General features: G+C 44.8%; 7 protein-coding genes across 11 annotated transcripts; 6 read left to right on the forward strand and 1 right to left on the reverse strand.

Annotated features, from left to right (window-relative positions):
• Positions 1-1,499: 1,499 nt before the first annotated feature.
• Positions 1,500-5,160, reverse strand: ogg1 (8-oxoguanine DNA glycosylase). Of its 2 annotated transcripts, none has more exons than XM_083641530.1 (8): positions 4,628-5,160; positions 3,985-4,343; positions 3,442-3,621; positions 2,764-2,942; positions 2,463-2,610; positions 2,287-2,336; positions 1,821-2,004; positions 1,500-1,668 (listed from the first exon to the last, which is right to left on the reverse strand). In XM_083641530.1, the coding sequence occupies exons 1-7, from the start codon at positions 4,735-4,737 to the stop codon at positions 1,822-1,824; spliced, it is 1,209 nt and encodes a 402-aa protein (XP_083497656.1). In that variant the 5' UTR covers positions 4,738-5,160; the 3' UTR covers positions 1,500-1,668; position 1,821. The 2 variants fall into 2 exon arrangements, with proteins under 2 accessions (XP_083497656.1, XP_083497657.1); XM_083641531.1 differs by having other exon boundaries at positions 1,515-1,570.
• A 228-nt stretch (positions 5,161-5,388) lies between these two features.
• On the forward strand, positions 5,389-15,274 carry qars1 (glutaminyl-tRNA synthetase 1). Its single transcript, XM_083642388.1, has 23 exons — positions 5,389-5,567; positions 6,007-6,157; positions 6,524-6,633; positions 6,737-6,812; positions 6,926-6,990; positions 8,075-8,128; positions 8,213-8,270; positions 8,358-8,429; positions 8,559-8,644; positions 8,771-8,857; positions 8,975-9,074; positions 9,182-9,260; positions 9,351-9,590; positions 9,687-9,779; positions 9,886-10,023; positions 10,687-10,774; positions 10,875-11,021; positions 11,172-11,273; positions 11,380-11,472; positions 12,302-12,429; positions 12,525-12,591; positions 12,712-12,837; positions 14,467-15,274. Exons 1-23 carry the CDS (start codon positions 5,457-5,459, stop codon positions 14,515-14,517), a joined length of 2,322 nt encoding a protein of 773 aa, XP_083498514.1. The 5' UTR covers positions 5,389-5,456; the 3' UTR covers positions 14,518-15,274.
• A 2,026-nt stretch (positions 15,275-17,300) lies between these two features.
• usp21 (ubiquitin specific peptidase 21) lies at positions 17,301-22,342 on the forward strand (the record flags this gene model as incomplete). Its single annotated transcript, XM_083641262.1, has 11 exons — positions 17,301-17,459; positions 18,443-18,499; positions 18,649-18,766; positions 18,868-18,982; positions 19,739-19,858; positions 20,045-20,109; positions 20,226-20,413; positions 21,349-21,427; positions 21,550-21,657; positions 21,804-21,918; positions 22,246-22,342. The coding sequence occupies 11 exons, from the start codon at positions 17,301-17,303 to the stop codon at positions 22,340-22,342; spliced, it is 1,221 nt and encodes a 406-aa protein (XP_083497388.1).
• A 930-nt stretch (positions 22,343-23,272) lies between these two features.
• Positions 23,273-28,621, forward strand: LOC310781097 (rho-related GTP-binding protein RhoA-C-like). The gene is made up of 5 exons (XM_083641638.1): positions 23,273-23,323; positions 23,984-24,139; positions 26,459-26,579; positions 26,677-26,807; positions 26,903-28,621. The coding sequence occupies exons 2-5, from the start codon at positions 23,984-23,986 to the stop codon at positions 27,074-27,076; spliced, it is 582 nt and encodes a 193-aa protein (XP_083497764.1). The 5' UTR covers positions 23,273-23,323; the 3' UTR covers positions 27,077-28,621.
• Positions 28,622-29,805: 1,184 nt separating this feature from the next.
• On the forward strand, positions 29,806-45,886 carry rbm10 (RNA binding motif protein 10). Of its 4 annotated transcripts, none has more exons than XM_083641505.1 (23): positions 29,806-29,922; positions 30,492-30,573; positions 30,674-31,223; positions 31,338-31,502; positions 31,632-31,701; positions 34,028-34,101; positions 35,113-35,199; positions 35,351-35,411; positions 35,517-35,678; positions 37,320-37,501; positions 38,232-38,329; positions 38,720-38,807; positions 38,918-39,119; positions 39,220-39,308; positions 39,850-39,928; positions 41,594-41,685; positions 42,292-42,471; positions 42,664-42,864; positions 43,503-43,559; positions 43,708-43,902; positions 44,566-44,613; positions 44,738-44,802; positions 45,101-45,886. In XM_083641505.1, the coding sequence occupies exons 2-23, from the start codon at positions 30,557-30,559 to the stop codon at positions 45,189-45,191; spliced, it is 2,853 nt and encodes a 950-aa protein (XP_083497631.1). In that variant the 5' UTR covers positions 29,806-29,922; positions 30,492-30,556; the 3' UTR covers positions 45,192-45,886. The 4 variants fall into 4 exon arrangements, with proteins under 4 accessions (XP_083497631.1, XP_083497632.1, XP_083497634.1 ...); XM_083641506.1 differs by having other exon boundaries at positions 39,853-39,928; XM_083641508.1 differs by having other exon boundaries at positions 38,918-39,092.
• Positions 45,887-46,534: 648 nt separating this feature from the next.
• On the forward strand, positions 46,535-50,910 carry lrrc23 (leucine rich repeat containing 23). Its single transcript, XM_083641365.1, has 8 exons — positions 46,535-46,621; positions 48,308-48,417; positions 48,538-48,658; positions 48,778-48,919; positions 49,478-49,608; positions 50,039-50,175; positions 50,309-50,513; positions 50,777-50,910. The coding sequence occupies exons 1-8, from the start codon at positions 46,547-46,549 to the stop codon at positions 50,813-50,815; spliced, it is 960 nt and encodes a 319-aa protein (XP_083497491.1). The 5' UTR covers positions 46,535-46,546; the 3' UTR covers positions 50,816-50,910.
• Positions 50,911-52,270: 1,360 nt separating this feature from the next.
• On the forward strand, positions 52,271-60,648 carry tktb (transketolase b). Its single transcript, XM_083642119.1, has 14 exons — positions 52,271-52,491; positions 54,557-54,674; positions 54,804-54,917; positions 55,072-55,169; positions 55,450-55,641; positions 55,942-56,069; positions 56,174-56,370; positions 56,770-56,934; positions 57,847-58,003; positions 58,104-58,234; positions 58,320-58,403; positions 58,576-58,672; positions 58,868-58,987; positions 59,156-60,648. Exons 1-14 carry the CDS (start codon positions 52,385-52,387, stop codon positions 59,326-59,328), a joined length of 1,881 nt encoding a protein of 626 aa, XP_083498245.1. The 5' UTR covers positions 52,271-52,384; the 3' UTR covers positions 59,329-60,648.
• Positions 60,649-61,013: the final 365 nt, after the last annotated feature.

The raw sequence follows: 61,013 nt of genomic DNA on the forward strand, positions 1-61,013 counted from the left end.
CCTCACATGCTGCTGCCACCCAGAGACAGACAAACACAGCCCTGCTGCTGCACATCTGGCTGTGGACAGAGACAGAGGCCTCTCTTTGTGGTGGGGCCCCAACGGGTGGCGCCCCCTGGTGCCTTTATGCTGTAATGAAGCCCTGCTGAGGAAGCAGCCACTTTGAAAGAGATGGGTCTTTTCAGCAGAAATATTCCACAGGGCATGACACAGGATCTCTTCCATAATAAACAGGCCACTGGGGGTTGTTCTGCTCTTTGTGTGGCTGCTTGTGTGCACGTGTGTGCATGCTGCTATACAGACTGGCTCCTTCTTTAAAATGACGATGACCAACTTTCTCTCCTATCCTTTCGCTTTGATTCATTTTGCTGTTCTCCCATCTCTATTCGTCGTCTTTTTCTGTATAAATCTGCCCTAAAGCTGGGCCCCAGCTTCTGTCCTGCTCAGCCCAAGTGGGGGATGAAGGCGGACTCATATATTCATATTAACATGCATGGCTGCACGCAATCCAGTGCACAATGTGCACACAAAAGATGCCACAAATAAACAACTTGTACGGATGGACGACATGCACACGCACTACATGTGTCATGCACCTGCTCACAGATAAGCGCGCTTCAAAACACACACACACACGCACCTCTCAAAATAGGACAAGGAGGATGCTTGGTAGCCATGTAATCTGTCCCCATTTGAATTTGTCTCCATGGCAAACAACATATTAAAACACTAGAGGCCAGAAGGGACAGTCTTGCACACACACCACGAGACACATTCATGTTGTCACGAGAGACGGTCACACTAGCCCAGAGCGGTGAGGGCAGATAACTGCAATCCCTGCTATAAAAAGACCAGCTGACACAGCCAACTAAAATGCCTATAGATAAACATGGCATTTCCCAGCTGCCCGGCCCATAGTGCACCTTTTATGATCCCACAAACAGAAATACTCTTTTGATGTAGGGACTGTATTAAAGAGAAACATACTGCATTATACGCTAATTTTACACAGGCATATGCCAACACTACTACTACATGCACAGGTACCTGGGGGCTTGTGATTCACCCAGGCAAGCAGTGCATTTTGTTCTCAAATATATATACAAAAAGCTGCCCAAAGCAACCACGTGATGCTGTCTTGCAAAGTAATATCTTCCGAGCCATATCGCCATCTAGAGGCCACAGAGCATTTTGCAAAAGTGAGTGGGGAGTTTTACTCAGCCTTGGGTGCCTCTGTAATAACGACTGAGCTACGACCCAACGACCCAAAACACAAATACTGTAACAGGACATCACCTACTTTATTTTTCTTATTTAAAAAAAAGAAAAGAAAAGAAAAGAAAAGAAAGAAAGAAAGAAAGAAAGAAAGAAAGAAAGAAAGAAAGAAAGAAAGAAATCATTTCAGATGATCATTTCCTCAGCAAAGTAAAACAATGGCATGGAGAGAGACAATAAATCTGTGGAGATGGACACACATTTAATATTTTATCCAGATTGCATTTCAGACATAGGGTGTGACTTATAACATGACATTGGGTTTTAAAATCTGCTGGGCGCACAGGGTAAGAGGCTGTAGAAAATCAGAATCAGAATCAGAATTCTTTTAAGATATGTTTTCACATACTTGAAGTTGGAAATTGTCTTGGTGTGATTGGTGCTCATGTAACACTGAAAAGAACAAATGCACGAGATTAAAAAAATATATATATATATATATATAAAGAATCTAAAAAGATTATAAAAGATTATAAAAAGATTCCGATATTAACAGATATAATGTTACCAGAGTTGATCAATTCTAACTTAAGGAGTCTGTTTACCTCATGGCATCACCTCATCCTTAACAGAGATCTTGGTTTTTGTTTTCTTCACAGTTTCACCTTCTTCAATCTTGATTTTTGCCTTCTTTTTTACTACTTTCTTTTTGTCTTCCTCTGCTTCCTGCTTCAGATGGGGCATTTCCTTCAGCTTTTGGAACTTCTTGAGGTCAGCGCAGAACAACACCTACAAGAAGGGAGAGACACTCTTTTGATTATAGTGGACAGACAGGCAGACAGACAGACAGACAGACAGGCAAGCAGGCAGACAGACAGACAGGCAGACAGACAGGCAGACAGACAGACAGACAGGCAGGCAGACAGACAGGCAGACAGGCAGACAGACAGACAGACAGGCAGACAGACAGGCAGGCAGACAGACAGGCAGACAGACAGACAGGCAGGCAGACAGACAGACTGTAGAAGGATGTGACAGATCCTGACCATCAGAGAGTGATGAGTTACTCACAGAGTGTGCCCAGCCAGCATAAGGACCCCATAGTTTCCTGAACAAATCCCCTGTGTAAAAAGACAAGACAGGCTATTATGTGAAGTTATAGATTACAGACAGCCATACTTCAATGTTTGGAACCTGCATGGACACTTCAAGTACTTCAACTACTGATGAGGAGAATGAACTCTAACCAATATCTCGGTGAACTTTATCTGTGATGCTCTTTTGTCCACTGCCAGCAGCGTATTTGTAGTCTCGTTTAGCAATCTGCCACACGTGTGTATCTATGGGCACGGCCTCTGTCTTGTCCAGGGACATCAGACACACACAGTCTGCCACCTACAGGGAGAGAGAAAGGCATCATTCTCACACTTTTGCCATGTATTCACAAACTGCCCTTAATGGCATTGGTTATTGTTAAAATGTCACCTCACATGCCCTCTTACCCAATGAATACAAGGAACGCTACGTCCACTATAGATCCCGCCCTACCTTGGTGCCTACACCAGGGAGGGTGCGCAGCGCGTCGCGGGCCTGCAGATATGGGACGCTCCGCAGACCCTGGAGCCACTGGGGCCCATGGGTGTCCAGAATCTGCTTGGCACTCTGCTGCAGGAAGCGAGCCCTGTATCCGAAACCCAGATCCCTCAGACGCGCCTCTACGCTGCTGTCTGCCAATCACAATGCAAAAAAAAAAAGAGTTATGATACCAATATGCAGGCCTTCTACACATTTTCAGTTTCAAAATTCCATACATTTTCCAGATCTTCATTTTGGACTGGAATGGAAGATTTTTCACAGCCTTCCCACACATCAATAAATATCATAATTGTGAAATAACAGTGGGTCTATAACTGCATATAATGTGTAGCTAATATGTGTATTAAGACTGAACAATATTTTATCTTACTTTTCCAGTGTGAGTAATCCAAAACATTGAAAATATTGATTATTGATCTTTTCCAGACTTTTAAAAGCTTTGTAGAAACCCCGAATATGTCAATATTCTACAGTACTAAACAATCTTTTTGGTCATGAAATGTCAATATGAAGGTCAAAACTGGTAAGGATATGAACTGAAAATGTAGTCAGCATGTGAAGGAAGAAATAACACAACACACACACACAAGAAACAGACGGAATAAACATAGTGGTGTAACAATACAGCACCTGCAAGAGCAGACAGGGAAGGAAAGTCGTAGTAACTGGTTTGATCCAGCTGGCTCAGCGGGGAGCCCAGAGACTGGCACAGCCGCTCCACCATGCCCTGGATACGGGAGATATGGTTGTTGGAGGTGCAAATAAAGGAAAACAGGCATTCGGTGGGTTCCTGCCGCAGCATTCGCACGCCTGAGGAAAAGGTAAACAACACACTAAAGTATTTCAGACATGTCTCACAAATCAAATACTGACTCAATCGTTACTTACTGTGTAATAAGAAAATCGTTCACTAGAATCATATTGTGAAGATATGGTGAATTAAGATATGGTGAATTTAGGATATTGTGACACATAATTCTGGTGTCTAACTGATCATAACAAACACATTTTACTTAAATACTGACAAAATGAGGTCTGAAACATTTTAAGGAATATTATTTTTGATATTTCAGTACATACTGTGACATAGCCTAATATCGATATCGAAAAAATAACCTGCTTATTGTGATATCGCCCAGCCCTACACACAAACACACACACACACACACTGACCAGTGAAGGTGTTGGCAATGTGTCTGAAATGGGGGTCCGCTGCTCCCCACTCCCTGTACAGATCCCCCAGCTTCACATTCAGCTGGAAGTAATCCCTTAGCATTGTTTCGTCCTTGGTGTCCAGCTCTCGGGTCACTGCCAGCGGCTCCTCCTCCTCCTTCACAGCCCCTTTAAGTCTCTTCTCTGGCTTGTTTGGCCCCTGGAGCGAAACACTGGCTCTCCTCTTCCTGCCGCTCCCCTCTACCTGCCCTTCTTGCTCATTGTATACGTGGTACCACAGAGTGTCATCTGTCTGGGTCAGAGTCCACACTCGTCCTCCCATCACTCCAGTCCAGTGGCCCTCTGCAGTCTCTCTCCAGCTGTGGGTTGTGACATGATACACAATAAGATATTGCACTCCGAGGGGAAATTCAGATGTCACAGCAGCAACTGCCAAAGATAGTAAGAATCGTACAGGAAAGGTAATAATAATAGTATTGATGATGATGATGATGATGATGATAATAATAATAAAACTATGAAATGTAAAATATGAAGCTATAAAAAATGTGTCTAAAGTATATGTTGTGGTGTTGTTGGACCTGTGCAATAAATATAAATGTGTTAGTTTAAGGATATCTGCGTCCAGAGCTGACGAACTCACCGGAAAGTCTGTCCACAGCCAAGAGTGAGATCCAGACGCAGCTCTGACCTGCTGCAGGACAGAGATCTCCACAACTTTGTCCCCGATGACAGAACCGCATGCTGGGCCATAGTTATGGTGAAGCCCCGGTGTCCAGTCCAGTCAGGGATTAAACCACGCGCACAGACTCAATACACTGTACCGTACCGTTGATATGAAACTCACTGTACTGCGACATAGCAGTTGAATCCAACGCCAGACAATAATTTATGACTTTACAGGGGTATACAACTTCATTTAAACACCTTTTGTTTACATTATACAGCCATGCAGCCCACGTACAGCCATTGTAGTTAACGACATGACTTTCACGGAGTTTATTTTTACTGCCTACGATGGACAAAAAATACCTTACACTGCGTTTCAAAGTTGTCCCTTTCAGAGGGTGGTGGTTTAAAACAAATGCATGTTTAGGTGCATTATACACAAGATATCCCCTACGATAAATTCGAAGTTAATATGGTTATTTCATGTTAACGGTTATCCAAAATTACATAAAATCTCTGTCTGATGCAACATTACTCAGATTTCGGCCTCCCTTCCTGATGTCAACACAACTGCTGATTGGCTCCCTCAGTCATAGTAGGCGGGGACGTCTCTCAGGGTCATTCAGGATTTGTCAATGCTGTCCGTACGCCCCGCGTTTGATTGGCTCATATTTTTACAACTGTCCTCCTCGAGAATTACAGGAAGTTGCTCCCTCTCTCTCCGCCTCTCCGAGAAGTCTTCGGTGGCGTGCTTGTGTGTGGCTCCGTATGCTCTGGGGTTTGCCGGTGAATGTTGTGGGAAAATGGCGGATACGTTGACACTCTTCACTTCCATCGGGCTCAGTGAGCAGAAAGCGAAAGAAACGTTGAAAAATGAAGCGCTGAGTGCTGCCCTCAAGGACGCAATTGCTCAGGTAACCCTACGACCCAACTAGCTAACTGGGTACCAGCATGACACCGGCGTGACAGCCTTGCCCGGGGTGGTGCTTTGAATCATTATTTGGCAAGGCAATAATACAACTATCTAGCTAGCCCATTGCCCCCTCTGCCATGTTCTCGAAAACAGTAAACACCTCCTTTCCTATTTCAGGTATATCTGTTGAGTAGCAATGTAGCAGCAGTGTCACTATACTTTCGGTTTCACATGGTTTAGTTTGAGGACAATCCTGCCTGTCACACTTCACTTGTGGAAAACATCCCCCAGCTTTACTACTACTAGTAAATAATATGGGCTAGCAATACTAGCCCCTATTGGTCCATGTCCATTGTGATGGCTTTAACACAGTCTGCTCTCTCTCAAGATTCTATCTGTAATGTAATGAGTGCTGGTCTTTTCCCCGCTGGTTTCAACAGGCCCAGCGTGCTAATGGGACGTCAGTACTGGACAAAGCCATGGGCACATTGCTGTACAGCATGGCCTCTCGCCTCAGAGACACCAAACGCCTGGCATTCCTGTCAGACTACATCGCCCAACGCAAGATCTGCACAGAGCTGCAGCTGGCAGGTAATTTGACATGTCATACCCTGACTAGTAACGAGTAACCACAGATGAGTGATGGTGAATGACGAAAGTGATGCAATATTTAATAACCATAACACAGAGTATATTCAGAATCTGCCAAATCTAAATTTCCACAATTTTCCCAGAATATTTATACTACATAATACAACATTGAGTTTCTTCGGGATATGCTGCCATCTCCCAGAATGATCGCTAAAACCAAGCAAACCAAACTTGGAAATATTGATGAGATGGTGTTGCATCAGCATTCAGATTAAACTCACCCGCCCCTGCCCACAGGCAAGAATACACACACACTCTCACTCACAAATACGTACAAAGCATTTCTACATCCCTCTGTTGTTTTAGCTGCATTGGACTTTGTGAAGAGCCATCCTGAGGACCCCATCAACCAGAAGGAGTTTGACGATGCAAGTGGAGTGGGAGTGGCCATAACACCAGAGCAGATCGAAGATGCAGTAAGGACAAGAGCTTGCGTGGAATATGCTTTTTTGATAAGAGTGGACTGGTGTTTACTGTTTACTAGTTGTGGTGTGATCAATGACAGTGGAATGTTTTCAGGTTGAGTCAGTGATCAATGTACACAAGGATCAGCTGTTACAGGAGAGGTACCGCTTCAACATGGGGCTGCTCATGGGTAAGATCTCAGACATGTTTGGATCAATATTATTGAGTCCTTCAATGCCATGGACATTGTTAAAGCCTTACAGAGCAACAGTGTCTCTCATTGAGCTTTTGTGCCACTTACAGGAGCGGCGCGCACTGCTCTGAAGTGGGCTGATGGCAAGATAATCAAAAATGAGGTGGACATGCAGGTGGGTTTCATTTTTTATTTATTTTATTTTATTTTATTTTATTTGTTTATTTGGCAGGGACATATACAAAAAAAAACATTAAACCCCATAGGGGAAGAGATGCTTTGCAGCAGATTTAGCCATAGGCTACTTTCCATCTGGAGTCCCTGGGCAGGTGGATACAAAGGCAGAGTCAAAATAAAATTCATAAAGTGTAAAAAAACAAAACAGGGAAAGGCACAGGTTAGTATGATAGAGAGAATAGTATTAAAAAAATACATACATGTATATAGAAGCCAAGAATAAAACACCACCCACACATACACACACACCAGACAGTACCACCATGTGGTTTATCGTGCGTTCCTTTATCGCAAAATAACTGGGATGTGGAGGCATCACATCCGTTTTGTTAGCGTTCCATTTGCAGAAAACTTGAGCTGGGAAGTTCACTGTTCATTGGTCAGATCCAGTCGCTAGCCAGGCTAGCCATTGTTAGCAATAACAATTGACAACATGGCATTTTGCGGATACAAACACTGCAGCCTCATGTCCACACAGATTGAAGTTAGGCAGTGCTGTGTGTACAGCTGATTTAATGGGACACAAACAAAACAGAAGTGCTAAACAATATTACTACGATTACTACTACTGTTGTTGCGCGGCGCAGCCATCTTGGATTTTTGAGGTTGGGGCTGCTGAGGCTCCTACGAGTTTGGAATGGGAAATACCAGCTCTGATGACGTCACCGCCCAGCTCATGACCTTTGAAGTCGTAAGATTACCAGTCCCCAGTTATAAAGGAATGCACGATTAGTGCTGGCAACACTGGTTGCTCAGGAGCCACCTCTTGGCCTCACGGGAGAAACCACTGTAGTTTGGAAAATTCTTTATACTCCTGGGTAACCCACTCCTTTATGGCTTTGAAGGAGAAAGCAGTCTGGGCAAATACTGACTTTCTCTGAGGAACAGAGAGAGAGGTTTGTCAGTACTAGAGCAAACCCAATGCATTTGCTCTTAATGTTTTTTAACTTTGTCAATCATTGTGGGAGGTCGGTAGGTGGCCATGTCTTTGCACAACTCTAACTCTGGCTTTGTGCTCACAGGTCCTGCACCTCTTGGGCCCCAAGACAGAGGCTGACCTGGAGAAGAAACCTAAGGTTAACACCTCACAAATGATTAATCGCTTGAACAGGAAACGCTTTGATTTGGTCTGTAGTTAATATCTAATCTTCATCCTGCAGCCTCAGAAGGCCAAAGCCCCCGAGAATGGGGTGAAGAAGGAGGAGGTGGCAGCGAACGGTAAGGCCAAGTGGATGTGGATGGCAGAGATGAGTGAATGAGCAGGTGTGTCAGGTGGTGTGTTTTAATCGTGTGTTGGTTGTTAAGGTGAGGGGAACCACGAGGGAAAGTCTCTAATGGAGCAGCTCAGAGGAGAGGCACTCAAGTTTCATAAACCAGGTAAGAATGAATTACGTGAACAGTTAGATACACTGTGTTGTCTGCTGTTCTCCACACACCAGATGCAGCAGTTCAAGTGATTACTTGCACCAAGTCTGTTGACCTTTCCTCCCTGCTTTGTCCCTGCAGGAGAAAACTACACGACTGAGGGCTATGTGATGACACAATACACCATGGAACTGCTTAGGAAGCACCTGGAGATCACTGGTGGACAGGTAGAGAAAAATACACTTTAGGAGTATTACGTTCATTTTTGAAAAACAAACAAACAAAAAACATCCTCACGTCTTTTCTCATCACCTAGATTGAATTTTCTCCATCCCATTTTTGAATTCCTGTAGATACGCAGTCGCTTTCCTCCTGAGCCTAACGGTATTCTTCACATCGGACATGCCAAAGCTATCAACTTCAATTTTGGTTATGCAAAGGTACAAGTATTTCAGGATTTTCTCACCTGAATTGCCCACTAAATTTGATTCTTCAGTCTGCTGCAGCTATCTTCTGTCTCTTCTCTCTGTCTATCTAAACCATTTTTTCCCCTGTAGGCCAACAATGGGATTTGTTTCCTGAGGTACGATGACACAAACCCGGAGAAGGAGGAGGAGAAATACTTCACTGCCATCAGGGAGATGGTGGAGTGGCTTGGTGAGTTTGAGTCTGTTGAGCTGCGCTTTCCCGATCGAATCCGTAAGCTTTGCGGGGTGAACGTCTAAAGAGGATAGTTTCTCATCTGTGTTTACTGTATTACACAGGCTACAAACCTTACGCTGTCACTCACGCATCGGACAACTTCCAGAAACTCTATGACCTCGCTGTGGATCTTGTTCGCAGGTGAGTGTGGAAACGAGGTGTTTGTGTCGGTCAAAGTGCACGTGCGGTGGGGGCAGGTGACTTCACGGTTCTTTCTTTGCCGTCCTTCAGGGGTCATGCCTATGTGTGCCACCAGAAGGGGGAGGAACTGAAGGGCCACAATCCTCCCCCGTCACCGTGGAGAGAGCGTCCCGTCGAAGAGTCCCTGGTCTTGTTCTCCAGGATGAAGAAGGGCCTGTTTGCTGAGGGCGAGGCTACGCTCAGGATGAAGATGGTCATGGAGGACGGGAAGATGGACCCTGTGGCGTACAGAATCAAATACACGCCGCATCATCGAACAGGAGATGACTGGTATGAAAACACAACTTGTTGCACATGTGCACATGCCTTGTTCATTACATTCTCAAGATGTGTTTGACTTTTCCCCTGTTCTACTTTCTCCCCCAGGTGTATCTACCCCACCTATGACTACACCCACTGTCTGTGTGATTCCATTGAAAATATCACACACTCACTTTGTACCAAAGAATTTCAGGCCAGGTATACTCCTCCGTCTTGGTCATCTACTCTATATTTGTTCAATAGCATCATTGCATTATTTTGGAGGCTTATTAATGAATGGTTGTTTTTGTGTCCCGTCTTTCAGGCGCTCGTCATACTTCTGGCTGTGCAACGCGCTAGATGTGTACTGCCCTGTGCAGTGGGAATATGGCCGCTTGAACCTCACCTACACTGTGGTGTCCAAGAGGAAAATCATCAAATTGGTGGAGACCAAGACTGTCAGGTAACATTTCTGCTTTCAGTCTTCATGCCTGTGAGCCGTACAAATGTATTCATCTTTATATGTAACTGTCATACATGTAAACTGGCTTGTTAATGTATCGAGTGTAAGGGACAAGGCTGGCATGTTCTCTCTCACTCTCCTTAGTTGGTTGTATGCCCCTGGATGGAAGGATGTGGGTGGGGGGGTGGGTATTGTGTTTGAGGGTAATTTGTCATTATGTATAACCACATTCCAACTTGAATATATCTTGTATGTTGTGAAAATGTAAATAAAGTTTGTAAAATAATAATAAAACGACAACAACAACTATATAACAGTCTGTTGACAGTGGAGACAAATGTGTAAAAGTCATCTTGGTGTAATATGTAACAGGCTATAAAAATACAAAACAGATGGATGCTTAAAAAAATCACGAGGTTTGGATTGGAAACTGATTGCAACCCAAATTTCTTCCAACATCTAGATACTGTCTAAGTGTGCGTAGAAGAGATACGTTTCTTTACAGGACATAAAGAACTCATACGTGATGGTGATGGATGAAAAACATGTATAAAATAACTACTCACAGCTCCCCCGATTTAGTGTGCAATATTTTGACCACGAGTTTGTTGCGTGGTCTTCACAAAAGATTGAATGTGTTCACTATCCTTTCTTTAATTGCAGAGATTGGGATGATCCCCGTCTCTTCACCCTGACTGCTCTGAGAAGAAGAGGTTTCCCACCTGAGGCCATCAACAACTTCTGTGCGCGGGTATGCAGCATGGACCGAGGGCTGGATGGATGGATGGTTCAATGTAAGAGGAGGATGATGATGTAGCGTAATCATATGTTTCTCCATCTGATCTTGACAGGTGGGAGTAACGGTCGCCCAGGCTACGATGGAGCCCCACCTGTTGGAGGCGTGTGTGAGGGACGTGCTGAACGACACGGCACCTCGAGTCATGGCCGTCCTGGAACCCCTCAGAGTCACCATTACTAACCTTCCTGAGAGCTCAAAGGTGTGTACATTGTTTACACACACACACACACACACAGACACACACACACACACACACACACACACACACACACAGGCGTCACACACCAAGCTGCCAGGAGACTTGCTGTATTCTGCGCTGAATTATCCCTGACATTCACTTCTCTTTCAGTCAGAAGTACGAGTACCAGACTTTCCTGCCAATGAGTCCAAGGGCAGCCACGTGGTTCCATTTACACGCACCATCTTCATCGAACAGGGTGACTTCAGAGAGGTGAAACATCCTAACTATGAACATCGTCATTGTGAATATACAGCACATTTCTTTCTGCAGCTTTGGGATAGTGGTCAGAAGATGATGGACACCTCTTACTTTGCAGGTGATGGAGAAGGGCTACAAACGTTTGACCCCAGAACAGCCAGTAGGCCTGAGGCATGCTGGTTATGTCATCACTGTGCAGAAGGTCCTCAAGGTACGTTTCCAGACCTTTCACTACACAGCGCTTAAAGGGACAGCTCATCCTAAAATCCAAAATACATATTTTCCCTCTCACCTGTAGTGCTATTTATCCGTCTAGATTGTTTTGGTGTGTGTTGCTGAGTTTTGGAGATATCATCCGCAGAGTTTCTGCCTTCTCTCCAATACAATGGAACTGGATGGCACTCTACTTGTGGTGCTCAAAGTGCCAAAGAAATACATTTGCAAAACTCAACAGCAATGTCTCTTTACAGAAATCATGACCCCGTTACTCAAAATAATCCACAGACCTTGTTATGAGCAGTTTCATGTAGGAACTATTTTCTTTTGACCAAACTACACCCGCTAGCTGCTAGCTACAAAAGAAAATAGTTCCTACATGAAACTGCTCACAACAAAGTCTGTGGATTATCTTGAGTAACCGGCTCATGATTTCTGGAAAGAGGCAACTAACACAAAATGATATAGATGGATAAATAGCACTACAGGTGATAGGAAAAATATGTATTTTAGATTTTAGGGTGAGGTGTCCCTTTAAGGCATCTATTATGGCTTCTCCTTAATTTTGTTATGTTGACATAAGCAAACACTTGATGCTGGTAATGTATGCTTTCTTCAGCATATGTTTCCCCCTGTGCATGACTTTACTTCAGTCCAGTTCTTTATTGAATCCCAAAGGGGAATTGATTTGTAGGCAGGTATAAAAAAGCAAAGACAAGTAACACACAGACATACAATGCATGCATCCTCTTCTTTGCTTTACAAAACCCGTCTCAGTCTGCGCCTCTCTCCTCGCACCCTGTCACTCCCTCTCTGTTCCTCAGGACCCTCAGGGTAACGTGGTGGAGTTGGAGGTGACCTCCAGTTCCACTGAGACTTCAGAGAAACCCAAAGCCTTCATCCACTGGGTCAGCCAGCCACTGCGGTGTGAAGTACGCCTCTATGAAAGACTGTAAGTCACAGAAGGAGCTGCAATTGAGTCTTGGCAACCAACAATCCACGCCATCTACATGGCTTATTCACTGACGCCTCTTATTGTGATTGTAGATTCATGCACAAAAACCCAGAGGATTCGTCCGAGGTGCCCGGGGGCTTCCTGACTGACATCAACCCTGTGAGTAGTAGTATCTCTGCGCTGCTGAGAGGAACTGGGAGAGAAGGCGTTCTTGGAGAAACTCATGAGATGTACCAGTAGGGCTGATTCTTGAACAGATCTCTCCTCTCTGCCGTGTAGAATTCCCTGCAGGTGATCGACGGTGCCTTTGTGGACAGCTCAGTTAAAGGAGCAAAGCACTTTGCCAAGTTCCAGTTTGAGAGAGTGGGCTACTTCTCCCTGGACCCCGACAGCACAGCAGACAAGGTACAAGACAAGGCTTCTGCTGTCGTTTACAAATCTGTTAGTAACAAAAAGAATGATGTTCATTAAATGTGTCAATGAATAAAAAATAAAATCCAAAAATAAAGTGTGCCCCAAGCAGAAAGTGTCAATGGTAAAGCAGTAGTGTGAGATGGAAAATGTATAGGAAAAGGCATCAGTAAATGGAATACTCAAAAGTATAATGAATATTTTACAAATACATTTATAAGTTTTGTAATTCATTGTTATTCATTATCATTTAAAGACAGAATAATTTAATTTATTGCTGGACACATTTAACACGTTCACTGCCAATGACGTGTTTTTACGTCAAACAAAATCCAACCGTTCACTGCCAATGACGTGTTTTTACGTAAAAAAAAATCGATTTTGTTTTTTTGACGGTGGGATGTGCATCCAACCCTTTTACATCTCTTATATAAGTATTGGACGTGTACAACGTGTACAACCCATTCCACCGACCCACTAAGTGGCGACAGTGCTTTCCTGACTAGAGGAAGGCAAGCAAAAAGCAGTGTGACGAAGCCATTCTCATGAAAATGGATTGGCGAAAACGCTTTCGTTTTCGCGCTGATTGCTGGCGGTGCGGGTTTGCAAATTTGCATAATAGATTACGGGTGGAACACACTTTGAAACACGCAGCATAAATATGACCAGAATCGCAAAAGCTTCATCAAAGCTCTCAACCAAAACTCCAAGAAGCGAGCGAGTCCATCCAGACTTCCTCAAAGAGCGGCCGCGCAGACAGGCACAGGCAGCAGCAGCAAAGCAGTGAGACTGGTGACAAGCTTGTGACACGGCCGCTGCAGCCAAGAAGAACGCCCACGGAGGGAGGAGTTGGAAGCAGAGGGGGGTTTCCTGCTGTTATGGAGGAAATTACTGTTCAAAACTATTGTTTAGATGTCTGACGTCTTACTGATGCCAAAAATTAATGGTTAAAGTGACTGTTCTATCGAATTTCACAAAAAGCCGTTTATCTCAAAATAATTTTTCTGACGCTGAAACCATGCTGTATTCAACTGCTAATGCTTACATAACTACTAACTCTACAAACTAACTCTTTTAGACAGAGAAAGCACACATTCTATTAGTTCTTTTGAGATATTGTGTGTTCACAAAATCTTAGCAGAAAAGAATCCTCGGGTCTTGAAAGATGAGCCAGAATCCTCAAAAAAACCCTCTGGCAGAACCTACCTACAGTAAAAAAAAAAATGGCTGGCAGTGAATGTGTTAATTAAGATTTGATTGCATTTTGTTGAATTGCATCATTAACAAAAAATAATATTAATTGAATTGATTACCTTTGTTTACATTTATGTACTAATTAATCAATAACTAATAACTAATCACTAAACTACGGTATACTATAAATTAGCTTGGCAAACTATAGCCTCTATACTACTGCTACTGAAGCCAGATATTCATTGACAATAGGTATTCTATGTTCATGTCCATTCGATATTCAGATGGTGATGCGTTCTCTCACACAATTTTGAAACGGTACCATTACAAATGGTATTATTTTTTACATGTACTCCTCCTGCCTGAGAACATACTGGCACTTAACATGAGCCTGAACTGGGAGTAACAGAAATCTTTCTCTCGCTACAGCTCGTCTTCAACAGAACAGTCACCCTCAAAGAGGATCCTGGGAAGATCTGATTGAACGAGATCAAGCTGCACCTCCTACTTCCCATGAGCCCACAGAAACATGTCCAGTGTATGCTTGTTGGCATCACTCGGTGTGGAACATCAGCAAAGACTTCTTCAGTCTGTAATTAAATCAAATAGTGTGCTATTGACAGCGTCTCTTTCTAAATGGCAGTCCTCCTCATGCTAGCAGGTGTCCTAGTTCAAATCTGAAAAGATCAACCAGTATGCTTGTCAGTCGTGATTTCTTCATAGGAGGAGTATGGCAAAGGCAACTGCAGTGATCACTGTGATCAGTCCTGCTGGGCATATGGTCACTCAGCCAGTATCATGAGCAGCTTCTTGAATTGTTTCTATATCTGCTGCAATAATATGCACTTGTCCTAGCTGAACATTTGCAACTTTGGTCATAGTTCAATGACGGCCTTATGTCTATCAATTTTATATTAAAGAATGAGAATTATGAGGAACACCTGAACCTGTTTGATCATTGCTAACCTGACCTGACGAAGAGCCTGTGAGGGCTCGAAACTTCATTTTTAATGTAAAATAAATCAGAGAAATAATGGGAGCTACCAACAGTGTCTTCCTGAATCTTATAACTGTTATATTGCCACATCTTTTTATCCAAGCTGATGTCACACAGAGGAGATGCTCTCAAATGCACTATATGGTTTGCTTAGAAAAGTGGTGTGCCACTGCCAAACCACCATGTGTTTTTGTACGTCTCAGAGAAGTGGCACATGTCATTTTGACAGTAGACCATGAATAAATTACATTTGAAGAAGATGCAATGCCTCTGAAAAAATATTCATTTTTAGGTTGAAAAGTACACCGAAACGTGCCAACATTAATCTCAAACATGCACTCTGCCCTCTGCTTTGTCACAAAAGGCAACATAGTGACAAGACCTAAATACTTAATTAAGATATTTTTGCTTTTCTCTTTTTAAGCACATCACAGAAAGCACATTTACACAGACAGACCATGCTGAGTACAGAGTTCCCACAGGTCCTTGAAATCCAGGTAAAGCCTTGTTCATTACCTCCTGAAATGCTAATAAGAAAAATAACTTTCTACTTGGTATTGCTATTGCAACATATTGACTAGGAAAAGTCTTTCTGCACTAGATGAATGCAGACATATCGTCTTTGGTCAGCAGGGGGGAGTGTTTCTCTCTTTGTCTCTTTTCCTTATAACTTTAGAACACATCAAATACATTTGTCTGAATGAAGTTTCAGCTCTAGATCACACTAGAACAAGGATTATTTCAACTTGATCTTTTTGTACGTTAAAATAACCAATCAAATGCTGGGTGATTGACTTTGCCAAACTGAAGCAGAGACCAATATTAAAGGTCTATGACTGAAGCAAGATGTTAAACAGCTGTGACCTCTGACCTGACCTTTTTTTGCCTGTCAGCCTTGCATTAATTAATTAATTTAGTTAGTTATTTAGTTATCTCAATCTTATACATAAATAAATAGTTTAAAAAATACATGGTAAATACACAAATTTACATAAATTCACACATTCTCATTGTTCCTCAGCTCAGCCCGGCAACCATAGCAAAATGTGCCCCGAACGCTCCCCCCTCCCGCCCTCCCCAAATAGTTTGTGTATTGTGATAGTTTAAATTATGACCCATAGCAGACATGAACTTAATAAATGCATCAATCTATTAAAACTGCATAGGTGGAATTATATATATATGACATACACGCAAACACTCACACACTTTAGCAATTTAATTTTTTGTTATGCGAAAGTGAATGTGATTGTGATGTTGCATGCTGTACACAGCTTGGGAACATCAGAATATCAATGGGAATGTACTTTGCAAAATGTTGTCTGTTTTTGTTGTAAACTGACACTTAAAGTCTACTGGGATACTTGTTTGGAACAAATACAAAGGAGGTAGACATAAGTAAAGTAAATTAAGCCAGCAAATCTAGAGAAAAAAAGATTAGACGTGATTATCTCTCTCCCTCCCTCTCTCTCTCTCTGACACCAGGGGAGAGAGAGAGGTAGCCTTTCAGAGGTAGCCTACAGACATACAGTGAAACAGTAGCCGTCCCCTTATGCATTTTTAACAGCTCAGCAGGTGATGGGAACATTCTGGTGGGACAGTTTGTCCACAGATACAGTGACCAAGTGATCAGGTGAGTCTGAATCTCTCTCTATCTCTGTGTGCTAATGCTAAAGTAACTTTCTTTGCATGATTCATCGTTTACTTACACAAAACAGCGTGGCTAGATTTGGCTATGAGAAGATGTAAACACGGATCACAGATCGGGATGCTGAAATTGACGTGTCCTGTTCGTCGGTTATGTAATTGACCTTTCTCGGTTCAGCTCAGGTGTAGTGCTTAATGAAAGAACACTTTGTATGAGGTCTCCAAAATAGTCTGTTTTTGGTTTAAGTTCCCTGGCCTGAAGCTGACATGTCAACTTCTAGAGTCACTGAGGTTCCAGACTTTTCTGCAAGCTTTTTAATCACAAGAGAGAATTCAGTGTCAGAGTGGATCAACTTGATCTATGCAAGATCAGGATTGACCTTAAAGAGATGTCCATTCACAGATTAAAGACTACTTCTCCTTCAGCTGTGAATGACTTCCACTGCCTTTCCTGGCAAGGAGGCAGGATAACACCCCACTGAGCTTCATTGAAAAGGAGACTTTCTACCTCCACGACCTGCCCACGTTGCAGAGACTTCCTGGCTTGCATGACCTGGGGAAGCCCTACTGTCCGCCATAGGGTTTGGTAGACACCGTCAAGATTCACTGGCAAAACAGGATGCCCGGAGCCGGTGGTGGTGTCAATGTGGACGGCTCTTGCCAGGCGCTGTGTCGCACGCTGGTGTCTCAGAACGGCCTGCAGAGAGAGACGGCCGACATCTCCCAGTCTGTCCTCTACACCTCACTGATGGGCCTGCTTCTGGTCGCTGATAAGGAGGTGTGTATTGTAGGTGGATGTGTGCCTGTGAGTGTTATAGATTAGTAACTGGAGAAGACAAGAGCGCTTGATCTTGTACATTGAGAGACTCCTCGTGCTCAGTCACCAGCGAATGCCTTTCGCATAGCTCTCATTCATCTTCACATCTAGCAGTGTGGTGGGACAACAAGAAAATCTGGACATCTTTATTTATTTTGTAAGACTGATATATGGGTGGGCGCACATGGGACAACGTAGCATGAACACTGACAAAGGAGACGATCTAAAAGACGTAATGGAGAGTATGCTGTACATCAATACACGCGTTAAAGCACCGGTCAGCACTCCTTCCGTTACGTAAGAGGATGAACGTTTCAGGTTGACCTCCTTCACCCTCCCTGGTTATGCTAATGAGATAAGAAAGCTAAATCTGTCCTACCAACACTGTACACTACACACACACACACACACACACACACACACACACACACACACAGAGTGACATGGTGGATTTAGGACAGACAGACAGTAATACGTCATACAGACACACAGGGGTCAAGTACTTGGACACATGCAGTGAAGGGTACACTACACATAGCCTAGGTAAACCCAGCCCCCACGTGACCTGCTCTCTCAGTTCCCAGTCACTAGAGAACAGGTCTGAGAGCAGGTCACGTGGGGGATGGGTTTACCCAGGCTACACTACACACACACAGCGTTTCTCAATGTTAAGGCTCCTTCCTCGGCAGGACGGGTCCTTCCATGGTTTTTCCTAGCCGGCGAGGAAGGACTCTTGCCTGCCCTCTGTAGGAAGAGCCATCCTGCCAAGGAAGGATCCTTAACATTGAGAAACGGCGGCTGTCTTGGCGAGACAAATTGAGCACAAACAGTAATGAAACATGCTATGGTGCAATGGATTGATTTTTTTGAGTTGTACACAAAATATACAACATGGGTGGGTCAGTATTACTGGTCAATAGCTTGCCTGTGTTCTTTGTTTACAGAAGGAGCAGCTGAACATAGGAAGTGGAAGAGTTGGCCTTAGGAACATAGGAAACACAGTAAGTAAGTGTTTGGTAGTGAATGCAGGACATTCTTCAAGCAAACCAGTCCTTGGAGCAGAAATGGTTCAAGTGTTTTGCAACCGTACCGTCAATCATTTCCAGTGCATTTACTCACCTGCACCAATTTTGGTCTGTTCCTGAATCAGTGCTTCCTGAATGCAGTAGTCCAGTGTTTGTCTCACACACGTGGCTTACGGGACTACTGCCTCCTCAAGTCCTACAGGCAAGAGAGGTTCTCCAAAGAGGATGCAAAACTCATGGAAGGTGTGTTCCTGTCCCCTGCTCTCCTCTCCTCTCCCTCCTCCTACTTTGTGCTTGTCCTTTTCTCAAAAGAGTAATCCCTGTCCTTGGTCTCCCTGTGCCAGCCTTCTCTCAGGTGCTGTCAGGCCTTTGGGGGGTGACTGGAGGAGACAAAGTGGTCAATCCACGACAGTTTTACAACATCTTCAAAGAAGCAGTGCCTTACTTCAGTGGCTACAGGTGAGGAGGGGACCGATGTCTGGCCAGTATAGCTTTGCTGTACCTGCACTTGTGTACCAGAACAGGAAAGCCTCTGAAAAGGTGGGGTCAACCGCTCTGACAGGTAGAAGCTGCCACACTACTGATATTTATTTAAATTCACTATATTTTATATTTAATTATATACCGGGGATAGTTGTAAATATAGACTATCCAACTATAAACTATCCAAGGTGAGTGATTTACCCACCTTGTTTCCCCTCATTGATTGATATAGCTGATCTGAAAATAGGTTATTAAACTCTTGCCTCATTTCAAAGAGGTGGGTAAACTGCTTTTACTTGCATTTACCCTCCACTACGCCCCTGATAATAATATATATATATAATTATATTATATGTCCAATGAGACTTTGAGGGTCACATGGCCTAAATGCTCTCAGGGGTCTCAGCACCCGACTAGAAAAACAACTCTGCCCTAAAAAGGCAAACATAACATTACTTTGTGCATTTTTTTTTAAAGCTCAATGGTAATTACTAGTTTTTTGATTTGAACAAAAGTTCAGGCTAACAAGGTGCTATCAACTTCTTCAGGATGTCAGGACAAGAGATAAACGCAAATAAGCAAATAAGCCAATAAGCCTGTGACAATAAGGTTTTGTCACAAATGCGGTTACCGTTACTGTATTGATTTTGTCGTGCAAAACACTACATGTACACAGCTACATGTGACATTAGCTATTCTCTTTCCCTCTCTCTTTGACCTTTACGTTCCCAGTCAGCAGGATGCTCAGGAGTTCCTGAGGTTCCTGTTGGACAGGCTGCACACAGAAATCAACCGCCGGCCATATGTGCGACGAACAGGCAAGGAGCCTGAACCAAAATATGCCAAACTTAGGTGAGTATGCTTATGTGCTTTGTGCTGGCAGACTTTTATGAAATACAATGGAGTGGCCTTCTCTCAGATCTGTAGCCAACTACCACTCTACATATAACCACATTTTGTTCTCTCTCTCTCTCCCCTCTCTCTCCCTCTCTCTCTCTCTCTCTCTCTCTCTCTTCTCTCTCTCTCTCTCTCTCTCAGGATTTCAGAAGAGGCCTCAGCCATGTGGAAGAAGCACTTGGAGAGGGATGACAGCAAAATAGTAGGTGAGGAAAGATAACCCATTCATGGTGAGCCTTTATCCTCATCACAAATACCAGTTTAATATCAGAGCAACTATCAATATTTCTTCTCCTCCTCACTACCCCATCTCTTCCGTCAGACCTGTTCTCTGGCCAGCTGCGCAGCTCGCTACACTGCTCAGTTTGCTCCCACTACTCCACCACGTTTGACGTGTTCTGCGATCTGTCGCTGCCCATCCCCAAGCGGAGCTCTGGCAGGGAGGTGACGCTGAGGGAGTGCCTGGACCTCTTCTCCCAGGAGGAGAAACTGGACGAGGAGAATGCACCCGTGAGTTAAAAGGCCGGGCCAAGGCCTTGCGTGTGTGTGTGTGTGTGTGTGTGTGTGTGTGTGTGTGTGTGTGTGTGTGTGTACACACAGTACACACAGTGAAAGAGTGAAGGGCAGCTGAGCACTCTCTGGTTGAATAGAGTCTTTGATGTGGAGAGAACTCTCTGGTTGAATAGAGTCTTTGATGTGGAGGCAGACAGACAGAGAACAGAGAGTCAGAGCTGTCGGTACAGCAGGTGTTTGTTGGTTGACCTGGCCTTACTGCTCCACTCAGCTCTGTCCAGGTGAGTGGGCTGCTGTTTACTCACTCCTCACTCGGACTGTGTGTGTGTGTGTCTGTGTGTATATGTATATATATATAGCATAATAGCATATAGCATATATGTATAATGTGTATACATTTGATGCAAAGTAGTATTAGTGAGTAAACTCACTGCCAGAGACACCGGGAGCTCCAAGCCAGCAAACTGCTGCAGTGGGAGCCAACACACGGGCATCGATCACGAGGGTGTCCCACTGTCACATCATCAATGTACATGACATTGGACGTACTGAAGAAAGATGGAGCACTGGCGAGCTAGCCAGATGACTGGAGGATCGAGATGAATGGAGATGCCGCTGGAGGGCGAATGATGAAAGTTGTGATCAGTATTGATTAAAGGTGGATATGAGGATTGGGAGGGGAGTCGTGGTGCTAACTCAGCAAAACCCCAGTTACAAATCTGCCATGCCCCATCCCCTCTTCCAAGCTGGGTTTCCACATACTGTAGATGCTCACCTGAATATCACAAGCGAGAGCATCAGATCCTGTGTATTTAATGTTGTAATAGAGGTGTAGGCCGAGGTCATTGAGTCAAACTGATTGTCTGTGTGTGTGTGTGTGTGTGTGTGTGTGTGTGTGTGTGTGTGTGTGTTTTTCTACATGTGTGTTTCAGATGTGTGAGAGGTGCAAAAGGCGAACAGAGAGCACCAAGCGGCTGTCTATACAGAGGTTTCCCCAGGTTATTGTCATCCGTATCCTTGGCAACAACACTTACCTTCCTACCTAGCATTTGGCTGTTCTCTGCAGGATCTTGATCATGATGATGATGGTAATGAGGAGGATATCTGTTGGAGAACTTAACTGCCGCTGTCAGATCTGAACCGTTTTGCCATGTCACGCTGGTCTATCAGTAAAAGCACAGTGCACGTGTCCTTCCCACTCACCAACCTGGACCTTGGCCCCTACGGACCTGTCGACTGCGGTAACACAGCTGACATTTTCTCTCTCTCTCTTTCTCCATTCTCTCTCCTTTACTCTCTCTCTCTGCACACTCTTTTCATACAAGCACATCGACCTGTGTACTGTGTGTCCATGTCAACTAAGAAATATGTCTCTGTATCCCCGCAGGTCCAGTTCTGTATGACTTGTATGCGATGTGTAACCACTCTGGGACCGTGAACATGGGACACTACACAGCCTGCTGCTTGGAGGAAAAGGGTTGGAGCTTCTACAATGACTCCAGGTTAGAGTTCTCCAATCATTTGTGTCAGACCCCCCCCCCCCCCCCCAGTTTTTCTCCCCAATTGTACTTGGCCAATTCCCCCTGCTATCTCGGTCGTTGCTCCACCCCGTCTGCCGATCTGCGGAGAGTCGTAGACTAGCACATTGCTCCTCAGTCGCCAGCCACTTCTTTTCACCTGACAGCGAGGAGTTCCACTGACGGCACCACACATTTAACCACACAATGGTCTTGTCTACAATACTGTATACAAGTAATTTATATCCAGACATCTTCTGTTCCACTTGGAGCTGTTTCTTACTCTCTCCATCTACCTTTCCTTTCCCGCAGTGTGACTCCTCTCTCGGAAAACCAGCTTCAGACCAATCAAGCCTATGTGCTCTTCTACCAGCGCAGCAGCAACAGCACCGCCACCGTCAGGAAATAGACCTCAGAAGTGGTTGGGCTACAACGTGACATCACAAACAGCCAATCAGGACAGCTTCATCTCCAGTGTACATGGAAAGCAATAGAAGCAGCCGAGCTGTGTGACTGTGTGGCATCTACAGTATGAACTTCTAATTTCTCAATGAGGGACTCAGTTGACTTCAGCGAGGACATCTGAGACGGAGAGAGAGGCCATGGTCATGAGGATGCATTTGAAGAGTCTCGGTGAGAGACTGCCCAGGCAGACCGTGCCGTATAGACTCTGTGCCCTAGTTATCTAACCTTGCTTGCAAGATGGATAACCTCGCGAGATCAAAAGAGATTCTCTCAACGTAATGTGAAGCTAAACCGTCCATCTGGCAGCGTCAGGTTACTAGTTATCAGGCATGAGTAAACATTTCAGCATAGCATACTTGCACATGATGCAGAGCTCTTTACTTTCAGAGCCAATGATTCATGAAGACGTGTACTCAAATTAACCTCAAGTAGCTCCTCAATTACATGGGAAACAGGCTGAATTTCCTGGTTTGAATTGCATTGTACATAACGTATTTGGATATCTGATAGTTGAAGTTCAAATTCTTTAACTAGATTTTAAATGTTTTTTTTTGCAAATGTATAATTTAAATATGTAAATAGTTATATATATTATGTACATTCTGTCTTTTTATCTTAATAAACTGATATATGTATCTCCACTGGATGTTCTTTGTTCCATAGTGCTGATGCCCCAAAATTGTTTATTATTTATTTTAATTCTCCATTTCTCGCCTATGGGCGTGCAGTGTAGCCTACTAGGGGCGTGCTCTGTACTGGCTCCGGCCGGAGCTGGATCAGCTCGATCCGGGATCTTGGATCCTTTCCGTTTTTTGTTTTTTTTGGTCTGGCAAATGACGCCATTACGCACATGCGTGAGAGGAGGTGGGCGGAGTTTTCTAGTCGGTCAGGAAGAGGAGAAAGGCGGACACAGACACATCAAACGGTAATGTTCAGCGACAGCTTTTAAACTCCAAGCCGAATCTTTTCATACGTATAGACTTATTATATCCGTGCATTGATTTGTGTCGTTACATTTAAAAAAACAATATTTCAAATGTCAGTCCTCTAAAACAATTAAAAACATCATTAGCTTTCCTGCTAGCTAACATTAGCTGGTTTGACAGGCCCGGGGACACAGCCTGAGCCTGGGATGGGAACAGAACACAGCTCGGAATGTTCGTGTTTTGTTTACATTCAGCTTTTAGCCAGCCTCCCCGTTTCCCCTGTTTGCCAACCGTTGTAACTGCTTGGTCGGTTTAGGTGGAATTTATTTCGCATACCAAGTTCTTTCTGATGGACATGGATCTCAAATCCAGCCAAGAGGAACTGTTTTCTCGATAGCCAGTATCTCCATTCCACCGTGATGTCACCATGACTTTTAGATCCACCCTGTTTGTGCATCCATCCATCCATCCATACACTATTTGTATACTTGGCTCAGGCTCCCCCTTGGCTTGGAGTTGTTTATCATTTGAATTATTGAATTATTGAATTGAATTATTCCAATGTTGTAACCATTTTGAATAGCAACATTAGCAGTGACTTTCACTGCCTTGCCTAATGATAACTGAAGCATATCCTCGTCTTGTCTTGTTCTCCGTAGATGGCAGCCATCCGGAAGAAGTTAGTGATAGTAGGGGATGGTGCATGTGGGAAGACCTGCCTGCTCATTGTCTTCAGTAAGGACCAGTTCCCAGAGGTCTACGTCCCCACTGTGTTCGAGAACTATGTTGCAGACATTGAAGTGGACGGAAAACAGGTGAACCTCGTTGACCAAAGACTGAGATGGATCTAAATTAGCAATAATTTTACCAATTACATTGAGGGGATGGCTTTCATTCTGTCTCCCTACCAACAGTATAAGACTAGGCTTCTCATAGCAATCAGCTACGCCTGACGGCTCATTGGAATATTGTCCTCTTTCCCTATTTATTTTTTATTTGCCACCACTGTACTGTATAAAAAGTTCAAAACTGTCTGAATGCTGTGTCAGGCTTTAAACTCGCCTTATTTCTGCATTGTTCACATGAAACAAACTTGAGGTGTCGGAATCCTAGTTCTTTCAAAAAGTTAGCCATTATAGGATGAATCAGTGTGACGTCACAACAACAACAAATCTCCCAGAAATGCGGAAGCCCTCAGCAGTTGCCTAGTATGAGTTGTGCCAAACAAACGTTAATATCTCAAAAACTATACATGACATCACTTATATTTTTGACATTCTAAGTGAGAGCAGAAGTAGCTCAAGTATAATATATATATATAATATAATATTATTAATATTATATTATATAAATATAGATGTATAATATATGCATGCTGTGTTAAAGTTGTGTGAACTGTCGCAGTTTTTAAAATTAATCCGCACAGCCGGGCCTAGAGTGCGCACTCAAGGCTAGCTCCATAGGGTCCCATTGCCACTTTCCCCCGGTGACGCGGTTTGATTACCAAAATGCTGCTCGGCTGATCCCTCATATTGTTTTAAAACACAAAGTTTGACAAAAACCGGCGGTCTAGAACCAAAAAACTAGGCATGCTGCACACTGGTGGTATATTATTTCTTAGTCCTACTGGACTCTTAAGGTGCCGCCACAGACCCTGACGATAGAAGATGAAATCAAACCACCGCACTGGTTTGGTTCTAGACTAATGTCTGGTTTTCATCAAACCTTGTGTTTTAAAACAATAACTGCTAACTTTTTGAAGCAACTAGGATTCTGATACATTAACACGTTGAGTGCCAATGACGAGATATCTCGGCTTACAGGATCCAACCGTTGAGTGCCAAAGACGAGATATCTCGGCTTAAAAAAAAAAAAAAATTTTGACGGTGGGACATCGATCAACCCCTTTTACGTCTCCTATACCAATATTGGAGGAAGAGAATGTGTATAATCTATTTTACCGACCAGCTAAGTGGCGACAGTGCTCTCCAGACAGAGAGAAAGCCAGCAAAAACAGCCGCGGGAGAAAGCCATTCTCAAGGAAATAGCTGGGCGAAAACGCTTTCGATTTCACACACACACACACACACACACACACACACACACGCGCGCGCGCGCGCGCGCGCGCGCGCACACACACACACTCGAGTACCTTTGAGCATAAATAAGACCAGAATCGCAAAAGCTTCATCAAAGATCTCAGCCGACACCCCAAGAAACGAACGAGCCCGTTTTACAGTAATCCAGACTTGCCCGAGAGCAGCCGCGGAGCCAGCAGCAGCAGCACAGACGGAGGGAGGAGTTTGGAGACACACACACACACACACACACACACACACACACACACAAACACAATACAGTATACAGACTTGCCCAAGGGCACCCATAATCACAGGCACGTGAGGTGGTTCTAAAAATCCATTTATCTCAAAACTCTCTGAAAATCTCTGAAACCATGCTGTACTCAACGGCTAATATCTACATAACTACTAACTCTACAAACTAACTCTTTTAGACAGAGAAAGCACACATTCTATTAGTACTTTTGTGAACTTTGTGTTCAAAAAGTCAAAGCAGAAAAGAATCCTCGGCTCTTGTAAAATGAGCCAGAATCCTCAAAAAAACCCTCTGGCAGAAGCTAACTACAGTATTGAAAAAAGGCTGGCAGTGAATGTGTTAAGTTTGTCTGATCTGACCGCAACCTTTGGAATTTTGTGTCATTTTGTGTCTAAAATGCAGGATGAACACAGGTGCAACCAAAACATTAATGAGGTGCCCCAGCACTGGAACACCTAAATGGATTGGAAGTTGGAAACCCTCACAATGTTTTGGTTGCACCTGTGTTTACCCTGCCTTTTAGATACAAAATGGCTTCTTCTGTGAAAAAGGCCCATGCAGAAATAAGGTGAGTTTAATGCCTGACATGGGGTTTTATACAGTAGGGGAAGAGGATGCTATTCCAGCGATCTCTCAGGCATAAACTGATTGAATTGCGTCTGAGGGCTAGACCTCGCTAAAGCTTGATTGTGTAAGTTAAATGCTCAAATGACACTCTTTCCTTACTTACTAATTACTGTTCCACTTTTATCCATCCATCCGAAACACACCTCCCGCCCCCCCACTGTCTGAATCAGGTGGAGCTTGCATTGTGGGATACAGCAGGCCAGGAGGACTATGACAGACTGAGGCCTCTCTCCTACCCCGACACTGATGTTATCCTCATGTGCTTCTCTGTAGACAGCCCCGACAGCTTAGGTATTTGCAATGCTCACGCTACACTGTTATTGTTTGCGATTGTGATATGCACATACTTCTCTAATCACTGCGCCCTTTGTATGGGTACTCCCTGCAGAGAATATTCCAGAAAAGTGGACTCCTGAAGTCAAACACTTCTGTCCAAATGTTCCCATCATTCTTGTGGGCAACAAGAAAGATCTGCGCAATGATGAGCACACCAGACGAGAGCTTGCCAAAATGAAACAGGTGGGTGTGTTTGTTCAAAAAGTGCTTGTTGTGTGTTTGCTTGTAATGTGTATTATGTTCAGATTTTAAACTTCTTCTCTGATTTGTGTCTCTAGGAGCCAGTTAAAACCGACGAAGGCAGAGAAATGGCAAACCGCATCAGTGCCTTCGGCTACCAAGAGTGTTCTGCCAAAACCAAAGATGGTGTGAGGGAAGTGTTTGAGATGGCAACCAGGGCAGCGCTGCAGGCCAAGAAACGTGGCAAGAAGTCCCCTTGCGTTCTGTTATAGGCTCTCTAAGAATAAGGAGCTACCCTCAAGCACAGATAAAGGGCAGCTTTCATTGAGATTTGACCTAGGGGAGGATATCGGGGAGGGCCCACAAAAGTTATGGGGATGCCATCATCCAGTCACCTTCGGCACATTCCACCAGATCTGAAAGGTTTTGATAGGTTTATGCACCACGGTCTCTGCCCACTATGTTAGATGTTGTGCCATTTTGCTTGCACATATCAAACACTTTCAGATCTAGAGAGGTGTGGAGGGCAGGTGGTATGAGGTGATTTGGAGTTGGATAGATGCAAAGGAGAATTGAAATGTGCCATGATTGGAACGAAGAGCGCAACGGTCCTTACCAGTCCAAAGACAATGGGAACATGAGAGGAAGAGAAAGAGGGGGTGGGGTGGGGAGACAAAAATATAAGATGGGTTAGAATACAGGCCATGTCTAAGTGGATCTTACACAGTATCGCCTACATGTAGTGCCTTGAGCGCAGTGGTCAGGACGAGTCTTGAGTTGAGGGATAGGTGATTCATAACCTGGATGGGGTATTATTATTTTGTCATTTTTTGTGTGTCCACGCTTCACTTTTGTGAATGCTTTCTCTCTGTCATTGGCTTGGCTCCTTCAGGCCCATCTTCTGACTCAGGCGCTATGCAGGGGTATGCCTAATCTAGATTGTATGAGATGTTTTCCCATATTGAATTACTTACCTGATATACTTAGTGTGTGTGTGCGCGCGCGTGTGTGTGTGTGTGTGTGTGTGGGTGCGTTTGTGTGCAGGTCTGCATGCATTTGAATGTGCGTATATTTGTGTTTGTGATGCATATTTTCTGTCTATGTACTGTATGCATGGAAAGGCCTTTTATGTCACCTAACCTATCTCCATGCCAAAGTTACCCCCGACAGCCAGATTTGATGGTTCAAACGGGTAATGGAATTAACAGCTACTCAGAGTGACATAGAAACTTTCACTTTACTTTACTGGATGATGATGTACCATAGTTAAGAGGCACAATCAGGTTAACTATTTGTTGAGTTTTAGGACCTTTTACAAGAGATGAATTTTTTTTTGGATCGTGTTAATCAGTGGGTTTAAATCGTGAGTATTGTAGTTAAGTTGAATTTGCTTTCAGATAGAAGATATCTTATTACTATAATGTCCATTTATGTACTGTATGTCTTACAAGGCCTTGTAAGGACATGTTTATGACGTGTATTTCCAGTTTGCCTTTCGCTCAACTCTCCCCAAACCCCTGTTATTGGTATTGTCATTATTATTGTATTATCACTTTTTATTATTGATGTCTCTAATTTTTCATAGTATATTTTAACCATTTTCCTTAATCCTGCTGCTCTGATCAGCTTACGTCAGTTAAATGAGAAATTGTAACCATAGTATATTGTACATTATTAATTGGAGGTCAAGCTTGGGGTGCAAGGCTGGAAGGTTTTGGGGGAGGGTTGCCAGGGCAGTTATTTTTTGTACTGTGACATCTTGGGATTTCTGGATTTTTGATCCCCCCCTCCCCCCCAATAAAGCTGGTATTAGGGTTTTCTGGTGTGTATGTATCCTCTTTGTACAGCTATCTATCGCCATACATTTAGCACTGCATTAAGCATACATGCAGAGATGGGCAAAAATATATTTATTTATTATATATATTTTGATACAAATTACAAATACTTGCTCAAAAAATGTATCGAAATACAAAATACTGGTCTGAAAAATGTATTTGAAATACAAATACGTATTTTGTATTTTGAAAATACATAAAAATACATTTTATAAAAACTGAGCTGCAACAATTAGTCAATCCATTGATTAATTGCCAAATATTACATTAATTGCCTATTTTTATGATCTATTAATCATTTTGAGCCATTTATGTAAGGAAAATGTCCTCATTCTTCTCAAATGTGAAATTTTCTGGTTTCTTTGGATGGTAAATAATCTATTTAGTCCTCTGTGACAGTATACTCATTTGTGTACCCTCTCTACACACTACAGTTCTTCCATTTCAGTTTTAGCTGTTTTTCAGCACAGCTAATTTCTCCCTCACTTTAGCTGTTAATCACCTTCTGTGAGGGCTTTTGACTTACAAGCAGCATTTATACATGTTAACTTCAAGTTTAGACATTTTTACCATGTTAGCCCTAGCTATCTGACATAACTATCCTTGGAGATGATGCGCCATGGCTGCAGTTATGGAAATCGCCGGCTCCACGGGCTCCCAAAATCATGACTGACTGACAGACAAACAGACACCGCCCACCCACCTCGGTGCCATGTGCAACCGTGCGCCATCGGCTCATACTACATCAGAGTTGCTCGAGTGACATCACTGATGACATCACAACTGCCTGAGTGACATCACAGTTGAGAAATCAGTTGCTCGAGTGACATCACTGATGACATCACAATTGCTCGAGTGACATCACTGATGACATCACAATTGCTCAAGTGACATCACTGATGACATCACAATCGTGACAGTCTGCATACATTTATCTACATAATAAAAAAAATACACTTACACATGGTCCAAAACAAGTGGTTATGCTTTGATGTCCGATATTATTAATTAGTCAGGGACTACTCATGGACTACTAGCTACATATCTGGTTCTGCAGAGCAGAGGACTGCCAGCTGTCCAATCATCGTCAATGTGGATCATTATCGTCGAGCGCCAACCGCCAATCAAATGGTCGAATCAAGTGTCAGTCCCTCCCCCTCTCAAAACACTAGACTGGCTGTAGCCATTTTACACAGTTGGTCCTCCGAAAAAGAAATTACCCTTTTCAGTTGGTCTTCTACATGACATTTCAGGAATTGTCGTAGATTATTATGGCGCCGGTAAGTTTTTCTCTCGTTTAAAATACAAGACCAATTCCAAATCTGTTTTTCCGCCGACTCATAATCATTCGAACCAGCCAGGAGCTCTGCCTCCCTCCTTCCACTAAGCTAACGTAGCTAACCGTATGCTAGTTAGCCTGCCTGCTAAAGATGACCGTCACACGTCATTGCTGAATGAATACGACACCTTGGTTACGTTAATATAATTCTCCAGCATGGTTGTGTGTTTGCGCGCGCATTGTGCAGCGTACGTTCTACTTATCTAACGTTAGATGCAGTCTATTGAACCTCCTCTTTGTTTGGCTTCTTCTCGTGGGACGGGACGGGCCCGGTTGCTCAGTGGTTAGCACTGTTGCCTCACAGCAAGAAGGTCCCGGGTTCGAACCCCTGTCTGTTCCAGGTCCTTTCTGTGTGGAGCTTGCATGCTCTCCCCGTGTACGCGTGGGTTTCCTCCCACCATCAGGACTAGTAGAGGATGGGTCAAATGCAGAAGATGAATTTCCCCACGGGAATAAATAAAGCATAACTTAACTTCAAATGAATAACTCACTGGTATATTTATTTTCTAGTGTGTCTGATTATCTAACAAAGTGGAAGAAGGACAGAGACTAGAAACCCGAGTCAGTGGACCAGAATGGACTATGAGAGAAGGTGAGTTAACAACTAGTTAGTGTTCATAAATACCAGTTTTGTACATATGTCCCCAAATAGTTTTTATGATCAATATCTCACATTGTCTTTTGCTGTCTAGGGGTGGGCGTGGCGACCGCACAGGCCGCTATGGCAACACCCCCAATGATCACAACTTCCGGGACATGGACTACAGAGGCTATGGCCAAGAGGACGAGGAACTAGAACCAGGATATGATGTCCGAGTGGAGGGGGACAGACAATATGGCCGTGATGGGCAACCAATGGGTGTCCGCGACTTCTCCCCGGGTCGTCACCAAGACCGCCCAGGGTTCCACCAGAGAGGTGGGCGAGGAGAGATTGGCCGTGGGGGGAAAGGGTTCCCCTGCCCCCCTCGCTCCAAGTCCCACCCTGATCTAGCCCTCCCCAGGCACCCGAGAGAGGAGGAGGGGGGGGGATCCAGGCGGGACTTTGAGCAGTTTAGGACTGGCCCAGGGCCAAGGGGTCGGGGTCAAGGCGGGAGAGGCTACCTGGAGAACAGTGCGCCCCGTTTAGGGAACCGAGAGAGCACCTGGGGCCGTGAAGGCGGTGCCCACTCTGAACAGCTGGAATACAACACGGCAAGACAGAGAGAGGAGGAGAGGTTCTCCCGTGGGCCAGGGAAGAGGAGGGTAAGTCGCAGCAAGTCAATCCTCTCTAGAGCAGCAGCATAGTGAGCATACACGCTTTATTTTGTCGTCATTTTCTCACGTCTTGGGACTGGTGTATTGTTCCTTTGTGTGTAGAGCTTTCCAGCGAGGCCAGAGGAGCACGTTGGTGGTGGGGGTGCTGGCCCAGATATGTGCCTGGACGACTTGGATCCGGACTTCCCACCAGACCCAGATCACAACCAGAGGCCCAGCAACATCATCATGCTGCGTATGTTGCCACCCAGTGCCACCGCCAATGAGGTGAGTGCACACCTCCTGGACATGTATTTGCCTCTACATTGGCCTTGAGCAGAAGAAGATGCACAGGTCTCTTTGATGGCACGACGACGATGTTTAATAATAGGAATAATGTTGTTGTTGTTTTCTTAGATCCGTGCGCAGCTTCAGGAGCAGGGCATCCAGCCGAGAGACGTTCGCCTCATGAGAAACAAGTCTTCAGGTGAGAACCTGTCCGTTGGCCCGATCTACTGTCTTGACTAGCAGCGCAGTGGCGCGCATGCACAAACTGACACAAACGGTGTATGGGTGTCCATCTTACTCCTTCTTTCTCGCTTTCTTTCATGCTTCTCCATTACCAGCTCTTTCATGTCCATTACCAGCTCTCATGTCCATTCATTGCTCTTTTTGATTTCTTTCCCTTCTTCTCCGCTGGGTCTCTTTCTATTATTCATAACCATCTTCTCTCTTTCCATCTCTTCTCTTCCTTCATACTCTGACAGAAGGAGTGATAGTTTTGAAACAACACATACTATCTATATTTATAGACCGTTTCACCGGAATTCTGTTTTGGTAGGGAACAGTTTGGACTCACTATTTCCTGTCAGTTATTGTACTAGCAAGCACTGCAACAGGAAGTAGGGCTATAGGGCCAGTTTAGCATGTTTATGTTGTCAAGTTGAAACGGTCTATAGACATGAGCCTGTGCATACATTCCTGCCTTGACTCTTTGGTCTGCCTCTTGCTGTAACCCTACTAGTACGCACGCAGAGAGCAACAAAATGTCTATGCACACAGCAAAGGGGAGAGCTCTCTCCATAATGTCTTTTAACACAAACAGGAGTGCATGGATACAGCCACAGGCCTAGAGGTCTGCCCTCCCTCATTCTCTTTCCCCTTCCATGCTTCCGCCTCTTCCATCTTGATGTGAGATGTGATCCGACCAGATGAACTTGGCTCACAGACTAACTGTGTCAATTGGGTTTGTGTGTCTGTGTCATTGTAGTTGTGCGTGTCTGTCCACTCCCTCTGTGCGAGGCCATAAGTGTCTCAGGCTATGTGACATTCACCCATAGAGACACTGCGGAGCACGTCATCATTCAGAAACCACGCCCAACACGGGGGAAAACACAAAGGACCAACTATCGTGCTAACTTCTAGCAAAACAAACTGTGGCTAACCGGGCGAACAAACAAACTCTCGTCAGATACAGATAGTTTTGCAGATATCTGGGAGGAATTGGCTAGTGTCAAATAATGAGACGTTGTGTGCGTTTACTTAATTCATTTGAATTGCGAACGAGACGTGAGCTGATCACGTTTGTCTGCTGACTTTCTGCTTCCTGAAACTCCCCACCCCCCAATCCTGGCGTTCTCCTATGTCGCGTGTTGCACGCAAAGATCATATATACGGAAGATGAACACTCCAACTTACTTCATTGACAGCTAGATCCACATTTTTCTTCTCAACGGCTTCCTTGTTTTGCTCAGGAGTACAAAAAAACTTTAATTGGCTATTTTTATACATTTGTTGTGTGCGCAGCACCACCACACACCAGCTTTTAGCTATGTTTAATTCAAGGAAAATGACGCTGGTGTGTGGGAGTGAATGGAGCGCTTTTCCCCCGTGATGGGCATGGCCTATTTCATGCAGTGTGTCTCTATACCCCCTCAGACGTAGAAGCAACTCTTTTTTTTCCCCCCGAAGGGTTTTCCATAAGGTCAATGTCTCACATGCCCCGCCCCCTGCTAACTTTGCTGGTTGTCTGCAAGGTGTGCCTGTCTCACTCAGCCACCCTTACAGTCCAACACGCTGCTCTGTCTTTCTCACTCTCTTTTTTTTTATATCTATTTTTCTGATTGATGAATTAATGTAGGAAAAGTCACTCTCACTTTTGTAAATGTTGAAATGAAAGGCTTTTGTAATACCATAATTACCACACTCCATGTGTTAAGACTGTTTTTGAAAAACGTTACCTGAATCAATCTCTATATGACACGATGTAGAAATGATGTATGTTGTCGATAGTATAGCTATAGTAATGCATGGGTAGGACATGGGGTGCTTTAAGACGTTTCACCATTTAATTTTATGGTTCCATACACGCACGCACGCATTACACACACATTTCACCAGAGTGCTGAATATCCAATGACTCAGAATCGCTGTGTGTGTGTGTGTGTGTGTGTGTGTGTGTGTGTGTGTGTGTGTGTGTGTGTCTGTGTGTGATCTGCCGGTGCCTGGTTGCTTCATTATTGAAAGCTAAGAACTCAGACTCTGAACTGATGAGTGGGTAGAATTTTCCCTTCCTCTCGCTCCCTCTTTCCTTGACCCTGTTGACATACTTGACATTGCGTCCTCCCAACCTTGGTGTCACACATGGCTCCAGAGTGTGTTATCTCCAAGGGAGAGAGGAAGCAATGGGCTATTTGATTAGTGCTGATACAGGGTCGCGCTCTCTCTCTCTGTACATGAAGCACTAACCCCTCACTGCGTTGTTGTTATGTTGTTGTTGTTGTTCGGTTGCCATGGCGCTGGGCGGTGTCCAGGTCAGAGCCGAGGATTCGCCTTCGTCGAGTTTAATCTCATACAGGAGGCCAGCCGCTGGATGGAGACCAACCAGGTCACTCTCCCTTACACAGACACACACAGCACAACATTACACATACACGGGCATACAGTACGGATTAAAGAGATACTCGACACCACCGACAACAAATCAGTGCCAACATGCAGTCAGGTCTTGCCCTGTCACGTGCACACCGAACAGCCCCAATATGGCATATGCACACAGAGTGGAGAATTCATTTCTGTGCCAGAGGTAGGTGGGTTTTATACGTCTAGGGCAAATTCCTCTGCTCTCTCGGTACAGACACAGAAATCCACAAACGGGGAAACTCAAGTTACATCATGCTGGTGTCTGCTCTGTCTGGGCTCTAACTGCAAAGGTTACCAAATTGGACGTCGGTCCCCAGGCCACACACGATCCTCTCTCTTTTTGATCAAGAGAAGCTCTTTTTAATGGAGGACTCCTCTTTCCTCAGTGACACTTTCTCACTCTCTCTCCTATCCCTCCCCGAACATACTCCTCAAGTTGACAGTACCAGCTCTGGGCTAGTGTGTGTGACAGTGGCAATATAACATCTAACCCTCGTGTATTTTATTATGTCGAATCAGAGCCAGTTTAGTCTTTTCCTGTTTTTTTGAATCTATCATGTCTGGATCATCTGCCATCACTATGGTGGGACCTATTGTCTATTTGTGAGATGAAGGTGGTGGTGGTGGTGGTGACAGAGGGGTGGGTGAGCTGTGGAAAGGTTTCCCCTTAAGGGGGGGGGTTGGCACAATTGACCAAAACACATTCTACACATCTCACACAAAACCCGGAGACTCATGCACCATATATACAGTCCGTCCCAATTTCCCTAAAGCTGAAGGTTGCAATTCTCTCATGTCCTCTCTCTTTCAACCTCAATTCTATTCTCTCTCCCTCTCTCTCTCTCTTTCCCTCCCTCCCCTTTCACTCACTCTCTCTCATCTCTTGTGAGATGAGGCCTTTCTCTAGCATGTGTGGCCTAATTATCACTGATAATCATTCTTTGTCTCCCCCTCCCTGTCTCTCTCTTCCTTTCAGAGAGTGCTGACGATTCAGGGACAGAGAGCGTCCATGCATTTCAGCGATCCCAAACCCCGTGCCAACGAGGACTGGCTCTGCAACAAGGTATCGTGCCTTTTGCACGTGCAGTTGTGCACATAGACATGCATGGAAATGAACATTTGTATATGAATCGCATGCATTATGTATCCATGACTGCAGGGGGTTTACTCACTTATGAAGTCATTTAACCGTGAGTCATTTAACATCTCAACAGTGCGGTGTGCAAAACTTCAAAAGGAGAGAGAAGTGCTTCAAATGCAGCGTGCCCAAGTCAGGTAAAATTTAAATTGCGCCAAAACACCATCGCCTTTTCTCCATTATAGATACAAATTGTCTGACACCATACTCCGCTATATCAATGGCATGTTGTGGTTTCTCAGAGGCTGAACTGAAGTTGCCCCAGCAGCTGCAGCGGGATGCGTCTTCCGGTCTTAACAAGGAGGGAGCCCAAGGCTTACTGCCACTGCCAGCTCCCTACCATTCTTCTGCTCTTGCTCCCAACACGGGACCGACTGCACCGCAAGCAGATGTGGCCAATGACAGTAAGTCCATCTCTTGACATTGTGACAGATGTGGCCAATGACAGTAAGTCCATCTCTTGACATTGTGACAGATGTAGCCAATGACAGTAAGTCCATCTCTTGACATTGTGACAGATGTGGCCAATGACAGTAAGTCCATCTCTTGACATTGTGACAGATGTGGCCAATGACAGTAAGTCCATCTCTTGACATTGTGACAGATGTGGCCAATGACAGTAAGTCCATCTCTTGACATTGTGACAGATGTGGCCAATGACGGTAAGTCCATCTCTTGACATTGTGACAGATGTGGCCAATGACAGTAAGTCCATCTCTTGACATCGTGACAGATGTGGCCAATGACAGTAAGTCCATCTCTTGACATTGTGACAGATGTGGCCAATGACAGTAAGTCCATCTCTTGACATCGTGACAGATGTGGCCAATTACAGTAAGTCCATCTCTTGACATCGTGACAGATGTGGCCAATGACAGTAAGTCCATCTCTTGACATCGTGACAGATGTGGCCAATGACAGTTAGTCCATCTCTTGACATCGTGACAGATGTGGCCAATGACAGTAAGTCCATCTCTTGACATTGTGACAGATGTGGCCAATGACAGTTAGTCCATCTCTTGACATTGTGACAGATGTGGCCAATGACAGTTAGTCCATCTCTTGACATCGTGACAGATGTGGCCAATGACAGTAAGTCCATTTCTTGACATCGTTTTTCCCCATGATGCGGTGGCAAGAGCACCCTGGGCATCAATAGGTGAATTCAGGTCTGTCAGTTATTTTACTTCCTCCAGGAGGCATCTCAGCTGCTCCAGATCCTGCAGGCTCTCCAGCCTGTACAGAATCTAACTTCATTACAGTTTACAGCACTTGAGAAAATCTCATCTGTTTGTTCAGCCGTATTTTAATAAGATTAAGTAAACATTAGGTGCTTTCGGACCAAACGGTTCTGGGGACTCTCTGAGAGGAACTGCCCGCTGGGAAGGTTCCCCGAGAACTACATACCTTCAAGGACTTTTTTTTCCGTTTGCATTCGCACCGCAAATAGGAACCATATAGGAATACTGAAGTAAGGCCGGTGGTTAGCATGCTAACCGCTACTACTGTAGTAGCTTCACAGCAAAGCAAGTTCATGGGGGATTTATACTATTTTGGCTAGCTGAGAAAAGAAAAAGTCAATGCCTTGCGGCATTCAACGTAGCTAGCTACACTTGCGTCTGGACCCCTAAAGGTTCCTCTTGTGCTGGTGAAAGTACCTACCCTGAAGTAGGAGCTAAAAAGGTTCCTCTAAACGGCGTTTTAAGTTCCTCCAACTGTTCCTAGAACTATGAAAAGGTTCCTGTGATCCGAAAGCACCTATTGTGGTGTTTTTATTTTGAACTTTTAACCATAAATATGAATCTAAATACCATAGCTGTATATCTTTCTTTTTAGTGTGGATGTGGATTACATCTGATATTTGCAGTTTTTAAATATCTTTTTATGTAACTAGCTGTAGCTTGCAAAACCACAACTGCCACAGGACTCAGGGCTGTACAGAATCTGTACTTGCTCTCAAAGCATTCCATGTCTTATGGCTCCTGAACTGTTACAATGTTGTCTTCAATGAGTTTGAGATTCTCCCATTCTCTCTCGTACACCAGCTCTGATCCTGAGAAACCTTGGCCCTCACACGTCAGTGGAAGCCATCCTGTCTGCGTTGGCTCCATTCGCCACTCTCTCGCCCTCAAATGTGCGCCTTATCAAGGACAAGCACACCCACCTCAACAGGGGCTTTGCCTTCCTGCAGCTGTCCACCATCGTGGTGAGAAATCATGCAACGACGGTAGGGCTGAACAATTAATCGAAAATTGTATCAAAATCGCAATATGGCCGCCTGCAATTTTCAAATGGCAGGATGCACAATATTTGTTAAAGGAGAAATGTGTGTCGAAAAATACCTTTTTTTTTTTATTAAATATTGTCGTGCTGCAGAGTGCAGACAGAGGTGTCCTGGCCTACACATCACATTCTACAGACTGTAGAAATCTTTGTTTGATACAGGTCCCTTGATACAGATCCCTGCAAAAAAAAATCACGCCATAATCACTTTGAATGTGTTGTTAAAATGAAAATGAGAATAATGATGTCAAAATTATCATTCCCTCGAATGTCACAAATCATATCGCAATTGCAATATCGGTCAAAATAATCACAATTGGATTTTTTTTCTCTCAAAATCGTTCAGCCCTAAATACACACACACATAAAGGCTAAATCGATGTGTTTGTGCACTGATATTATTTGCTGAAATGTGACAAAGTCAGCTCATATTCACAGTGCTGTTAGATTCTAATTAATCCAGAAAAAAATATTTGGTTGTGTTAATTGATATAGCAACAAATAGGTTGCAAAGGAAACAGTTCAGCCACTGCGGAATCCTATCACTATTGCTCGTCTACATTGTGTTCAGATGATTGTGGTTCTGAAATGGAAGGCGGTCAAAAGTGGGATCCTACAGCAAACACACACTTCCTCATTACTCATAGGCCTGTCCATTATGTGTTTATCTCCAGGAGGCATCACAGCTGCTCCAGATCCTGCAGGCTCTCCAGCCCGCTCTCTCTATTGATGGAAAGGCCATCGCCGTAGAGTTTGCCAAGGGCTCCAAACGGTAAACTCTCATACAACCAAGCCAGGACTACCAGGACACAAGTGTTACTAGTATTGTACACAGAAGAATAATGTGGGTTTAAATTAGTGGTGGCCACCACATGCTCAGGGGGACTCAAAGGCGTCATTGAAATACACCGGATCACAAAATTATTATTGTTTGGTGCAAAAGCCTTTCTGAATTCATGCAATGTTAGTTGATCTGAATAAAATCTGCAGTCTGGCAGGTTAGTAACCTTAAAATGTATTTTGTCAGAGTGAGAAGCAAATTCACAATTGCTAGCAAAACTTTTTGGATTGCGTGAAACATTATTCTTTTGAAATATAGGTCACCTGAAAAAAAAGAAGCTTGAAACCAATTCAAAACGTCTGTGCCTCTCTTCTGTATCAGTGACGTGTTTCTGACTGACGGCAGCAGAGTGAGTGCCGCTACGGTAGCCAGCACAGCCATAGCTGCTGCCCAGTGGGCTGTCACACAGGTAACCACTGTCTCAGTGAAATATCCACACACCACAGAAGACAGAAGTATTCTTGTACTTTACGCCCTCATTTTTTGTTTGTTTGTTTACTTCCACTTTTGCATTCTCAGACAACTCCGAATGGATCAGGGGAAGGCCAGAGTATTGATCCGGCGGTGTACCAGCAGGGGGCAGCAGTAACTTACCACCAGGATGGACAAGAATACTCTGGGCTCGACGGCACGGTCTACAAGGCCCACCACGCCTTTGGTGGCGCTGTGCCCAATACAGGAGCAGCTCTGATGGGTACATACACAGGAGGAGCAGGCTCAGGTTGGAACCACAGAAGGGCGTCACATTAGACTAAAATGCTACAGTAACATCATTTGAATGGAGGTTATTTTCCTAACCTGTGTGTGTCTTCATTCCGCAGTGCTTTCCTCTGAAGCAGCAGCGGGAGTGCAGCAGTCTCTCACTCATACACAGACTGCTCTCATCACCACCACCACACTGGCCAGTCAGGTAGTCCATCAGTCATGCGTGACAGTTGGAGCCCCTGGAAACCAAAATAAATATGCATTTTGAGTTTGTCACGCCACAGAGAACTGTGTTATTAACAACCCAGCCAAATTTGAACGATTAAAAATGTCACCAAGTATCTAAAATTAGGTTTCAAAATCATGAAAAACTAAGCAGTATTCTCTGCTCTGAAACCAGGGCAGAGGCACTTACGCCTGATTGGTTCACAGCGCTTACTGTGTAATAACTCTGGAGCATAAGCACGCCCACTTGAAACACGACATCAGGAACAGTACAAAAACTTAGATGACAATATTTAGAATTTAGATTGAAACTAATGTCTAATACATTTTGATGCTTACTATTATGCACATAAGATCCTAAATTACAAAGGTTATTTTGTGGATTTGGCTTTCCAGGGGCTTTAACTCCCAAATCACACTTATTTTTCATTGTTTAGGTTATTCATTATTTGCCTTCCATCCCTGTCCTCATACTCCATTCTTTTGTGCCATTTCTTCTTCTCAACACCTCCGTCTCTCAGCAGGTTGAGATAGTGGGAAAACCTCAGCCTCCCAGCCACCCTGCTACACCTGGCACTGAACACGAGATCCAACAATACCGTAAGTCTCTGTGTTCTGTCTGTGGGACCCTGTGTGTGTGTGTGTGTGTGTGTGTGTGTGAGAGAGAGAGATTGAGTGTGAGAGAGAGAGTGAGTATGTGTGAGAGAGAGTGAGTGTGGGCAGCAGTTGCCCAGAGGTTAGCGAAGCCTTGGCACAAAGCACCTAGGGAGGCACCAATGGAACTGCTCAGTGGTCAAGTATTGAGGAACTTAGGCACATCCTCTTATTGGTGCTGAGCCAAACTGTGTTACAGAAAATCAATGAGAAACGAGACACAAAGTTTCTTCTGCTCCCGTGGACAACATTTAATAATAGACGGGGACAAACCGTTTCGATCCGATACGGATCTTCATCAGTGTCACGTGAAGTACATACATTTCAGGAAGTGTTTATATAGGTACTGGTACATACTACATAGGTACATACTGCATACCTCTGCCTAGTGGCTTGGAGGAGGATCCAGGCTCACTTTATCAAAGAGGAAGTGTTACCACTGCTCAGTGGTCAAAATTAGACACGTTTGTGGATTTGAGGAAAAATAAGAAAACTAGGGCTGTCTGCGTTAATCGCGTTAATCGCATGCCGCTATTTTGTCCCTTTGTCGCACCCGTACTTGTAGTCAAGCCGTTCGGTTTCCTGTCTCCTGCTGCTGCAGACATGGAAAAGAACGACAGCAATACGCTTCTAAATGGCTCGTTTTACTATTATTTAAAAAACTCCCCAAATGGCACAGTGGACAAGTCGAGAGCCGTAGTTTGCACCTTGTGTAAAACGGAATTCAAATATCACCGAAGTACATCGAGTTTGAGGCGAGCGATCACCTAAAAGTAGCTAGCGGCCAGCTAGCTAGCGCGAGACTCATCACTCATTCTTCCTTCAGAGTCTCGGATGCGCGGGTCCGCTAACCACTGTGAGGTCGGCTCCAATGGCTTCACGCTATATACACGTTATCAATACACAGTTTCCAATACCGAGCCATTATTCATGGAAGAAGTGCCAAAGTTTTTAGCTCAGACACAGCCTTCTTCGGCTGTGTCATTTTGGGTTTCGACTGCTCCACAGCGCCGCCGCCGGAAGTATCGGTTCTAGATATATTTTGTAGACATTGTAACCTCCTGTCTACATTCCACTTCTATTGAAAATAAATCTAAAATTCAAGATCACAAAGTACATTTATTTGCGTTCATTTGATTCCCAATCACGACACACTGGTAAGAATGATTAATATCTAATTAAAAATGCTTTGAAATGCAAAATAATGGCATTTTAAACATGCGATACAAAGATGCGATTCATCGCGATTAACTATAGTTAATCGCAAGATTAATCGCGATTAATAAAATTAATCGTTTGACAGCCCTGAAGAAAACCTTTGCGTTTTTGAAAATGAATAGTTTTATTTATTTCAGCGCTCTTTTCACTAGGGTTTTTCTTGATGTGACAAGAGTAAACCATGAGGCCTCTATGATGTCCAGTCCTGAGCAATGACATGTCTGTCCCCAAAACATGCCAATAATTGTCTCCATAAATTTCACCAAACCCAAGACCTTGAAAGTCATTGAAAAGTCCTTGAATTTGCTGTCTCCGAGTGTGGGCCCTCTGATTAGACCTCTGACATAATTGATCTATGACCCTGAGGTGAATGTCCTGTGTCTCTGCCTGTAGCTGTGCCAGATGTGTCCACATACCAGTATGACGAAAGCTCTGGCTACTATTACGACCCACTGACGGGACTCTACTATGACCCCAACTCCCAGGTAAACCCATGGAGTCTGTAGTGAACTTGCTACAGTCTACATATTAAGCCAGCGGCGTTAATAGGACTGGAGGAACGTTTTCATGGTTGTAAGAACAGTCGGAGGAACTTGCCCCTTTTTATTGTGTCCGCACCGCAGGAACTGGGAACAACCGTAGCTCTTTAGTATGCCATGTTGAGGGCCTGTTTTTTAGCTCCTGCTTCAGGGTTAGGTGCTCCCAGCACAAGAGGAACCTTCTCAAACGTATAGAACTGCCCCGAGGCAGTAGGTATCATGCCATGATTGCCATCACTGTCATAACCATCCCTAACGTTAACTTGCTATTTTTTTTTTTAGCAAGCTAACGTTAGCTAGCTAATTGTTAGCCAAAGTAGTATCAATCCCCCTGTGAACTCTCACTTGCTTTGCTGAGACGCTATGGCCGGCTTACGTCGCTTCACCGTTCCTAATTGGCTCGGGGGAGCTCCCCAGTGGGCAGTTCCTCTCGTCCCCAGAACTGTTTGGTCCGAAAGCACACAATTACTTCTTTTTCACCATCTGTCCCTTTTGTGTCCTGTCCTCCTTCTCTCGCTCTCGTGCTCTCTCTCTCTCTCTCTCTCTCTCTAGTACTACTACAACTCCCACACGCAGCAGTATATGTACTGGGACGGGGAGAAACAAACGTACATTCCTGCTGCAAATGCTGAAGCTGCTGCTGGTGATAACTCGGCCCCTTCGGATTCTCTCTCTGGCACTATTGGAGGCAAGGAGAAAAAAGACAAGCCCAAGAATAAAACTGCTCAACAGGTACGCAAACACACTGGATGCAAATACTGACATGGTTGTGCACAGAAAATTATATATTTTTTATAATTCTTTGACATTTGTAGCAGTGATAGAAATATTATGGCATTTCAAATGTGTGAATCTTCTCTGTAACTTACTGCATCACTGTGGAATCCATTGAAATGACTGATCTTTTTGGGTTCGCATTAACAGATAGCCAAAGACATGGAGCGCTGGGCTAAGAGTCTAAACAGACAGAAGGAGAACGTGCGCTCCGTCTCTTCCTCCCCCGCGGGCAGCTCTGCAGCGCTGCCCTCTGGTGGTTACCCGAGGGCGCCACCTGGCCACAGTCGCCTCGACGACCGCCGAGAGTCTGCGAGTGCCGACGCAGGCTACGCTGTCCTGGAGAAAAAGGTGCGTGACCCTTTCACAGACGCACACATGCTCGTCTGTAACTCCTGTGTGCCTTTAGGGCAGTAGGGTGTCGCAGTGAGAGGGGGACATTGTCCTTCACCCGGAGGGCTTGGACTCAAGCATCCGCCCTGCTGCGGTGTCCTTGAATAACACCAGAGCCCTGCACGGGGCCTAAAATGTAGGTCCTAACCCAGCCCGTGCCCGAGACAATCAAGCCCTACCCGACTCGAGCCCTAATTGTTTATTTAAAAGCCAGGCCCTACCCGGCCATCGGGGTCTCGGGTCCTGTCGGGTTCAGGCCAGGTAGCAGATTTCTAGTGTGTCTCTGTGTTTGCTGCCTTCCAGCCTGTGACAGAGCAGCAGAGCTTCAGGTGTGAGGGAGTGTGTCTCTGGCTCTGCCCAGCCTGACAATGACACAATGTCTTTTTGTATTTTTTTGGTACAAGCACCTTGTACACTGCCAGGCCTTTGCAAAAAATAAAAAAAATCTCATTCATACTTGATGTCCCTTAGTGTTGCAGAATACTTGATGTGCCTTTGTGTTGCAAAGTGTCTGCTGAACAGATGGCAGAAGTTGTCTCTTTCCCTCCAGTTTACCTAACCTGACATCCCACTGACTTTGGCTTTGTGTCCTGTAGGGGGCACTGTCTGAACGCCCTCAGATGTTCCTGGACCAGCTCCGGCATACTGCAGAAGTAAGTATGTGGTCTGAGTTATGTGTCCACTGTGTGTGTCGTCATGTTTTTTTTCTTCGAAAACCCCTTTTCTTTGTGCCTAGCCTACTGTCATTGCCTCCATGTATGTTCCTCTTTGCCCCTGACCCTCTGATCTTTGCTTCTGTAGCGTTCTCCCCCCCAGCAGCAGGGCCTGGTCCCAGCCTACAGCGGAGAGACTGACAGCGAGGAGGAAGGAGGAGAGAAAGAGGACAAGGAAGGAAAAATGACGGACTGGGTTAAACTGGCCTGTCTGCTGTGTAGGAGGCAGTTCCCCAGCAAAGAGGCCCTTATAAGGCATCAGCAGCTCTCTGAACTGCACAAGGTGGTTATAACAGACCATCAGTAGTACACATACATAGTATACTCTGTGTAGACAAATTACCTGAATGTTAGGTTAAGGGCGGGACATACTCCATGCGCACTTCCATATTTATATTGACCATATTTCTTGACCCATGTGGTAAACTTTGATTAACTGTTCGTTTTTAGTCATTTCAAGTAATGTGCCGTGTTGAGACAGATCTAGGCCTATTTACATTCAATGAAAACAGGATTGGCGATTCTATTCGTGTGCTGATACAATCGTTTGAGAGTGAACATAATGGCATTCCGTTGACTTTTATTTGCGTTTCGTTGACTTTATCATGGGCCATTCACTGTACTATGTAAACAGCGGTGCTCTGAGCAGCACTCTTGAGTAAGAACCCCCTCGGCCGCCCGAGCGCGGAGTGCGCTCCCGGTTTGCAGAGCTCCGCCTCCCGCTGCCCGCCTGGAGTTATGTCCCGGCCTTTATGACCATCTGTTCACTCGTTACCGGAGAGTATTCAATAGATTTCAGTATGTTTTCCTTAATGACTGCCTCACTCAATCATCACTATTCTATTATCTCTACGATCTGACAAACCGACGAAGGTGTAGCCCAATGACATTCCTCCTGTACAGTATGCATTTCTAAATGTTCACCTCTTTCTTGATCTGCCCTCAGCAAAACCTGGAGCAGAGAAGAGTCCAGCAAGACACAGGAGGCAAAGAGGTTGGTCAAGCCTCAGTGCTCTGTTGGAGTTAAGACAATAGTGCATGCAGTAATAATTATCAAATGTGCTCGTCACTAATGGATTGTAGTTATTGTAATGATGGTCTCTCTCTTTGCTTTGCAGCGGCAGAGACCAGACGCACCTGAACCTCCTGATCCTAAGAAGAGGAAGTTTAGCTTTAGCGCCATGTAAGCTTCAGTGAAACCTCAAACAAGACTCCCGATGATAATGGCTTGTCTTCTAGTTAGTTCGGGTTTATAATTGCAATGCTGTTAGGTGTTTGCAACATACTGGACACTAGAATGCATTGTTCCTCTTCCATTGTTTGTTCTCTATTCTTACAACAGCTATGTTGTTCTTGTTTTTGTTCTTGGTCTGTACTGAGCGGCTAACAATTGTGTCTGTAATATGTCTCTTTTTGTGTCTTGTTTTCATGCGTTTTGAGACTTGTTTCTCTTTCCCTCTTGTTTGTCTTCCTCTGTGTAGCGATGGGGTCGCAGGCACTAGTCTTGGTGCCAGGATGCTACAGGGAGGTGTGAAAAAGGGACTTCTGCTGCGCAACGTGCAAGTGGAGTGAGCCCTCAAACCTCAATCTTCCACCACGGACAGGACAAGGGACAAAGACCTGCACGCAACACTCCATCATTAGTCACATACTAGATATCTATAGATCAACCTCATCATTCGTTTTGGCTTGAGATGAGACTTACCTCAACCATAAAAAAATAATGATCATACAGTATGAACTGATCCTGTAGCAGTGGATGTCAGGATATTGCACAGAATGCACCTTTTTACTTTCTCATTCAATGATGCAGTTTTGAGCTCTCACTCGCTTCAGAGCTTGTGTGTGTGATAAGCAAGCTTTACTTGGTTGGGAGACTTGGAAAAAACGAGAGATCAATATAGATCTTTACGGCAGCACGCAGCAGATCAGATTTCCTAATATTACTGTCTATGCACCATAGATTGTTTTGGTTTAATGTTATATACCTTTGTCATTTGGAGAATGACTGATCTGGACATGATAAACTGTATACATTTTAGAGTGAACAATTTTGTACCCCTGAAGTGAACTCCTCAGCAGTGGGGAGCGAAGAGCCTATGGACTGGGCAACGTCACACTAACTGTGTGCGGGTGAAAAGTGTCTCAGTGTGTCATATATTGTAGGTGTGAATGCGCAATCATGTAATACATATTTGTCAATGAGAAAACTATTTTTTATTTCTGTATTTGTTGAATGTGATTGTGATTCATAAAATCATGTAAATTCAAAATAACATTTTCACCATTACTGAACTGGTGTCTTCTATGTGGAAACCAGTAGACTAGCTATTGTTTCCACATACCTATGTGGAAGTTCCTTATTTTTTATTTTTCTCTCCAAAAGTGGTGGTTAAAAAAGAGGATTATGTCTGACTACCGTAACTTATGTTATGGGATGTGTAATGCAACATTGCTCTAAGGAAATGGCGTATAAGTAAGCACATGAAGACATTAGAGATGACGTTCTCGCCAGACCTCGAAATTCTGCACTGCAGCAGCATGCGCTTGTTGCTACCGAGTTTCCATGGTAACCACAACAGACGCTGCTGTCGGCCTGAGTGCATAACTGCATGGCTCGCTGGAGTTAGTCACACATCAGCTACTTGTATACATCAGACATACTACTCTGTAAGATACCTGGGTAAGTTAGCCAATTCATTTTGAATATTGTTAGGCTAGTTCTTACAACATCTAGCCTGGTCAAGCTAATGGGCTCAATGATTAACGTTAACTACCTATGCTAACTAACCAACTGTTGGTAATCATATTAAGTGGCAAGTGGCAGCCATCTTAAATTATTGCCAGTCCAATCAAATGTCCTTTACTGCTTCAATTCTCAATCCGCAGTTAATTTTGTGTACAATGCAGGTGACGAATGGACCACAATGTCTGAGACAGAGGAGAATGCATTCTTGTCAGAGGGCGAAGGTGAGGAGGAAGGACATGGAGAGGACGACAAGGTAATTTCTGATCTTAATCGACCAGGCATGCAGGGCACATGAATTGGGGGGGCCCCAGCTCACGTGTGCATGCATTTTGTAACAGCTCAGTCATTTCAATTGAAATGTGCCAGGTATAGGGCCCTAACACACACTGCCTCAGGCCCCTAACTGTAGGCCACAGTTTGTCTTTATGGGGGCGCAAGTTACAGCTAATGACATTGGGGGCCCCCTAAACATTATTTAAATTATTAAATGATTATGAGCAGTGCATTTACTAAATATTCAACTAGATAGCACCCATTATAGGCCTATACAGGTGTGGGCAGGTGAGTCTAGGTCAGTGACTATAGGTCAGTGGTCTAGGTACAGACATAGTTAACCCTTTATTTTCTGCTTCAGTATCACCACCATAGACCGCCACCTGTCACCTCACCACCTTAAAGCCACAACCTGCAATCCAAATGTAAAGAAAGGGAAGCCCCACCACCACCTAACACGATACGCTTGTCTTGGCTGTTGGACAAAATAATGTTATCACTCTCAATTGACTGAGCCAGCTCTAGATGGACGGAATGGCAGTTTGTAACCACTGCTACCACTTTGAACCTGAACAGGCTGGTATCTTGTCGAGTTGGGTGTGTGCACTGGGTGCATACTGAGAGGTGGGGGTCCAAAATGGCATGTGTGCCCAGGGGCCCTATGTTTGCTTATTCCATTGTTTCAATCAATTGTTAAAGGAACACTCCGCCCATTTTCAACCAGCTTTGTATCATTAGAACATCAGTTAAATTAATAACTCATTAACTCAAATCAACTCTCAATAACTGTCATTCATCTAGTTTGACAGTTATTGAGAGTTGATTTGAGTTAATGAGTTATTAATTTGAGTTAGTGTGGACCAGTGATGTCACTGGTCCACACTTTAACACTCAATAACTGTCAAATTAAATGACAGACTTCAAAACCGTTTACAGTTTTCTGATATACTACTGATGTTCTAATGATACAAAGCTGGTTGAAAATGGGCGGAGTGTTCCTTTAAGTGATTGTCTTGGTTAGTAGCCTGATATCAGATGAATTGTCATATCATTTCCTTCTTGGAGTGGGTGGATTTGAAGATCTATTCTGGACCCAGGCAACTTGGTTAGAACAACACTGGTGCGACCAGCAGTTGGTTGGTCGGTCGGTCCACAAAAAGTTCTCCACCCTTTGGCGGCCACAGTTTTCACCCTAGAAGGCTGAAATTGTGACGTGTGTGTGTGCATGTGCGTGTGCATGTGTGTGTGTGTGTGTTTTCAAGCCAATTAAAGGGGCGGTGGGGCAAATGTTGAAATGCAGCAGCAGGAGGCTGAATGTGAGGTCAATAGTGTGTGTGTGTGTGTGTGTGTGTGTGTGTGTGTGTGTGTGTGTGTTCATGCTAATTCGCTAAAAAGGGGGGGGGGGGGGGGTTGAAATTGCAGAAGCAGAGTAGGATGGGCTGCCCTGCCATATCCTGCATTTCAGAAATGTGTATAGTATGTGGTCACACTCACAGCTATTGCAAATTTCACGCTTTGTCTTATTTTAAGTCACTCCAATTATGCACCCACCCCCATGCCGAGAGGTGGGCTTCCAAACCTAACCCTAACGCACTGCTGAAAGACAGGGGAGGTAATGCAGTTGGTTTGGGGAAGTAATAGATGTCTGTCTTCTATTGCTCCACAGGTGCAGGTTTGCCATCTGACCAAAGAAGCCATCGCTCGGGGGCTGTCACTGCTGTGCCGAACAGGGAACGGACTGGCACATGCCTTTGTCAAACTGGACCTGAAAGACAAGTAGGAGAGCAGAGTACATCCAAAACATAACCCCTCACTCTGGTCATCTAATCCTCATTTTGTGCTTCATCTATTCAACCGTTACCCAGATTGCATCTTTGTCCTCCTTTTGTCTGACAGGGGACTGACAGACATGGCTGCAATCAGCAGCTGTATTCACCTCCGTTTCCTCGATGTGTCCAACAACCACCTCACGGATCTCTCTCCTTTAGCCTCGTTGACCCAGCTGCTTTGGCTGAAGGCAAGCATTCCCTTCTCTGGTCACTTTGTAAAGGATATGTCTGGGTCAGTTAGGCTATCGTTTTATACTTAACGGGATGGTGGTATATGTTGAATCCAACTGCTTTTCTTTTCCTGTAGATTGACAGTAACGCAGTGGCATGTTTCAAAGGTCAACCGCTGGGTCAGCTGACCTACCTGCAGTGGCTGAGTGTTGCAAATAACCAAGTAAAGGACCTGGAGGGCCTGGCTGGGCCTGCGCTAGAGAGCCTCAATCTTATTGGTTGGTCTGGCATTTGTTTGTGAGTGTGTGTCAGGCTAAAGGTTTTTCTGTAATGGGCCTTTTTTCACCAGCAGCCATTTTGTGTCTAAAAGGCAGGAAGTGACACAGGTGCAAGCATTAATGTGGGTTTCCGACTTCCAACCCATTTAGGTGTTCCAGTGCCGGGGGCCCTCGTTAATGTTTTGCTTGCACCTTGTGTTACTTCCTGCCTTTTAGACACAAAATGGCTGAGGTGTGAAAGGCTAATGGCTAATGGGAGTGATTAGTGTCTGGGGCTATTTTGCTGCTAAAGGTGGCTGATATATGTTTATCCTAGTTTTAAAGCATTTCGTTTAATTAATCAGACTAATTAAATTAAATGCTTAAAAATCTAGGAGTTTCCAATAAAATGGGGAGTGTTTCAATTCCAATATTATTTGATTTTAAGTTAGGGAAGTGAAAATATGACAGAGGTTTCACTCTGACCTGTGCAAACTTGCATTCCAGCAACAAAAATGTTATCAAATGTAAATTCTTGGAGGGTCTTGACATTAAAACGTATGGGAACCTCTGTGTTAGGTAACGGTATCCAGAGAGTGAAGGGTCTGCAATATGACCGTTTGACCAACCTGGTGACTCTGGAGCTGAGAGGAAACCGCTTGGACACCACTGACGGCATCTACCTTCCCAACCTGCGCCGACTTTATCTGGTAAAACAACACTAACACACCTGTTGATGTTGAGCCATAACATCTGCCTTGTCACCTGTGTCAACAGAGACAAATAGAATCGTCTGTGTAGAGCATACATGGACAAAATGCGGCCCCAGGGCCGGACCTGGCCCCTGGACCATCTCAATCCGGCCCCCAAGGTCTTCAAAGAAAAACAAAACGACCCCCAAAAACTCAATAAAAGGCTATCACTATTATATCAGGAGATTAACAAGAAATTACCAATCACATCGGGAGAGAGGGTTAAAAATGGGGAGACTCCCGCGAAAATCAGGAGTGTTGGCAGGTATGATCTCCAATGCTTGGCCCTTCACTTACTTGATGTACTGTAAGTCAGTATGGCCCTCTGGAGAAAAAGATTGCCCACTCCTGGTGTAGAGCCATGACTGTTCTCCTGCTGTCTGTTCAGGCCCAAAATGTCATCAAACGTCTGGAGGGTTTGGAGAGGCTCGAACGCCTCACCACCCTTCACCTTCGAGACAACCAGCTGGAGACTCTGGACGGCATCAGCCCCAACATGAAGTGTCTGCACTACCTCAATGTCAGGTACACAATGTACAACGCCACAACGGCAATTCAGCAACTACGAAATCATTCGACAACATCAGCGGTGTCACAAAAGACGCTGGATCATCTTTCTGCATATGCCCATTTCTCACCATCTGTCTCTCTCATTCAGAGGGAATGCAATCGTGAGTCAGAATGCCCTGCGGTGCCTCACGCTGGTGTCAAATACTCTGCGAGCTTTGGTCCTCTCTGAGAATCCTCTGGCGGAGACGAGGGACTACCGCCTGAGCGTGCTCGCTCACCTGCCGCAGCTGGAGCGGCTCGACAAGGATGCCATCTCCAAGGAGGAGAGGGCTGAAGCCCTGGAGAGGATCAGGGTAAAGGGCAGTTTATAGTACAGCAATTTATGATGGTCGGCACCAACCATGTTCATATTCTATTATCCATGTCCATTGGACATGATATTCTATCATCGATGATAATATGATAATGGTCGGTGGCGACCATCATAAATCGCTGTAGGCTACTTACTATAAACTGCCCTTAAAGCAGAGAAACATCAGTCTCTCTCTCCCCTAAGTGTTTTTTTGGCGGCCCTGTTCTCCAGCTGGTTTTTCTTACTGCATCTTTGTCATTTCAGGAACTTGAGGAAGAGGAAATACCTGAGCAAGAAGACTAGTAATGCTGTCAGAGTTGAGGAAGTGTTGTAACCTTGAGTAAGGAACTCAAGATGGGCCGTGTGTGTGTGTGTGTGTGTGTGTGTGTGTGTGTGTGTGTGTGTGTGTGTGTGTGTGTGTGTGTGTGTGTGTGTGTGAGAGAGAGAGAGAGAGAGAGAGAGAAAGCGGGTGTGTAGTTTTTGTAGGGTATATATTTAGTTTAAAGATCTTTTTTTTTAATCTTGTACAGTATGATGCATTTTATATGATCACAAATTCACGCATGAAGTTATACAATTCAGCTCTTGTTCATGTTAGCAGATGTATTTTCTAAAACAATAAAACGTGAGATGTTGAGTTCTGATGTTTTCATTGCTATGTACAAAATGAACAATATCAAAGTTTTGACAGCCACTGTTTTAGTGAAGGAATAAGAAGCAGATGGGTGCAGTCAGTGTTACTAAACTATCCAGACTGGATTCCAGAGTTTCCCTGAGTAAGAATGAGAGAGCAAAATCTGCCACCATTTCCCTGTTGGCAGCCATCCAGACACACTTCTGTCTGGTTTAAAGAGACAGCGTCAACAAAAAAGTATGTGTTGGAGGCATTTGTCTGGTGAGGTGTTTTAAATTGTCCATAGACTTTATAATAAATTGTCTGACCACAGAGTATGTGCATTACAGGCTTATAGGCTACACATTTCTCTGGTTACAGACTGATAGCATTCATCAGATGTCGCGATATAGCATTTCTTTCCACGCCATTAAAATGCTGTTGCACCAGTCTGGTAGTCAATCAAAAGTGCATAGTTTTCTGAGTCTTTGTATTTCCTCTGGTGGTGGCATCACTCACTGATGACATCACTGATGACAACACAAATTGCTCGAGTGACAACACTGATGGCATCACACTTGCTCGAGTGACCACTGATGACATCACACTTGCTCGAGTGACATCACTGATTATTACATCACAATTATTATTATACAGTCTATGATCACAATTGCAGAATTGCTCGAGTTGGTTCCAACTAATGTCCTCTAGTAAGAGAGTGGCGTCAGCGGAGGACCAAAATGCGAGACTCATTAGCCAATGAACAGCCAGGAATGGGTCTAAAATAAAGCCGATAATGTACAATTTGATTCATTTCAAGGGATGAAAAACCCTTTCAAAGTACAACACTGTCTATTTTGTTGCAACTCGACAGTGCTGCTTTTTTTACTCAGAGTTCCACTTTCTACTTCCTGGAAAAAAAACTGGTCCATTGGAGTGAATGGAGATGTCGGAACTCTTCTATTATACAACTCTGGTTTCAACATATCAAAACGAACCTAGGCTTCCCCTTTTTCCGGGATCAGCTGGCACCTGCGCAACTTGAGCCACTGCGATTCCTCCAATGACTCATCTCGGTGGGCGTGGTTTCTGACGGAGTCATAAAGCCCCTCTCTCCTCCACAGCTCTTCTCCTCCTCGGCTCGGTGGTGCTGGTTGAACTTGCTCTGAGCAGCCTCCAACTGACTCGTCGTTACACCGGGAATCAACTGATCAAACTCCGCGTGGTTTAGCCTTCATCAACTCAAAACACAAGGAAACATGACGAGCTATCACAAACCCGATGAGAAAACCCTGCAGGGACTGAAAGATGTCGCTAACAAGCTCAGGATCAACTCCATCAAGGCAACATGCGCCTCTAACTCCGGGTAAGTTATTAAAAGTTATGAATGTTTGCTAGATTTCGATTTAATCACCGTGGGCGACGTTATAATGCGTTTGAATGGAGCCGATGGCCTGGTAATTAGAGAGGCAGGCAGCACTGCACGCTCCACCTGCGTGGCCGTGCTGCACGTGCAGATTATCTTCTTCCCGCTGTTTAGAATAAAGAGCTAACCCCTTGCAGGAAACTGCTATCGGTAGGTAACGTTAGTTATTCTGTAACGGACCTGTATTAACCGTTGCCGGCTATCTATCAATGCTAAACGTTAGCTAGCCATTTTGTGGGTGTGTTGAGGGTTGAGACGTAGTAAACCCAATGTGGCTCCGCCCGCGTTAACTACAAACTTTGATCCTCGCCGGTCAGCAAACTTCTTTCTTGTAATACTGCAATACAACAAGAGAGCTTTCTTGTAATACTGCAATAAGACAGCCGTCACTGGTTTACATTTATGCCCAGTTTGTTATTTAATTTATTTTAGCACTGGCGCTGTTTCCATAACTGAAGTCACATGGTCGTGGGACAGCGCATGTCTCGTGGGGTTTGATGCTTCGATTTTAAAGTTGCAGCTGCACTGCACAAGTAAAGTACATAATGTGCTTCTTCTGCAGCTGCAATACGTTTTACAAGCCACACAATGATCCCCAAATCCCCCTATTGGTTCCCCCTATTGGTCAATCGGGTGATGTAACGTTACCTACACACCAAATGGCTGGTCAAAGTGCACTTATAAAATACAGTCATTAGTAGCCTGCCTATAATATTGCTTCTCAATGTTAAATGTCTCTAGACCCAAATATGCAGTACAGGAATGTTGCGCCTCCTCTTTTTAAATGATTGTTGGAACAAAACCTGCAAACGGGAATCATCTCCGGTGATGCGAGAAGTTTCCTGGTTGGCTCGTCTTTCATGCATTATTGTCTTGTCACTCACCTTGTTAAGGCAGTTGACATTCAGTATGATATGTCATTGTGTTTGCATTACTTCCTCCAAGACGTCCTATATTGTGACATTTCTTTCCATCTAATGATGCAACCCGCAACTTTGAAGAAAGAAGGGTTTGTTGGTAAACCTGTTTTATCACTTCCTTCTAGCACTGGAGGAAGGAAATCTTATGATTTCACCCTGCCTGCCCTGGGCACCGGCCTGTCTCAGTACTGTAGAATCACATCTTCTAGAAGTGTGATACTTAAATGTGACCATTATTCCAGATAACTTATCCGGATACAGGTCTCATTTTAAAACCAGGTGTAAAAATGTGACACTACTATCTGCTGCTGTTCATTGAAATGGAACAAAACACCTGAAGTTAACACTTTCACCCCCCCAACGTCAGTGGCATTTACATCAATTTATTTCTCTGCAGGTTCTCTCTCAATGGAAGGACAAGCGGTAAACAGAGCAACAGATTGCCGAATGTTTCTGGAATGCACCATTTGTAACACTCACCAGCATCAGTGTTTGAATGGGGTAACCCAGTGTGCTACCAGAGTGGCTGAAATGTTGACATTTTCAGATTAACCCTAAACCCATATAGGGAAGCTGAACCGCCATTGGGGCAACGCATGTGGGATTTCTAAACCTGCCGATTACAATATTCTGACAGCTGTTCGGCAACTACCTGTTTTCACCAGATTTGCTCATATCCTTAAGGTTAAATGTAATCAAAGACCTAACTCTGATCACTGATCATAATACAGAATAACAAGGATCAGATTAACATGGCGAGTGCTAGTCCTAATCCCACTAGATAAGAGGCTATCGTATGTATTCAAAAGTTTGTCATTGCTTGGTTTGGTCTAATCTTCCTGGTTTGTGCGAGGATGTCATGCTTGCCTGGTGGGATCACCGATTTGTACATAGAAGTAAGTCTTATGTTACAAAAACACTTAAATAATTGTCAACATCCGGATTGTGCCGGCACCGTCTTCCAATTAAAGGTGACAGGTCAGGATTCCTGAACGCAGTAATATGTGCATGAGTGTGTGGCATCCTAACAAAAGCGCGTTTGTTTTGGTGAACTGTCGCCAACTGTCTCTCCTCTCTCTCCTCAGTCACCCCACATCATGCTGCAGCGCCGCGGAGCTCATGTCGGTGCTGTTCTTTCACACCATGCGCTACAAAGCCGATGACCCTCGCAACCAGTGTAACGACCGCTTCGTCATGTCAAAGGTCAGCACACACAGCTACTTAATGTTAGGATGCAGATCACCATTAAGGCCGTCTGGGTATTAAGTCAAGACAATGCAGCTCAGGTTCGGGTACAAAGGGTGTTCATAAAGTTTGTTTTCTGGGCTCCAGGGTCATGCTGCACCCATCCTGTATGCTGCCTGGGCAGAGGCAGGCTACGTGAAGGAGTCTGAGCTGCTCAACCTGCGCAAGCTGGACTGCGAGCTGGAGGGGCATCCCACACCAGTGAGTCCTCACATCACATTATTCCTGTTTAATTGGCTTTGTTAAGTCACATGTCCTCTCCTCGTTACTCGTGTGTCCTCTCCACAGTAACACGTCCACCGTATTTTGTCGTTCTACACAATCAATTTGATCTGGTCTTTGCTCTCTCCACCAGAAACTGGCTTTTGTCGATGTGGCTACTGGATCTCTGGGGCAGGGTCTAGGTGCTGCCTGTGGGATGGCCTACACTGGGAAACACTTTGACAAGTCCAGGTGAGGACGCACACATCGGTTAAATGAAAAATCCAGATGGTCAGTTCCTGCCTTTGTGAAAAAGGCAAATTTATTCAAGACTTGTGCTTTAGTCTGACCCGCGCGGGGCAAACATTTTCACAAGTCTTGTAGTCTGACCTAGCTAGGCCTGGCTTTTTGCGTAGTCCAACTCACTTCTCCAAAGCTGACATTTCTCCATTTGTGCTGCAATAACCACTCTGTCCTTGTTTGCAGAGTGATGCTAATATTTCCCTCTTCTCCTCCTTTGCTTTTGTCGTAGTTACCGTGTGTACTGCATGCTGGGAGATGGCGAGTGTTCAGAGGGCTCGGTGTGGGAGGCCATGGCCTTCGCCTCCCACTACCAGCTGGACAACCTGGTGGCTATCCTCGACGTCAACCGGCTCGGTCAGAGTGAGCCTGCACCCCTGAAGCACGACATGGAGACGTACCGCAAGCGCTGCGAAGGATTTGGGTCAGTTCTCAGCTGCACACTTTGACTACAGCAACTCTTTAACTTATCGTCATTTGACTTGCCACCAAGGGTTTTAGCTACACTCTCCTTCCACTTTTTCTAAGTTCCCAGCAGACATTTTGATGTCTTGCTAGATGTTTATGTGACTACCCCTATCCTAGTATACCCTCTTCAGCACTCGGTCCTATCTATGCTTGCTTTCACTAAGTTAATAAGGTTGATGATGAGAAGTTACTGTTTCGAGTTCATATTTGTTGCCATGGTGCGTACTCTGTCTGACTTGAGCCATGTTTTGTGTAGGTGGAACACGTATGTGGTGGATGGCCATGACGTTGAGGAGCTGTGCAAGGCGCTCTGGCAGGCTCAGCAGGTCAAGGGCAAGCCCACCTGCATTGTTGCCAAGACCTTCAAGGGCAAAGGACTCAAAAGTGAGTGAATGAATCTGTCCATACTGTAAAAACGTAATTTGCCATAATACAGAAATGTTCAGAATTGATGTGTGACACTTGTGTACACCTTCCCTCGTCTGTAGACATTGAGGACCTTGAAAATTGGCACGGCAAGCCCATCCCTAAGGATCGCGTGGAGGAGCTCCTGAATGACCTGACCGCTCTGATCCAGGTCCCCAACAAGACCATCACCGCTGAGCTGCCCGCTGAGGACGCAGCGCCTGCAGACCTCTCCACCATCTCCCTGCCCGAACCCCCAGCCTACAAGAAGGGAGACAAGGTACTGCTCTAACCCCATGTGACTGCATTTACTCCTCTCCATCTTTCTTTTCCTCAGTGCAAGTTGGGCTAGGCAGATTAGATTTTGAAGAGCGTGCAGAGTCATTGTATAGTGGGTTCAAAGCACCGTCAACCATCGATGAACGGTGAGTAGGTGAAGTTCGGTGACCTAGCTGAACCCCGTGTGTTTTTAGAGCAAAACTCTGTTGACAAAGTGGGTGATGGCCTTGACTCCTACTGACCGTTATCAACATCTGAGGAGATTAGATGTTTGCTAACCTACATATATGGCGACTTGGTTTGCAGTAGTGACTACACAAGTAAGCGATTGGGGGTCCGAGACTGCAGAATGACGTGTATATTAAAATCCCCCCCCCTTCTCTTCATCCCGTCCTGTCAGATGTCCACGAGGAAGGCGTACGGTGTGGCCCTGGCCAAGCTGGGCCAGGCCAGCCAGAGAGTGGTGGCCCTCGACGGAGACACCAAAAACTCCACGTTCTCGGAGACCTTCAAGAAGGCCTTTCCCGACCGCTACATCGAGTGCTTCATCGCTGAACAGAACATGGTACAGAATACTTGCTGTTGTTTCAGAATCTGAGAAATTGATTGAGGAAATTGAGTCATGCTACCATTGCTCAAACTCGGGTAGGGAAAAATTATAACCTAAATATAAACATCGAAACATAAGAAGCATAGGAATACACCATTAAAAACAATAAATAAAAGAGTTAGGTAGCCTATATACAATTATTAGTGTCCCAAATATGTGCCGTCTACAATCCATATCAAGTACCATTGAACAAAAGTGAAATATGTGAGGTACTTAATATTATATTATAGCAGTGTGAGTAATAATGATAAAGTCGACTAAGGTACATTAGGTCCAGTCAGTAAAATGAACAGCAGTGTGGATTATTTGCTTATTGCACAGATTGCAGTATTGAGCAGTTATTGCACATTGAGTCTTATTACATAATCAGATTACAATATCAAAAGTGGGTTTTTGTTTGCCATCTCCTCTAGTGCAGAGATTGCAAGTTGTTTTTCCTCATTGAAATGAAACCACAAGCATTGTAAGCAAGGTTTCACAGCAGATCAGTTGTCATTGGATGGATGTTGCAAATCTTGCCTGATTTGCAAGAATAGTAATTTCATTATGATGATCAAGGGCACAAGAGCCTCCACCTCCTGCATAAGTCAAATTTTTAACTCGTACGAGCCAAATAACTCATGGAAGAGGGATGATCTCTCTGTCAGGCTTGCTCTATACTGTTCACAACCATAATCTGCTCCATTTATCTAATCTGTTGCTATTCATTCTCTGCTGCGATAATCCCAACCCCTCCACTGCTCCTTGCAACTTGTGGCCAGTTCACTGGGCCTCCACACCTACACCTTGGCCTAATCCCATCCACTGCCATTAAGACTAGACCCGCCAGTAAGACTAACCCTCGATGTCTTTTTGATGTTGCTGCAGGTGAGCGTGGCCATTGGCTGTGCCACCCGTGACCGCACGGTTTCGTTCGCCAGCACATTTTCAGCCTTCTTCTCCAGAGCCTATGACCAGATCCGCATGGCCGCAATCTCGCAGTCCAACGTCAACCTGGTGGGCTCTCACTGCGGAGTCTCCATTGGTAAGCTTTCCTTTCTGTGGCTCTACTAAGTAATGTGTGAAACAAAGTGTGTGTGCGCGACTGCGCGCACAATCTACAAAATCAATCTCCCTGCTCTCAGGTGAGGACGGCCCCTCCCAGATGGCCCTGGAGGACCTGGCCATGTTCCGTGCGGTCCCGACGTGCACCGTGTTCTACCCCAGTGATGCGGTGTCCCTAGAACGCGCCGTGGAGCTGGCAGCAAACACCAAGGTCAGTACTCCTGGCTGGTGGCTTGGCTTGGCAGGGATGTCAGAGTAACATTCCTTTGTTTTAACATGTTGCCGTTTATTATCAGGGCATCTGTTTCATCCGCACCAGCAGACCAGAGAACCAAGTCATCTACTCCCCAGATGAGAAGTTTGAAATTGGCGTGGCCAAGGTAAAGATGCACAATGATGCCATGATTTCATTTCACACACAAACTGAACTCTGGGCATAGATGGATAAATATTGATGCATGTAGTGCCTCTACCCAATAAGAGATGAGAATGAAACGCCATAAATATTTCCTGAAGATGGAAATGAACCGTTTTGTGCGCTTCTGTCTGCAGGTGGTGCGCGAGTCTGACAGTGACGTGGTGACTGTGATTGGTGCCGGAGTGACTCTGCACGAGGCACTCGCTGCTGCTGATACGCTGGCCGGCGAGGGTAAGCTTAGATTGCCCTCTAGTGGACAAATATAAGAATGACACTATAACCAGAGGCCGACGTCTCATATCTACCACCTATGACTGAAGTCGATGCTTGCTATCTGAGGGAGATGGTGTCATCTGCTGCACAGTCGGATGGTACACCGACCCTGCTACACGTCGACTAAACTAATGGGTTCCTAATGTCTTGTAGGGAAAAACATCCGTGTGATTGACCCATTCACCATAAAGCCTCTGGATGCCGCCACCATCTTGACCAGCGCCAGAGCCACAGGAGGAAAGATCATCACCGTGGAGGACCACTACAAAGAGGGTGGGTTTGCTTTCCGTTTGTGCTTTTGAGTTGTCTCTTAATGGATGGCGATGCCCTCTGTTCCACCTGGCCAGTGTATTTACCCCAAAGCATATTGTGTACAACATGCCTCGTTTGGATGGTTGTTCGTTCGTGCACCACTTAACGATCCACCCGTCCTGTGCTCAGGTGGTCTTGGCGAGGCGGTGCTCTCGGCGGTGGGGGAGGAGCCCGGCATCGTGGTGACACGGCTGGCGGTGAGCGGCGTGCCCAAGAGCGGGAAGCCCCAGGAGCTGCTGGACCTCTTCGGCATCAGCGCCAAGAGCATCGCCCAGGCCGTGCGGCAGACCTTTGCAAACTAAAGGAGGAGTCGACCTGCTCTACCCTCCCTCCCCTTTGCTCTGTTCCCTTCCCGGTAAACTTTCTCCCACAACGCCACGCGGCACTGTCGCATGCAGAACTGTCCAACTGCTTTATCCTGTAGTACCGTCTCGTGGTTTCCTACTCGGAGTGCAGTGTGTCGATCCCGCCTCTAGTAGTGCTAGCTGACTATCGGAGGGAGTGGAGTGGGACGAGAATGTTGTGTTTAACCCTGTAGTCCTAGTGTTGCTCCCACGAAACCTCATGTTATGCATCTTCCAGCACCCTCTGTTCTCGAGGAGTTATGTTCTCTTCCTGCCTGACGACATTCCATGTTTCTTAATGGTTTCTTGCCAACCGCTCGCAGATTACAGCATCACCAAATACTGTAAACGCACTATGCTGAGGGTTTGGTTTGAAACCTGTGTTGTCATACCAGCAGGCCGGCCATGTTGTGATCCAGTGTGAACAGTCGGGCCACTACTTCCCTGCATTCCAACTCGTTATTCATTTCTCTCCCACAGTCATTACCAGTCATTATTACATTACATGATGTCATTTAGCAGATGCTTTTATCATCTTACAATAGCAAAAAAAATATCAATATATCAATATTAACTTGAACAAGAGTAGAAAAGGACAAGGGGCGTGAAGCGCTTATCTGTTACAGTTGGGCATCGGTAAAAGACAATTTCAATTTTGTTTAGCCCGAAGCGGCAGTTTTATAGGTGTGATGAACTATAACTAATATAAAGTAAACTCCGCTGACATGCCTTACTGCTCATGAATTCAGATAATTGTGCAGACAAAGACTAGGCTAACATGTTCATGGGTTCATCTTTCAGTCTCATTGGTTCTTCAGATTTCTTCTTGAGCTGTTGCTCAGGGTGAGCGCCATGGCTTTGGGGTTTAGCTAGCGTAGCTTGTGCAGTCTACTTATTCCATGGCTTTGGGGTTTAGCTAGCGTAGCTTGTGCAGTCTTAGGCTGTCTATTCCGTTCCCCTCATCCATCCGTGCCCCGTCTTTCCTCTGTATACGTTTCACCCCCCCCAACCTACTGTATGAAGCACTCTTTACACAGGTTCTTTTCAAGCTAATACTGTATCGAGAATGTTTTGCTCTGTTCAGTCATGGCCTTTAGCACTGGAACTGTGGTAGCGAACTGTATTTGAATAATGAACTGTTTGAGCGTTCTTCTGATGATCCCTGACCCACACGAGTGTCACACATGGTGTTACTGATGGTGGCGAGGTTTTCCCGGTAACCTGTTGTCAAACCTGTTAGCGTTGCTGTGGTGTTCTGAAATAAAGAAAAGAAATATTGACCCAATGCTAGTGGTTGTCTCTTTCAGTCTGTTTTTTTTCTTCCCTCACTGCAAGATATTGAGTTTAATAGAAATGTTTTTGTGGCGAGTGGGTTTCTGCAAGTAAGTGTCATACATGTTATAGGCCTGGCAATAGTAGTGGTCAGACTTGTCTAGACGAGGACACATTTGCTCTGAGTGGGAACAAGACGCTGAAGATGCAGAAAATAAATTCCCTATTAAGGAAGGAGGGGCAGCAGGTCACAGGCGTACACACACACCCATATATTTTTTATTTTTTTTAAAGTACTTGGAGAAATTCACTGGGGGGCCAATAGGAGGTAACCAGTTCAGGTATTTATGTTGGAAGTATCCTAGACCTCA

Source organism: Poromitra crassiceps (genome assembly GCF_964638095.1).
Source record: "Poromitra crassiceps genome assembly, chromosome: 8".
Taxonomy (NCBI): Eukaryota; Metazoa; Chordata; class Actinopteri; order Beryciformes; family Melamphaidae; genus Poromitra; species Poromitra crassiceps.

Bases quoted from the DNA above. Each gene is read 5' to 3' on its own strand.
- qars1 (XM_083642388.1), top strand. From the start codon at position 5,457: ATGGCGGATACGTTGACACTCTTCACTTCCATCGGGCTCAGTGAGCAG. The intron at 8,645-8,770 runs GTAGAGAAAAAT...GAATTCCTGTAG, and splicing joins TGGAGATCACTGGTGGACAG to ATACGCAGTCGCTTTCCTCC. The intron at 12,838-14,466 runs GTACAAGACAAG...CTCTCGCTACAG, and splicing joins CCGACAGCACAGCAGACAAG to CTCGTCTTCAACAGAACAGT.
- lrrc23 (XM_083641365.1), top strand. From the start codon at position 46,547: ATGTCTGAGACAGAGGAGAATGCATTCTTGTCAGAGGGCGAAGGTGAG. The intron at 48,659-48,777 runs GCAAGCATTCCC...CTTTTCCTGTAG, and splicing joins CCCAGCTGCTTTGGCTGAAG to ATTGACAGTAACGCAGTGGC. The intron at 50,514-50,776 runs GTAAAGGGCAGT...TTGTCATTTCAG, and splicing joins AAGCCCTGGAGAGGATCAGG to GAACTTGAGGAAGAGGAAAT.
- rbm10 (XM_083641505.1), top strand. The intron at 35,679-37,319 runs GTAAGTCCATCT...CTCGTACACCAG, and splicing joins AGCAGATGTGGCCAATGACA to CTCTGATCCTGAGAAACCTT. The intron at 41,686-42,291 runs GTAAACCCATGG...CTCTCTCTCTAG, and splicing joins ACTATGACCCCAACTCCCAG to TACTACTACAACTCCCACAC.
- LOC310781097 (XM_083641638.1), top strand. From the start codon at position 23,984: ATGGCAGCCATCCGGAAGAAGTTAGTGATAGTAGGGGATGGTGCATGT. The intron at 24,140-26,458 runs GTGAACCTCGTT...TGTCTGAATCAG, and splicing joins TTGAAGTGGACGGAAAACAG to GTGGAGCTTGCATTGTGGGA. The intron at 26,808-26,902 runs GTGGGTGTGTTT...TTGTGTCTCTAG, and splicing joins AGCTTGCCAAAATGAAACAG to GAGCCAGTTAAAACCGACGA.
- tktb (XM_083642119.1), top strand. From the start codon at position 52,385: ATGACGAGCTATCACAAACCCGATGAGAAAACCCTGCAGGGACTGAAA. The intron at 52,492-54,556 runs GTAAGTTATTAA...CTCTCTCCTCAG, and splicing joins ACATGCGCCTCTAACTCCGG to TCACCCCACATCATGCTGCA. The intron at 58,235-58,319 runs GTCAGTACTCCT...GTTTATTATCAG, and splicing joins AGCTGGCAGCAAACACCAAG to GGCATCTGTTTCATCCGCAC.
- ogg1 (XM_083641530.1), bottom strand. From the start codon at position 4,737: ATGGCCCAGCATGCGGTTCTGTCATCGGGGACAAAGTTGTGGAGATCT. The intron at 2,943-3,441 runs GTGCTGTATTGT...TGTGATTGGCAG, and splicing joins TTCCCTGTCTGCTCTTGCAG to ACAGCAGCGTAGAGGCGCGT. The intron at 2,337-2,462 runs GTTAGAGTTCAT...CTTTTTACACAG, and splicing joins TAAAGTTCACCGAGATATTG to GGGATTTGTTCAGGAAACTA.